Genomic DNA, 72,089 nt, shown 5'->3' on the forward strand with positions numbered 1-72,089 from the left:
TTGCGGCTATATTTTATTTAAAACATAATTACAGCTGTTTGATTAAAGAAAAAAAAGGTATACTGTTCATTTGCACTGCATTGACACTTCTTCTTCTTCTTTTTTATTTTTAATTGTGTTAATTTTATTTTTTTAAAAAAAAAAAAACTAGTTTAGAGTGAATTTTATACATGATAATATTTGATTTAATTTTATTACACGCTAAAAAATTATGGAAACTATAGTTCTTGTCGGATGTATTTCATACGTAATGAAATTATAGATGGTTTTATGGAATAATAAAAAATATTTTATATAAAGTATGATTTATTTAATAATATAATAGCAATAGTTAAATTCATAATATTTAAATTAAAAATCATTAATATTAATATATATATTTTAAATTATTTTATAACCTCAATTTTAAAAGCATTCTTAACCAAACACATTAAACCATTTTTTATTTAATCTTAATTTCCACCACAGTTTTAACCAAACATCTATTTTTTCAAACTAACCTCAATTAAAAGTACTTTTTATAAAATAATTTTTTTTTCAAAACACAACCACAACAGCTACCGCAATACTAAACACTCTTACTGCAGCAACGTGCATGTTCTTTTAAAAAATTTAAAATTATTTTTTTATATTTTTAAATTATTTTAATATATTAAAATCAAAAATAAATTTTAAAATATATAAAAATTATTATTTTAAAATATTTCTAAAAAAAACATTTTAAAAAATAAGCATTAGGCCAATTTTTTTTGTTAAAAAAAATAATAATAAACCTTAGATTGACCCACCAACCTGCAATCAAGCCTTGAACCTGATCTTATAACAATGGCAATAGTTATATTTACTTAAAAAGGCAGGAATCATTGAGCCATTTTCATGACATCAAATTGTATGCTTGATCGTTTGCTCAAATACTCATCATATTTCCCGGCCCTTGCTGCTTTAGCCTGCTCATAGAATTATTCTTTCTGGTGATATCATAGAAAATATTGTATTTGCTGGCAGCAGCTCTAACCAGCTCATAGAACGCAATTTTACACTTGAAGATGCTAATCTATATCAAACTGTCTGTAGTTGAATTTACAAGGAAAAAAAAAGAAAGAAATGAAAGATTCTCCACCAGTTTGCTATTGAATTTTTCTTCAACACAATGCCGAGAGATGTCTATTTAAGCAATCAGAGTAAATGAATGCTTAGTCCTTCAAGCTAAATGGTACAAAAAATCTACGGCTAATGTAAAGCTCACAGGCTGCTACTATAGTGACTTCGGATGCCACCACCAACTTAGAGGTTGTCCTTCAGCCATTTCAGAGCACCGTTTGTGAGAGACCTGTAAATGTCATTGCTTATATGGATTAATGTTTTATATGTGTGTGCGCGCGGACGCGCATGCATGCCAATTTGTATCCAGCGGGGGCAAGCAAATAAATGAAGAAAAGAAAACTGTCGAAATAAATACCAAAGGAAATCAACATCACAGAAATAACTAATTCAAATATCATGGCTTTGTATGGCAGTGCAGTTAAGGATTTGACAAATGCAGCATGCAGTGATGGGCTAGTAAACCAACAGACAAATGCAGTTACAGTGATAAAATTCAGCAGGTTAAAGGATATGAATAACAATATTACCCCGCAAAATCTTTCAACTTCTGCCATGGGTCATTTTGATCTCTTGATTCTTCAGTTGTCTCGGAAACAGTTTCCACCTTGCGTTCCTGACCTCTGGCTGCAGAAACAAAACAAATGGCATACTCATCTTGCATTACACCAGACAATACACATTAATACAATTAAAATAAAATATAGGAATATTTGTTTATTCAATTCACGAACATGTTCATGTATATTTCAGATATAGTCAAATCCTACCCGAGGAATATGTTATTTTTGTCATTGTTTCAGGAGAGAGAGAAAAAAACATATATTAGGCAAATTACAAATATCAAACACTTGGCACTTCGTGAATTGGATAGCATGATATTATCTACAAATAGCAAATAATTGCTTACTGGCAGGCTGAGTTTTGGGCTGAGTTCGTGATCGAGTGACATTTTTATTACTCAGTGAAGCAAGTTCTTCAAGCAATTCACGTTCTTTGGCACTGATAAACATAAGCAACACTTTGGAGTTAAGCTCAGGTAAAGATGTTAATTATGTGTTTGATGGTATGTGAAGATGCAAATTCTTAACACGAAAATATGATCACGAGAAGCATCAAAATAAATGAGAAGAGGAGTTTATAACAACAGAGCTGCAATTAAGCACTATGTTAAGCAATAATCATCAGTCAAGCTTAGTAATATAAACAAAAAGATAAAATATATACAATGAAAATTACCCATTACTATGTTAATAATTACAATGAAACAGAAATTATCAGTTTTATACTGAACATATGGAGCCCATCTTATCATGGTCAAACAAGATAAGAACCTGAATCACCATTTTACCCCAAAGCTCGCAATGTACATTAAAAAGATTATTGCATATATCAAACTTAAAACTACACCGAATCAGCCATTATCAGTTTCCTATCAACCAGCATATGGCCTATCTTATCAGGAAACAGATCATTGTGAGCTTCAAACAAGCCGAAACCTAAAACACCATTTTAATGGTTACAAAAATGAAACTGAGAAGGGCTAATAAAGATCAAACAGCAAAACAAAAGCCAAAGTGAAAACTACAAAAAATATGGCATCAGAGAATAAGAAGTAAAACATAACAATTAAAGTTATTATTGTGATATCGACCAGGTGATAAAAAGAAAATAAGTCCATACCTTACACGCTTTGGTATTGTAACTTTAATAGTAAATAAGTGATCACCGCGGATCGATGGTTTATTCAGTTTAGGCGCACCTTTCCTAGCCAGGACTAACACATCCCCTGGCTGTGTACCAGGTGGAATCTGAAGCTCACTCATTCCCTCAACAGTTTTCACCTGTTTTAAATGCAGAAATCACAATTCAGTGTGCACAGAGATTTTGTATTATTCAGCCTTCTGAACATTGTATGCTGACAAGCTAAATATGCAGAGAGTTAAAGGACCAAATTAAAAAAATGTCATTGCAAAGGAAAGAATCAAAAGATGACATGTTAAAATTGGGGTCTTCTAGCATAATGGTCTCCACTCTACCCTAGAATTGTTCCAGGCATGGATCAATGTGTTTATTACACCAATCTGCTTGGACGATTATTGCTCTCTAGAGATTTTCAGGAAACAAAAAAATGGATGAAGTTGGAGAGGTCTTGTAGCAACTTAATCTCATTTGCATACATTTATGCACAACTAGGGATTCTGGCTCCATTGGACCATCCTCGAATAGTTTCAACTTTTTATCAAAAAAGAACAGTAGAAGTTTCTCATCTTATGCATGTAAAACTTTTCCAAGAAGAAATTTGACTTGAGCTCAAACATTATCTGAATGAGACCATCAACTGCTCGGGCTCAACTTCAATAATCAATCAGCATAAGTTTTACTGTGAAACCATAAAAAAAAAAAAAAAAAAAAAAAAAAAAAAGGCCCCATCTGCTGGTCTCTGTAATTTACAACTCCTCTGGAATCTGGTAGTTGAGGTGATTTTGACCAATAAAAGAGTATCTTTAAAATGGTCCAGAATGTGACAGTAAAAAAGGGTCACACTCTGCAATTCAGTATCATAGTTCCACTCCTACGCAAAAGCAAGATTTTCTAATGTGTTATCTTTTGCAGTGGTGCACAAACTGAATATTTTCATCTAATGTTTCATAAACTTAATTACTATCACTAGTTTAGATGAACAAAAGTAAAAAATTAAGGCATGCATGGATCTAACTGTGATGATAAAAATATGACCTTAACAACAGTCCCCAGTATTGCATCAGCATAACTGATAGATATTGTTGAGGTGAGATTAATGCCATCTCTTTGGATTCCTGTTATCTCTTCAACATCAAGATACACATAAAGATCCCCTAGAGGGCCACTGCAAAAATCAAAATCAATTACTGATTTAGAATCATGTTCAGTGTGAAACCTTTGGAAGATATACGTGTAAACATTAGGTGATCAGTTGTGACGCTTAAGAAAAAAATGCAGTGATAAACATAAAGGAAAGAAAAAAAAGTGATCTGATGAATGCAAGGAGAATACATTTTATGAATTTATTCATAATTTTATATTTAGGAATTTTCTACCGTTATTCAGGAAAAAAGTTTATTTCATCCAGTAATTATTGATTAGGAGCGTTAGTCTATTTCCTCGTTTAATTAAGACTCTTTAGCATCCTTATGTGCTTGTATATTGCATAAATACACATGTTCTATGTATTTTGGAGATGATTTGGTGAAGGAATCTTCAGATTCAAGGTTTTCAATCTTTTTGCTCAATTTCCTCCTTAAATTCTACATCATCATGAGGAAAAGGCATAAGAAAACATAGATGATGAGTTGGAACTCTTGATCAGTATCGCATGAATCTTCTGTTCCACTGACAAGTAGAACAATTAAATCAAAAGAACCTTGAAGCCTACATCACATTCACAAGACCACTTTATAACAGCACCTATTAGTGAACTCACTGCAATGCAGACAATGAGAACAACTGCAACTCATGAAATTAGCAGGACGCCAACAAATCAATCTAAAAACACACCAGAATAGCATTTACTAGTATTTAAGCACATATTTCAGAAAATACAAGCAAAAAAATTGATTTCAAATTTAGCACATAGATCTGAATGATGAACGATTTTCAAGTTGTTCATATCAATTAGAATATCAGCTACCACATCAACAAGAAGTTCGCTGTTTCATTTTAAGTCTGACATATAATGCATTAGGACACAGTATAATGTGCTATTTGGCTTGCGAGTTTAATTCTTGATTCCTCTTAGCAATTAGTTATCACCCATTTGTTCACTGTAGCCTTTTATAATCAAGTCATGTATATATTTGAGAAGCATTAATCAAAAGCAAACGTATCTTGCACCGACAAAATAAAAACAAATTCCTTGCAATGATTTGCTAAAGAACAAGATGAAGATTGAAGATACAAAAAGACAGGTTTAATTGACATACCCTCTTGGTCCAGCATCACCCTCTCCGGCTACTCTTAGAATACTGCCCGCACCAACTCCTGGAGGGACCTTGACTTTGATATTTTTCTTAACACGAACACGCCCCTCACCAGAGCATTTTCGACAGTATTCAGAAATGACCTCGCCATCCCCACCACAATTGGGACAGACAGAAACCTAATACACAAAAAGATGGATATTGTAAGTCACTGAGGAGGGAAAAGAAAGATGGATCTTACAAAGAATAACGCATGATAAACCCTTCATAAAAATTGTTGTAAGCAAAATACAAGAATAATAAAGAAAAAAAAAACAAATCACAAAATTTATTAACTTGTCAAGTTTCTATGATCTAATCTGGAATTCATTTTTTTCTTAGACTTCTTATGCAAACGCATGAAGTCATAACTCATTCCATATTATGTTCATGTGATATTTTCTACTATAATTTTGCTACAGAAAAGTTCTTGAACCAAATAACATCACTCCAGCAACATGCCCCTCTAATTTTTAGCATATTGTCAAGCCATATAACCTGCTCATTGCTGCTGTTGCTACCTTTATCACACAAGAATTCATTCGTGCACCATCCCATCCACCCATTTATTAAATGTCCTCCTTTTTTCCTGATTTCTAAAAAAAGAAACTAGCAAGAACTTATTCTGCTTTCCTCGGAGCCTATTAATATAGCTTGCCGGGAATAGAGCATATTTCCATGAACTCTGTTTATTTCCTAGCACTAAAGATGATAGTTCGTATGGATTCACAATCATATTGTTTGAGGAAAAAAAATATTTTGAGAAATTGTGGATTTAGGCAGCTATTTTGTTGAAAAGCAGCGCCGCCGCCCCCTCGCCCCCCCCCAAAAAAAAAAAAAAAAAAAAAAAAGAATTGGTTGTAAAATCACCGCACCAATAAAGTACCTTCCATTCATTTTGATAGCAGGCAATTATTTGCAGTTTTTACAACTATCCAGAGCATCATAATGATGCTCAAACCTTGTGGAAGTAAGCTATGGAAATGTTGAGAAAGCTCCAATTCAAGAAAAGATTTGATTAGACTTTTGGAATTTCGTTTTTATATACAAATTTTCACACCATGTGAGAATAGCAATGATGAACAGTCCAGAAAGCTCAAAAGAAGTATGCCCTATTACCTGTGAGAACAAACCAAAGGGAGTTTGCTCAGTTCTCATAACTTGACCCCTGCCACCACAGGTTGAGCATATCCTCATCTTGGAACCCATTTTTGCTCCAGTACCAGCACAAATTTCACATGTCTCCAAATGAGAAAGCTCAAACTCCTTTTCTGCCCCGAATATGGCCTCAGAGAATTCTAAACTAATGTCATAGCTGAAACAATAAATTTAGCTGTTAGCAATTCCAGTATAAACTTGAGGACTATCAAATACCAGTAAATATTAATTTACAAACAGCAGCCTTAACAAGGTGCTATTACAGGAATCACGTGTCATTTCAAATCAATGTATGAACCTACATCATTAAAGCCACTTATGCAGATCTGCTTTGTTTGTTTCCACAATTCAAGAAATAATCAGACAACAACAAGGTTTTCATGGAACAGGACATTATACAATCAAAATTCCCGTAAGGAAAATGCTAGAAATTCTAAAAGGCACACTGTGTTGGTTTGGTTCAGCTATCATTTGGCTAGAGTTTAGAAATCTGTTACTTTGATGTCAGCTCCCAGAAAACTGGCCAAAACATTCTGAACGCTAGTTAGAAGTAGAAGAGGATTGGAAGATTTAAAGGAGAGGGAGAGAGTTGTTGTAATAATGCTTGAGAAGTGTGTTTGGAAAAACCTGCACTGAGCTGAAATAGGACTAACAAACAAGGAGACCCCACAATTGACCAAAAAAGCTAGAGTCATTCAGTGTGATTATGGGTGCTTTCAACATGTCAGTCCCTCACTTGGTCTATTTCTAGTGGAATTAACACACATATGATACCACAACAATCTCCATTCACATGCAAGTCCCATCCACATAAAGCAGGATTCTCTTTCAAATGAAAATTTTTGATGGTCCAAGTGTCACAGCAGATCCAAGAGCTTGCAAGCATAGGAGTCGACTCTCAACCATGAGATAGACTACTAATTACTCCATCTTGCTCAATATGAGTCACACATGCTTTTGAATCACTGGAACACAGGAAAGATAAACAACCGCAGGAGTTGCTGCATTATTGCATCAACCACTCACCCAACCATGACTCTTCAGCTATAACATCATTCATTGTGCACAGGGGGGTAACCTTTGGCTTTGGGTAAAACTAGCACAGAGCCCAAATGACTCTAGTTTACAGGTTGGAAATCACAGGCTGAAATCTTTGTGTATTTGGCTCTCACTTCCCCAATGTGGAATTAACTCACATAACCAGACAACCTCAATTTAAGAAATGGATATCACTTTCATATTAGCTCAAATATAAAACAGTTACAGACAATGAGAGAAACAAACAAACAAAACAAAACAAAACAAAAGGATAGAGAGAAGAAGGATGGGGAATGAAAAGGCAAGCTAAATCAATTTATATGGCAACCAGCAAGATATTATCAAGCAAATTTATCTTCAAGTCACCTTCTATATGTCAAATTTATTCGAAGAAAAACCTTAATCCCAAAATAAGAGGTAACTTGAGCACTAATCTACTCTGATGCTTGTTCTTTAATCACCAAGTTCTGTCTTGCAATAAAACCAGTTAGTCTTAAATACGGGGAAAAATCGAGCCAATTAGCTGGTAGAGCTTTTATACAAGTGCACAGTGTGAGAGTCTATCTGTGATTTTCTTAGTTTATTTTTCCTTGAATCTTTTTTCTTTCTATCACTGGGAGGTACATGTCGTGTTAAACTGAGTAGAGATATCAATCAAACAGTGCTACAGTTAACAAGCGCAGGTTTAGATGTGTTAAAAGATAAGTCTTTTATTGTAACCGAACTGGACCACACTAGTGGTATCCTACTATACATCCAGGCTACACCAAATGAAACAAATGACAGAACCATCAGCCAGCATAGCGAAAAAAGAAAAGAAAAGAAAAGGCAAAGAAAAGATGTACACAAATAATAACTTACCGTATGTCTTCGCCCTTAGTAACAGTACTACGACGACGTGTCTTGAACCCAGTTTGTTCCATGCCAGGAAAACCACCCATGCTCGGCCCAAAGAATGTCTCAAATAGGTCAAAAGGATTAGTCTGTAGAAGGAAAAGTAATTTTGTAAGATGCATTGAACTTTATAGCTGTGTAGAAGATAGGTGTAACCTAGTTTAGTAGCATAAACATGTGTAAGGCGGGATCCATTGTCGCTTGCTACTTTAAATGTTGGCATATATATAAGCAAAAGTTTCCTGGTTTAAATGTTTGCATGTATATGGACAAAAATTGGCATGCCATGCATAAGATCATTGAGGCAAAACTAGCTGGCATAGTGGAGAACATCAGAGCTAGGAAGCCCTTTTATAACTGATCCCACAATAGAAGAGTAATAATGGGTGCTGCATGACACTCCAAAAGGTGGACAGGAAACCTAGTTAATTCCTGATATATACTAACTTTTCACCAGATTATTATCAGGAAAAAAATGGATAAAAAAAAGAAATGGAGAAAGAACTAAAGAACAAAAATTGATGCAATACCGTATAAGCACTTGAGGGTCCCCCTACTGTACTCTTAACTCCAGCTTCACCGTATTGATCATACAGAGCCCTCTTTTTATCATCTGATAGTACCTGACAATATTATACTTCAGAATTCAAAAGAAAACATGATAAATGCAAAAGCTTCAAAAGAAAAATGCACTTCAAGCAAGCAACAACGGAAAAAGAAAAATTGGACCAACAGAAGTAAAATGAAAATGATTGATATCGGCCAGAGGGTTTTTATATGATTAGTGAGATTATGGAAAAGGGTGTTGTGATAGGTAAGAATAATGATGAGCAAAAACTATAATGCAACAAATTACACTAACTCTGGATAGACTTTCAACATTTAAAATCAGAAGGTAAAAACCAGATGTTATATGTTTAGAAAAAAATCAAGATATCAGATAATGAGCACACATCTACCAAAGAAAAGTTTATTGGCCATGCTACGCTACGTGTTAGATAAAAAACTTTTGAAACATAAAAAAAAATATCCAAGCCAAGGGAACTATTTGGCATTCCCAGCAGGACAACCTTGAAACCTACCAACTCAAGTTTAAAATTAAACCGTGTTGCCCTAACATGACCTAGTTTGGTAGGTCCAAAGGCAATCAAGCAACCTGCTTCCTTGTCTAGCACAGGTTTAAAATTAAATCGTGTTAGAATTGCCTCGATGTAACTTAGTCAACTTGGTAGGTCCAAAAACAACTATGATGACAAGTAAAAAACATGGTTTGACATAAAAAAAAAAAAAAAAGACATTTCTTTTAATATTGAGACAAGAACATATTGGATCAACTTGAGCTTTGCAGCTTAACAGCAAAACTTATGACCTAGGTCATAAACTCCACAAGGTTTCATTACTTAAAAAAAAAATTAAAATAAAAAAATGGGGGGGGGGTCTCCTTAACGAGGAGGTGAGTCATCCCCCACTCCTTTTAGTGTTTAGTAGAATGATCAACCCGGCTTGGTATCAGATCCATGAATTATAAATAAGTGAGAAATGTAGAAATAAAGTAACCCATCCAGTACCCCACCCATACAAGTCAAGAAATGTAGCAAGATGCATGACATGGTTTATTAAGAACATCATCGATAATGAAAACCTGCCTAGACATAAAGCTCGTCGATTAGGATACTACACTACAACAATTAAGTCAATATGCTGTATTGAAAATTCAGGGGCAAATTTTGCATTTGATTTCTTATACATACCTCATACGCAGAACTAATCTCCTTAAACTTTTCAGTTGCTCCTGGTTCCTTGTTGACATCAGGGTGGTACTGAAATTATTGTAAAAGTTAAAGTAATCCTTGACAAAATAGATGTTTGAGGCTGTCTTCAAATTTCTACCAGGATGCAAGCCCAGCCCCAGCCCCCAGAGAAAAAGAAGAAAGAATAGAAAAGACAATATAACTATCAATAATCCTTGCATAGCAGTGCAATCCTCAACACAGTTGCTTCTTATCGATGATTATAGCACATCTAGTGAAGTTAAAGCACACTGTAAATAAGATAACAAATGGAAGCAAGATGTGCATTCTAATTTGCAATGCTAGGATTATCTCTATCATTTGCCTTATAGCTGACAATTGGCCACCTACAGGCACTCGTGAGTGGCTGATAAATGCTCGGAACATAAGCGAGGATGCCCTTGGATATCATTTTCTTGAGATATTTTTACGTGAGGACTCATAGATGACAGGCACTCCCGCATTGGGACATTCAGGATGCCAATCGACAACTTTAACCAAAACAAGTTCCTTGAGGGTAAATCCGCCTCCTTGGACTGAAGATTGCATGTGGAGGTCTGAAAGATCCATCTATATTGCTCTCCTTCTGACCAAGAAACTTTTAAGAAATGATTTTAAGAGTCTGCGATCACTCAAATTTTATGACTGTGAAGTTACGGACAACATTCTCAATCTTTCCAAGTTCTGCTAAATCTCATAAGAGAAAACATAATATCCTGATATAGCATTTCCGAAAACCATAAAATAAAATGGACCAGGGAAATATAATCACGGTGCTTCTTCGTTAGGACGATCACAGATCCCTATAAAGCGGATTTCATAAAGGCCTGAGTATCATGAATTTCTGAAAATGCATGCTTTGAATTGTACCAAAAAGCATAGCTTTAACACACAACGATGTACATAGGACGAGGCTGCAGCTCAAAGAAAAAAGCATGAAGGATTTACCGTACTATTCAAAGACGAATTATCCAAAACTCAATAAACAACAACAATTCAAAGCTTCCACTCACATTAATCCTCAGCCCACAAATCCAAAAGAACAACCAAATAACTATCAAGAGCCCATTTTTTATTCATGTTGGTATCTGAAGAACCTTGAAAAGAACCAGAATCTTCCAATTCCAGAATTTACAATCTTTTCAAATCAGTAAAAGTTAACAACTTTGTAAATTCAATCCCCATCAAGAACTTGTTGCTGCTATTCGTTCACATTTCCCAGAAAGCCAAGAATAAAATGAAATCATTTTTTTCAAGAAGGCCCAAGATTGTTAGGTGGTTACCTGACGAGCTAACCTTCGATAAGCAGCTTTAATTTCTTTACTGGTAGCAGATTTGGGGACCCCGAGAGTAGCATAGTAATCCCCAGAAGCGTAGACGAAAGGCCCAGGACCATTGGTATAGGCCTTTGTCTTGGTCTTGCTGAACCTCACAGTTAATATGGATGGAGAAGCAAACTTCTTACCTGTAAAGAAAGAAGAAGAAGAAGAAGATGGCAGTGATGGTGAAGAGAAGGTTAGCGAGGGGCGGAGGGAGAGGGTTGCTGTTGTCGCAGTGGCAGTGATGGCCATTGAAGAGAAGTAGCAAGGAGATGGGTTTAGGACAGGTTTCTGGGCTTGCTCCCCATGGCCATGATTTTGGTGTGATTTTTGTATGGTGAAGGATGGATGAGTGGAGAGGGAGGTGGTGGGAGCGTGAGCAAACAAAAAAAATCGAAAAACTATTAAACTGAAAAAAAAAAAAATTATAAAACCAAATTATAAAAAAATATTGATTAAATTGATTACAATTTAAAAAATTAATCGGTTTAATTTAGTTTTTATTTTATAAACTTGAAATTAAAAAAATCAAACTGAATTGAACCCAAATAAAAAAAAAAAAAAAAACGAGCCCAACTAAAAAAAATAAAGTCAAACCGATTTGAGCATGATTTTTTTTCTAAATAATCAAACCGAAATCAGTTGGTTTGAACTAGTTCCGCTTTGATTTTAATTTTTTTTTAAATATCAATATAATTATTTTTTAATAAAAACCAAATCAAACTAAAAATAATTACCCACCCACCAATGAGGGCGCAAATATTGATTATGAGTGTCCGTTTGTGTTGCTTTCCTGTGCTAGCTAGCAAAAAAAAAACTATTAAACTAAAAAATTAATTAAAAAATTAATTGGTTTAATTTGGTTTCTGTCTTATAAACTTAAAACAGAGAAATCAAATCAAGATAAACCCAAATTAAAAAAAAACCAAGTCAAATCAGAAAAAAACATAAAAAAACTAACCCAAGCTGATTTAAACTAGTTTTTATTTAAAATAATTAAACCAAAACTAATTAGTTTAAACCAATTCTGGTTTGGTTTTAATTTTTATAAAAACACTAATTTAATTATTATTTTTTTTAATAAAACCCAAATCAAATTTAAATAATAACCTCGACGCCAATATGGATTGAGTTGGTACGTTTGTGTTTGCTTTCCCGTGCTAGCTAGCTAGCTAAGAGGCACTTACCACAATATCATCACATTGAGCCATACTTGTACAAGTTATGTCCATTAATAGAACTGGAAATACAGCGTGTAATGTAGTGTTCAGTGCTGGGAAGCAACGCTGGTTTTTGTTGTCTTCCTCAGCTTGTTGAGAAAAATATGCTTCAAGAATAATATAAATTATTGTTGAGTTTAATTCTTTTTAATTTAAACTAATTAATAAAATAAAATAATGTGATTCATTGTAAATTTTAAATCTAGAAAATTTTTATTTACAATAATGTTAGAAAATAGTATAAATTATATTTTAAAATTATATATTAAATTTTCAGATGAGAAGGTTTTTTTTTGATGAAAAGTTTAAAAACCTTAAAGAACCAATGTTGTTGTTAAGGGTGTTTTTGAAATACTATTTTTTAATTTCAATTTAAAGAGGAATTACTTCATAAATTAGAGGGTCTCTCTTCTAATTTATTTTTGTTTACTTTTAAGTAATTGGATTCCAAATGAAATTCAAATTAGCATCCTCCAAAAATATTCCAAAATAAAAAATTAATTTAGCTAATGTGTTAATGTTAAAAATTAAAAATATATTATTTTTATATATTTTTAATGAAAAAAACTTTGCACCACAATTATTACCAAATACAATTGTGTGTTTGTGTGTTTGGCAATGTGATATAACTTTTCAAAATTGATTTTCAATTAAAAATATATCATAATTATTTTTTTTTGTTATTTTGACATCATAAAAAAGCACTTAAAATAAATATAAATTTAATAATTTTTTAAGTAAAAAATAATGTAAAAAAGTGAGTTAAACGTTTTAGTAACGAGGCCTAATAAATTCAATGAACTCAATCAATGGTGTTTTTCTCTGTTCAAATTCCTTTTGAGATAAACAGGGATGCGTTCGTCATTAAGATTGTGAAAAGGAAACTTTATATAATCTAATTTATAAACATCTCTTATCATTAAATAAATAAATGTCAATCAACATGAGAAATTTTATAATACTTAAGAGTAATTAGTGAAATTTAAGTTATTATTTAATATAATTTTTAAAAATTGATTTAATTTTTTAAAAAACTTTTTAGCTCATAAGTATAAAATATATCAAGAAATAACCTTCGAGTTAAATTAAAAGTTTTTAAAAAATTAATGAAAAGTTCAATTTTTTTACTTTCAAATTTATATTATCTCCCCTCTTTGAAAAAATTTGTTTAAGCCATTTTTTTTTGTAAAAAAAAAACTTCTAATTAAATTTTTTTTGTTGATAAAAAAAGTACATTTTTATATTGTTGCATTAAAATTATCATGACATGATTTTTTTATTGAAATTTGCTTTTTTATATGGTACTAGTTTTTTTATTTTTAAAAAAATCATTCTTATAGTATAAAAGACATGAATAAGGAAGGAGGGTTTTGGCTAAGAAAATAATTTTTTTCTCATTTATCTAAATCATTTGAATTCTTTGGAATTTTTATTATAATTACATTAGGTTTTTATTCAAAAAATCATGCTACTTATAAAAAATATATTTTTTCATAAAAAAAAATGCATTGACAAGAAAATGAGATTTTAACTAAAAATATATGTTTTTTCCTTTAATTTAAATCATTTGAATTCTTAAAAATATTTATTCTGATCACCACAAAATTAAATAAAAACATATTTCAGGAATCGTCTCGCAATAGCACATGAGCATACAGCTAGCTATAAATTAAAGACTGAGGTGCATGTTACGCTGTTTTTGCAATATTCATTTATATTGTAAACTTTAACGTGAGAAAATAAACTATCATGACTGAATTGTAAACTTGGTAAACTACAAGAACTAAAATGTAAAAAAATTGGCACTGTAGGGTGAATGGATAATAAAATATGGGTAATGAATTTTGAATGGTAAAAATACATGTCGCAAAATACTAAGACCAAAATATAAAAAATGTCAAATGTACTAAACATGTGACTGCGCTACGTTGGGAATTTATATTTTTTATAATAAAAAATAATATTCAGGTGATGCAAACAATTTATATTTTCTTACAAAAAATAATATCTATATGTTGCAAACGTGTTTTAAAAATATAAGAGAAATTAACAATTTGAGCTATAACACCAACTGAAACTAATGAGTTGGTTTTATTTTAATTAGATAATATAAAAAAATTATATTAATTGAATTTTTTAAAAGAGATTATCATGGTATCTTGGGAAAAATACAATGAGAGCACTAAATTAGATAAAACAAAGGATAAAAAATTGGACAGGTAAATAAACATGGAAGACTATAACATGAAAAATGATTAACTACTCAAAAAGATCTAAAATTAAAAAAAAAATGGTGAAAGAATGAGGGTGAAAAAAAAATAATAAATTAGAGAACAACTGTTTTTTTTTTTTAAGGGTTTAACTGAAAATAAAAATAACTTGGACAAGAAAAATGAGGAAAAAATTGAAAAGAATAAAACACCATAGAACCTAGATTGCAAGTTGATATCAAAAACCAGTAAAAGTTTTATAAGAGGGTTAAAAAAAAATAAAAAATACAAAAAATAAGAACCAAATAAAAAATATATGAAAAATTAAATTGAAACGGAAAAACACTTATTCAGAAGAACAATGAACAAAACAATGTAGGAGAGTTAAACTATATCATTTCAAGATCATATTATTATTATCATAATTATTGTTATTATATTATTGTTACAATCATCTTTATTGATATTATTATCACTATTATCATTGTTACTATCATAACAAAATATTATTATTACCGCAATTATTAATATTTTGATCGCTATTCATTGTAGTGTTAGTATCGTAATCATAATTATTATTATCGCTAATATTATTGCTTTTACGATTACCACTACTACTACTATTGTTATTATCATTATTATTGCTCTAACTACTGCTATAATTATCATTATTGTTGTTGTTGGCGGCATTATTTTATTATTATTATTATCGTTATCATTACTATTATTACTATTATTGTTGTTGTTGCTGCTTCAATTACTACCATAATCATCATTATTATTGTTATCATCATAGATGTTGTTATTATTATCATTATTATTACTATTATTATAACAAAATCATAAACTTGTTTTAGAGTGTAAAATTATTATTATTATCATTATTACTATCACTATTATTATTAGTAGCATTATTTTTATTATCATTAATATCATTTTAATTGATATTTTTTTTTATGATTACTGTCATAATTATTAATATTATCATCATAATCATTACTATAGTTAGCACTATTATGATCATAATAAACTATATCATTACCACTATTATCATTATTGGTAGCATTATTATTATTATTATTATTATCGTTATTAGTGGTATTATTACTATTATTACTAATATCATTATCATTATTGTTGCTACTACTATTGCAGCAACTGCTACCCCTATTATCATTATTGTTGTTGTTGGAAAAACAAAAGTCCTGAATTTGATTTGAATGATAAAATTAAAAACCATGAAAACATTGCAAAAGGATCAAGAAAAAAACCAATAAATCAAAAGAAGAAATACCAAATTAATTTTTTTTATTATTAAATAAAAATCATAAACTTGACTTCAAGGATAAAAATGAAAGTATAAAAACTTTGAAAAAAAAGGAAAATGAACAAAATAAAAAATAAAAAATAGAAGGGCCAAATATAAAAATATTTATATATATATATAAAAATTATAACTGAATGATTAAATTGAAAACTAATAAAATTATAACAAAAGGAAAGGAGACAAAAATAAACAATCATAAAAGAAAGGACCGAACTTGAAAAGAAATAAAAATAAAAACCATAGTGCATCTCTCATTGTAGGGGAGAGAAATGAAGGGGTAAAAAAAGAAAGGGTTCCTAGAGATAAAATGACCATCTTTATATGGCACACACTAATTATGAATGAAGGGGACATGTGGTATGTAACAAAATGAGACGGTGGATAATGATTTTCCACCATCAAGGGGTGTCACTCAAAGTGCAAGGTGCTACCCATGTGTTAACGCGTTAAAATCACGCACCAATAATTTTTAAAATTAAAAAATATTAATTCAATGTTAAATACGCCATCATCCTTGACCAACCCATTAATAAAAAAAACTTTAGAAAAAGTTGTTAATACCCCTATACAAATGACCTGTTTTTTTTTTTCATCTTAAGGACAATTGTTTAATTGCATTGTACCATTAAAAAGAAATATATTAAACACCCTTATCAAACAATGTTAGTTTTTTGTTAATTAAAGGGTAGTTTTAATATATTTAATCAAACAACTATTATAAATTATTATAAAAATTACTAACAGGCATGACTCCACTATTCTATTATTTTTCTATTTTGGTTATTGATTATTGTTCTCCTTGATTAGATCTTTTGTGGCCGAATTAATAATTAATTTCTTATAAATTGTTCTAGGATGTAAATAATAAAAAACAATGATCAAAGTGTATAACATAAAAAACACGTGTGACCATTTTGAACTTCATGTGAAAAAGCTTATTTTAGTCCTTTATTATCTATTGTCTATCTTTTCAGCTCTGTTAGTTTTTATAATTTTATTTTTTGTCCATGACTTTATCATGTTTATTTTTTTTATTCTTGATTTGAGATAAGGGAAAGAAAGTCGCCGGAAAATAAACAAAGAGAGAGAAAGTTATTTGTTGAGCCCATTTCTAGTTGCAAAAATTATCAATCTTGGTATTAATTAGTTCTATTCAACAAAAAGGTTCTATTGAAGTGTTGTTTCTCTCATCTTGTTGTAAAAAGTAGATTAGTGTTGAGAAATGTTTTTTTTTTTGTTTAATTTTGTATTTTTTTTGATTGATTTTAAGGTTTTTTACATGATAAATTGATTTATTAAGGAGTTAGAGGTGTTTTATTATATATATATATTTTTTATCAAAATAGCTTGAAAAATGGATTAATGACTAACTAAACTTTGATTTTTCGGCTACATTTAAGGTGTCTGGAATCTAAAAAATCAGACAACGAGTTGTTTTATATTTATTTATATATTTTTTAAAACTAGGAGTCCTCATATGCCTACGCATGTCTAGCCCCTTTTTCTACATGACTATTTGATTAAATGTTTGGGCCTTACCTTCTTTTGCATTTTTTTATTGGATTTAAATTTAAATAAACTAAAAAATATGTCTTGATATTTCAATTATCATTCAATTTTTTCGTGGTTCTTTAATGAATTTCTAGGTTTTGACGAGGGTGTTAGCATTTTGTTTCCATTATCACGTGTCTAATATGAAAAAATAAGTTCACAAATATTCATTCATGTTTTTTTTTTTAGAAAAATTTAATAGATTTTTAACATAATTTCATCCTTTTATTCCACACAAATGATACTTGGACTTTGTTTTAATATTTTTTTTGTTATAGTTTTGGTTTGTTTTTAATATCATAACGGTTTAAAACATTGCTTGTATTTAAAAAACATGTTTTGCTCGAAGTGTTAATAAATGAATGAGATTTAGATTAGATGGATACATTTTCTCTACTTATTTCAAATGAGTTAAATGAAAAAAAAAACCCTTTATTTTTATCCCCACAACCATTTATTTAAAAATGTGGCAAAGTAAATTAAACAAATTAATAAGATAACAAGGTTTTAATGGAAGAAAAAGTATTATTTTTTATCTTTATCTAAAATCATTAAAATTTTTCTGGCTGATTCTTATTGCTTTGTATTCTTATTAGAATCAAGGAAAAAATATACTGATAAAAAAAATCAGGATTTATCCCAAAAAAATTACTTTTTTAATAGAATTAAATTATTACTTATCTTAAAATAAAATATATTTATCATATTATTAAATGAAAAAAAATTTGTAAAGCTCTTAGCACGAGCATATTCTTAACGTATATTTTTATTCCAATTTACTGACTCTTTCCATTCCTAGCATTAAAAACATTTTTAATATATATATATATATATATATAATATATATAATATTTAATTTATTTTTTTTAAACACACTGTAATTTGTTTTGGCATGCAATAACTTTTTTTTTCTTTAATAGTTAAAAATGCGTTGCTAACGACCTCATGTTTACATTTTTTATTTCTGTATTGTAAAAAAAATCTTTATTCCGTCTGCCAGCAGAGCGCGGACACGTGACTAGTATATATCAAACACCACTTACTAGAATCAGTTTAGTCACTCTACCCTTCTTTCTTCAAAACCTATTTTAGAAACGCACACTACTAAAATCTCAAAACCCTAGAAAGTAAATCAAATCATGTGGAACGACACCGGAGAACAGCATTTAGCGCCTCCGGGGACGGCTGGGCCGTCGATCCCACCGCCTCCACCGTCGCAGCCTTCTTACACCGTACTGGCGCCGTCGCAAACGGTGTCGAATCCAGCGGATGCGGAGGCGAAGTTGGAGGAGAAGGCCAGGAAATGGCAGCAACTTAACACGAAGAGGTACAGTGATAAGCGGAAGTTTGGTTTCGTCGAGACGCAAAAGGAGGATATGCCGCCGGAACACGTGAGGAAGATTATAAGGTGAGTGTCGAATTTCATTTCTGGGTCTGTCGGGGTTTGAGAGGATTTGGTTTGTAGAGTTGCGGCTCTGGTTTAGCGCTTTGTGTTTTTTTTGGTGCGGTGGTGTTTAGGTGTCCTTTCTGTTTTATCAGCTTTGAACAGTAGTGGCTAGTTTCTTCCTTTTTTGATTCTTTTGCGAAAATAGTTTTTTTTTGCTTTTTTATGGTTTGTTCGTTCTTTTTTCAGTTGTTTTTGAATTGGATTTTGGCATTCCTGTTTTTTTTTGTATGTTTAAAATTGGCTTTTTAATCCATTTTCGGATTTTATTGAAGTTTAAGACGTCGTTTGTATCTTTTAGCATCGAAATTTTGGTCGTTGCAGGAAATTTGACATGTAATATTAGGTGTTTTTGTGTTTTTTTACGCCTAATCGCTATTTTGACTGCGAGGAGAGATGGTCTTGAAGTTTAGATGGGTGGGTTGCTTTATTTTTGTTTTGCCTTGAGTATTTTGATTGATTTTGGTTAAATTTGATATGGTCTTGTCTTAAACAGGGACCATGGCGATATGTCCTCGAAGAAATATCGCCATGATAAACGTGTGTATCTTGGAGCCCTTAAATTCATTCCACATGCAGTATACAAGCTTCTTGAGAATATGCCAATGCCCTGGGAGCAGGTTCGTGATGTGAAGGTTCTATACCATATTACAGGAGCGATCACTTTTGTGAATGAAATTCCATGGGTTGTTGAACCTATTTACTTAGCTCAGGTATGCTGATTCGCTCTCAATGGCAAAGATGTAGATGCGGGACATATTTTGTTTTGCAATTGATACTTCTTAGATTTTGTTTATAATAACTGACCAACTTTCTCATATATTTTCACAGTGGGGGACAATGTGGATCATGATGCGAAGAGAAAAGAGGGATCGGCGGCATTTCAAGAGAATGAGGTTTCCACCTTTTGATGACGAGGAACCTCCTTTAGACTATGCTGATAATTTGTTAGATGTTGATCCTCTAGAGCCTATTCAATTAGAGTTGGACGAAGAAGAAGATTCTGCTGTCTATACTTGGTTTTATGACCATAAGCCTCTTGTTAAAACGAAGCTTATCAATGGTCCTAGTTACAGGAAGTGGCATCTCTCTCTTCCAATAATGGCGACTCTTCACCGCCTGGCAGGACAGCTTCTTTCTGATTTAATTGACCGTAACTATTTTTACTTGTTCGACATGGAGTCGTTCTTTACAGCCAAAGCATTGAACATGTGCATACCTGGTATGAATTCTGCTCTAATATGCTGTGCATGCATCTGTGTACATACCTTGCATAAATTTGTATTTATTTTGCATTCTTAGAAGTGCATTCTCTGATAGGATGAAAATGAAGTTGTTCTAACTTTCGATAACCTACTGAGTAGAGGCTGTAGAATCACTGTCGGTCTGACAAGTTGTGATCACTACAGTAATGAAAAGTGAAATATTGGAGATAATTGTGCTGCGGAACTACAATAGTTACTTAGATTTAGCATATGATTGTTGATGCTAGACTCAACATAGGTTGCAGATATTGGCACATCTGTTGTGCTGGTGTTTCAATCAACAATACCCTATACTCTTCTGGGTTAGAGATGCTTGTAAGCTATTTAATTTAAAAATCACTGGCCGATAACTCTACAAATTATTTTCAATTGTAGTTTGCACACTTTTGGGTTTTGTGACTGCTACTGATCAAATTATCCTTATGAATTGTCCTGGATGCCTAATATATTTCTATGTGGTTGGTTCGATTGATTTCAAACTATTTTTGTTCTCTTGTAGGTGGGCCTAAGTTTGAACCTTTGTATCGTGACATGGAGAAAGGTGATGAGGACTGGAACGAATTCAATGACATCAACAAACTCATTATTCGGTCACCTTTGCGGACAGAGTATAGAATTGCATTTCCTCATCTTTACAATAATAGGCCCCGGAAAGTAAAACTCTGTGTTTATCACACTCCCATGATCATGTACATTAAAGCTGAGGATCCTGATTTACCTGCTTTCTATTATGATCCTTTGATACACCCAATAACCTCCTCTAACAAGGAACGCCGTGAAAAAAAAGATTCATGATGACGATGATGATGATGAGGATTTTGTTATGCCAGAAGGGGTGGAACCTTTTTTGGAGGATACACAGCTTTATACCGACACCACAGCTGCTGGCATTTCCTTGTTATTTGCTAACCGACCTTTTAACATGAGATCTGGACGGATGCGACGGGCAGAAGATATACCCCTTGTGTCGGAGTGGTATAAGGAGCACTGGTAAGATTCTAATTTCTTTTGTGCTGTTCACTTGTATAGCCCTTTTGTGCTGTGCATGAAAAACCTTTTTTTTGTTGTGTTTTCCAGTCCTCCATCATATCCTGTCAAAGTTCGAGTAAGCTATCAGAAATTGTTGAAATGTTTTGTTTTGAATGAACTGCATCATAGACCGCCAAAAAGCTCAGAAGAAGAAGCACTTGTTCCGGTCATTAGCAGCAACTAAATTCTTCCAAACCACAGAGCTAGATTGGGCTGAAGCAGGTCTCCAAGTTTGTAAGCAGGGGTACAACATGCTGAATCTATTGATACACCGGAAAAAATTTAAATTACCTCCACCTTGATTATAATTTTAACTTGAAGCCTGTGAAGACCCTTACGACAAAGGAACGCAAGAAGTCACGGTTTGGGAATGCTTTTCATCTTTGTCGTGAGATCTTGCGTTTGACAAAGCTTGTGGTAGATGCCAATATACAATTCAGGTTAGGTAATGTTGATGCTTTCCAATTGGCTGACGGTCTTCAGTATACATTTTCCCATGTTGGTCAGTTGACAGGAATGTACAGATACAAGTATAGGCTGATGCGCCAGATAAGAATGTGCAAAGATCTTAAGCATTTGATATATTACCGCTTCAATACTGGTCCAGTGGGTAAGGGGCCTGGTTGTGGATTTTGGGCACCAATGTGGAGGGTATGGCTATTTTTCCTACGTGGCATAGTGCCTCTTCTTGAACGGTGGTTGGGTAATCTTCTTGCAAGACAGTTTTGAAGGGCGCCATTCAAAAGGAACTGCCAAGACTGTTACAAAGCAGCGTGTCGAGAGCCACTTTGACTTGGAACTCCGTGCTGCTGTTATGCATGATGTTCTTGATGCCATGCCAGGTTGTCATCTTTGTTATTTTTTCCTTTTGATGTTCATTTCTTCTTTGTATCTTTCTGCATTCTATCTATTTGTTATGTTTGTCTAATTGTGTCATATCAATTTGCAGAGGGCATTAAGCAAAATAAGGCTAGAACGATACTGCAGCACCTTAGTGAGGCTTGGCGCTGCTGGAAAGCGAACATTCCATGGAAGGTTCCTGGTTTACCAGTTCCCATTGAAAACATGATACTTCGGTATGTTAAGTCAAAAGCAGACTGGTGGACGAATGTTGCTCACTATAATCGTGAGCGTATCAGAAGGGGTGCGACTGTTGACAAGACAGTGTGCAGAAAGAATCTTGGAAGACTGACTCGGTTGTGGTTAAAGGCAGAACAGGTAATTTAACAAGTTTTTATATTTCTTTTTTCTAAAATATATTCCTGTGATGTCTCTGCTACTACATGCTATAAATAAGTGGACTCCATGGCTTCTAGCTTGTCCTATACCTGTGTGGCCTCACCAGAGCATCCTGTAGTAATTCTTTCTATTTTCATTACCTTATAGGAACGTCAACACAACTATTTGAAGGATGGCCCATATGTCACTCCAGAAGAAGCTGTTGCGATTTACACAACTACTGTCCATTGGTTGGAGTCCAGAAAGTTTTCACCAATTCCATTCCCTCCCTTGTCATACAAGCATGACACTAAGCTGCTTATCCTTGCTTTGGAAAGGTTGAAAGAGTCATACAGTGTGGCTGTGAGATTAAACCAACTGCAGAGGGAAGAACTAGGTCTTATTGAACAAGCTTATGATAACCCTCATGAGGCTTTATCACGGATCAAGCGTCACCTGCTCACTCAGCGTGCTTTCAAAGAAGTGAGTTGACAATTGAGCCTGTATTAGCTTTGACTTTGTTCTATGCAGTGTCTTATTATAGATATTTGGATTGAAATTGAGCTGTTCTTTTTCCTTTTTCAGGTGGGCATAGAGTTCATGGATTTGTACAGTTCTCTGATTCCAGTTTATGAAATTGAGCCTCTTGAAAAAATAACAGATGCTTATTTGGACCAATATCTGTGGTATGAAGGTGATAAGCGCCACCTCTTTCCAAACTGATTAAACCTGCAGATTCCGAGCCACCACCACTGCTTGTCTATAAATGGTGTCAAGGCATAAACAATTTGCAAGGTATCTGGGACACAAGTGAGGGGCAGTGTGTGGTGATGCTTCAGACCAAGTTTGAGAAGTTCTTTGAAAAGATTGACTTGACAATGTTAAATAGGTTAATATCCATCAGCTCCCCTGCTTATGTTATGTTAAGAGAAAGTTTCCAATCTTTATTCATTTATATCTCTTCCACTTTTCAGGCTTCTTCGGTTGGTCCTTGACCACAATATTGCTGATTATGTGACTGCCAAGAACAATGTTGTCCTTTCCTACAAGGACATGAGTCACACGAACTCGTATGGTTTGATACGTGGCCTTCAGTTTGCTTCTTTTGTGGTGCAGTATTATGGACTTGTGCTGGATCTCCTGCTTCTTGGATTGACCCGGGCCAGTGAGATCGCTGGTCCGCCACAAATGCCAAATGAATTTATCACCTACTGGGATACAAAGGTTGAGACACGACATCCAATTCGTCTTTATTCCAGGTACATAGACAGGGTGCATATATTGTTTTCGGTTTACTCATGAAGAGGCCCGAGATCTAATTCAAAGATATCTCACTGAGCATCCTGATCCCAACAATGAAAATATGGTCGGGTATCAGAACAAGAAATGCTGGCCTAGAGATGCAAGGATGAGGCTTATGAAACATGATGGTATGTGATCTGTAACTTCCAAGTTAAATTAATTTTTGTTGGGATTCTTTATTTTGCTTAAAAAAGTAATGCTCTTTTGTGAATCTCTTTTCAGTCAATCTCGGGAGGAGTGTTTTCTGGGACATGAAGAACCGTCTCCCTCGAAGCATCACAACTTTAGAGTGGGAGAACAGCTTTGTTTCTGTTTACAGCAAGGACAACCCAAACCTGCTTTTCAGCATGTAAGTATTCTCACTCTTGCACTGAAATTTTACTCGTGTATGCACATGCTTGAAGTCATTCTGATTATTTAATTTTTAAGTTTCTATTAGTGATATTGGTTTGAACTTTGATGTCGGTGTATTTATGTATCCAAAACCTAGTTACTCCTGCAATTTGGTTCTAACATGATAACATACCATCCTTTAAAATTCTGGTAATTTGTTCTTGGTGTGCTTTTTGTTTGCTTATGTCGATTTAGTTATGCCTCTCCTTTTTAATGTGCAAGTATGTCTTTCTAATCTTGAAATAGCATCTGGGTATATTCTCTGTTTCGGGGAGGGTGGGAAGTGACACTTTAATTTGGCCAGGTATTGTTTAGTGACATGCCTTTATTAGTAACTTTTTTCCCCCAACATTAAGTGCACAGGGCTTGCACCTTAACATGTTTCTAAGGGTTCTGAAAAAAATTTCTAAGTGGATGGTTTTTCTTTATATTATTGTTGCAAGAGCTTGTATCTTTGGAAAACAAAAATTGTGAGGCATTGATTTCCTTGCTAAAAATAAACCGGTACTGCCAATTTGCAGGTGTGGGTTTGAAGTTCGGATACTTCCTAAAATAAGAATGACTCAAGAAGCATTCAGCAATACAAGAGATGGTGTTTGGAATTTGCAGAATGAGCAGACCAAGGAACGGACTGCAGTTGCTTTTCTACGGGTTGATGATGAGCATATGAAAGTGTTTGAGAATCGTGTGAGGCAGATTCTGATGTCCTCAGGGTCAACTACTTTCACAAAGATTGTTAACAAATGGAATACAGCCTTGATTGGTAATTACCGCCTTTTACTAATCACTTTGTCCTTTGTGCTTATATTTTATTCGCTGAAATTTTGTTTTGATTTTTTCCGTTTCTATTTGTAGGATTGATGACATATTTCCGTGAAGCAACTGTGCATACTCAAGAGCTGTTAGATTTGCTTGTAAAATGTGAAAAATAAAATTCAAACCCGTATCAAGATTGGGCTAAACTCAAAAATGCCAAGCAGGTATGTAATTGTACTCATGAGAGTTAACTCCATGTTTTAGCTGCTGGTGTCTAGCTTGAAATTTTGTTCTGAATTTAACTTCTGTTTCAGATTTCCTCCTGTTATCTTCTATACACCAAAAGAAATTGGAGGACTTGGCATGTTATCCATGGGTCACATATTGATCCCTCAAAGTGATCTTCGATATAGTCAGCAAAACAGATGTTGGTGTAACCCATTTCAGGAGCGGAATGAGTCATGAGGAGGACCAGCTGATTCCAAATCTTTATCGGTACATTCAGGTAAGCTGAAATAAATCATAGGTGTTGGGTACCATGATTTTGGAGTATTTGCTTGACTGTTCTGAGCTTCATACTGTTTTGTGACAGCCATGGGAGAGTGAGTTCATAGACTCACAGCGGGTTTGGGCAGAGTATGCATTGAAGAGGCAGGAAGCGCAGGCGCAAAATAGGCGTCTAACACTTGAAGATTTGGAAGTAAGTTTTCCTGTAGTCCAATTTGGAGCCTCCTCATGTGTTGCCTTGAATTTGGACCTATTTTATGTGGTCTTTGTGAAGTTCTCACTGAAGATTGTTTTTTCTAAATGCTGTCTAATTGCATTGACAGGATTCATGGGACAGGGGAATTCCACGCATTAATACTCTTTTTCAGAAAGATCGTCACACTTTAGCATATGACAAAGGGTGGAGAGTGCGCACAGACTTCAAGCAATACCAAGTTTTAAAACAAAATCCTTTCTGGTGGACACACCAGAGACATGATGGAAAATTGTGGAACTTGAACAATTATCGAACTGATGTCATTCAAGCTCTTGGTGGTGTTGAAGGAATTCTTGAGCATACCTTGTTCAAAGGAACGTAGTAAGTACTTCTGTTCTGGCACTTAATTTTCCTCAACTCTGGCAGATGATTTCAGTTTTATGATGCATTCTTTTTCTTTCAATATACTGGAATTTGTGGGGTTAATTTCACACCTAATGATTACGTTACATGTTTTTGACTTCGGGGAGAAGCTGTTTTTTTTTTCATCAACACTTCTGTAACTACTTTCCCTGCCTTGATATTTCAGTTTCCCAACTTGGGAAGGTCTCTTTGGAAAAGGCATCTGGCTTTGAGGAGTCCATGAAGTATAAGAAGCTTACTAATGCACAGAGATCTGGTCTGAACCAAATTCCTAACCGTAGATTTACACTTTGGTGGTCCCCCACAATAAACAGGGCAAATGTTTATGTGGGTTTTCAAGTGCAGTTAGATCTAACCGGCATCTTCATGCACGGAAGATCCCAACCTTGAAGATTTCGCTGATTCAGATATTCCGTGCTCACCTGTGCAGAAGATTCATGAGAGTGTTGTTATGGACCTCTGTCAGGTCTTGGATCAGGAACTGATGCTTTGGAAATTGAGACTGTGCAGAAAGAAACAATCCATCCAAGGAAAAGTTATAAAATGAACAGCTCCTGTGCAGACGTTCTCCTTTTTTGCTGCCCATAGATGGCCCATGTCAAAGCCTAGTCTTGTGGCTGAGTCAAAAGATGTGTTTGACCAGAAAGCAAGCAATAAATACTGGATAGATGTACAGCTGAGATGGGGAGACTATGATTCTCATGATATTGAGCGCATACTAGGGCCAAATTTATGGATTACACAACAGACAACATGTCTATTATCCATCTCCAACTGGTCTGTTTTCCTGCTGGGTTCCCGTTTCTAGCTTTCATAAGTTATTCTGTTACAAGTTAGATCATGTTTTTTTTTTTTTTTGTTCAGGGGTTATGATTGGCTTGATCTAGCGTACAATTTGCACTCTGCATTTGGCAACTGGTTTCCAGGGTCTAAACCGCTGCTAGCTCAAGCTATGAACAAAATAATGAAGTGCACTTTTCATGCTTGATACAATAGTTCTTTGGTATTGAGTTGATTGATTTATGATTTATAGCTGTCAATCGCTTGTTCTAACGGTTTATTTTGGTGCAGTCAAACCCAGCTTTGTATGTCTTGAGGAGCGCATAAGAAAAGGTTTGCAGTTGTATTCTTCAGAGCCTACAGAAACCATATTTTATCATCACAGATTACGGGGAATCTTTAGCAATCAGATAATATGGTTTGTTGATGATACTAAGTCTACCGTGTCAACAATCCACAAGACATTTGAAGGGAATCTCACAACAAAACCCATAAATGTGCAATCTTCATATTCAATCCAAAACTGGGCACTATTTTTTGAAGGTTTGCTTTGATTGTTTTTTTTGAAAACTATCTTCTTTCTTCTGTTAGATGTTCTGAAGTTTTAAACATGATCTCTGCAGGTTATCCACACTTAGTGTATGGGCAGGACAGAAACGTCTGGGCCAGCTTGCCAAGTGGAAAACTGTGAAGAAGTTGCAGCTCTTGTGCGGTCGCTGCCTGTGGAAGAACAACCAAAACAAATTATTGTGACTCGCAAAGGATGCTTGATCCATTGGAGTTCACTTGCTTGATTTCCCCAACATAGTTATCAAGGGAAGTGAGTTGCAGCTCCCATTTCCAGTCATCTTAAAGATAGAGAAATTGGTGATTTGATTTTGAAAAGGCGACGACGAACCACAAATGGTTTTGTTCAATATTTATGATGATTGGCTGAAGAGTATATCAATCTTACACTGCGTTCTCTCGGCTCATTCTCGATTCTCCGTGCACTTTTCATGTTAATAATGAGAAGGCGAAAGAGTACTCAAGCCTGACAAGACTATTTTGTGTTACTGAGAGCCGCACCACATCTGCCTTCACTTACTGATGATCAGTGGATGAAAGTTGAGGTTGCTTTAAGGGATTCTCATACTCTCTTGTATGCCAAAGAAGTGAACAAATGTGAACACCTCAGCACTTCGACACAATCTGAGATACGTGATATTATTCTTAGCTGTCAGATTCACTCCTCCTTCTCAACAAAGGCAGCAGAATAGCAGAGATTGAGAAACAGGTAATGCGCCCTCCAACTTCATTTATGTTTTTTTTCGCTCTTTACTCCTTGCTTGTCATAAAAAATTCTATCGTGTTTTGCGACTTTTCAGGCCAAAGAAGCGAGTCAACTGACAGCGGTACCACAAGCGACCACAAATGTGCGATGGTGATGAACTCATTGTCACAACCACTAGTCCATATGAGCAAGCTGCGTTTGGTTCTAAAACAGATTGGCGTGTCAGAGCTATATCTGCTACAAATCTCTATCTTCGAGTCAATCATATCTATGTGAATTCTGAGGGATATCAAGGTACAAATTTGTGTGCTATATTTTTTTATTTTCCTGATCATTTACAATGAAAATATTTTCCACTGTTTTTTGATGCTCTACACATTATGTTGCCAGGAAAACTGGATACAACAATATATCATGCCGAAGAATATCTTGAAGAAGTTTATCTTGTATAGCTGATCTGCGAACTCAAATTTCTGGGTATTGATGCGTATAAGCCCCCGACAAATCCTCAGGTCAAGAAAATCCGTAAGTATGCATTTCCCCCCACAGTGGGGACTCACAACAGGTTCATCTTCCACAGCTCCTCTTCCTGAGCATATTTCCTCACTGCATTCTGAGCCTTGGGGATGGATGCACACACAGCCAAATTGAGCTTCCTCAGTTATCACCACAGGTCTGACTATTTCTTATTAAAAATCATAATTGAGTGCTTCACTCTGTGTTCCAAGATCTCTAATGAAGGGAGTTCAATAGTATGTCTTCTGATCTGCTTCTTACCTGAACTATTTGTTTTTTGTGTAGGATCTCACGCGCTCATGCTCGGGTTCTGCGAGAACAACAAGCAATGGGCATGGAGAAGAAGTGCATCATCCTGACTTGTAGTCTTCACTTCCAGGATCATGCTCGTTAACTGCATATAAGCTTACTCCTAGTGTTAGAGTAGGGGCGTGTCAAACAAGTAACACAGGGAAGCAATCCTCATGGCTACCTCCCAACTCACTACGAGAAGCGTTCAGATTCTTCTGAGCGACCGCTTCCTTGGGTTTCTACCATGGTTGAGTTACAAGTCCAAGAATGCTTAAGAGTTCTTTAATCCCATGTCCAAAAAAATGGCGGTTGCTTTTGATGTGATTACGAGCAAACTCTTTGTTTAAAAGGCATGCTGCTCCGATTGGGGTACTAACTGGCTTGGTATTTCTCTATTTGTTTACATAGATTCTGATAATACGGCCATGAATTACAATTTTATGGGAGTGGAAAGCATACAGTGAGCATGAAAATATGGAATCAAAGCTGGGGACACCTCGAGAGTATTACCATGAGGACCATAGCCAACACAATTTCCTGTGAGTTCAGCCAACCTGGCAGGAGGGTTGAGACCGCTGAAGGCGATCGAGAGGATACATTCACTTGAAGTATTAATAATACTATTTCTTCGTTGGACGATGATGGTGCCTTTTGGAAACTGAAGTAGCTTGCAAATGGCATGGCTGAGATAAATCATGTCAAACCTTTGTTGTTTTTTTGTTGTATTAGGTATTGTGATTTTCCTGATAGGTTACCTTTACCCAGATCTCTGTTAAGTCTGCACAAAGCGCTCTTTCATAAGCTGTAAATATATTTGCTAGAAGTTTGGAATTGGTGAATGTAGCTTTGGCCCTATTTGGTCTGCTGTTTTGTGCCTGCAAAATCTGTGAATCGGTGCGGATTATGAAGTGGTTGCTCTGAAGCCATAATTTAATATGGTTTCAAGTATTCTACAATTCTATGTGCCTGCTCGATGCCAAGTGCCTCCCTTTAGGAAAAGAAAATATTTCTAAAGAAAAGGGTTGAAATAAATTATTGGCAAAATTAATTATTTTAGATACTTGAATTAATTGTTGAAAAAAAATCAGACTGGCTAACAACACACCCTTTCATTGATGTCATCCCAGTTCAAGAATCACAATTTTAAGTAAACATTTGAATAAAATACAAAAACGAAGGGAAAGCATTCACCCTTCACCATTCTAATTTTCTTTTCAAACCAAGAAAATCTTGGACACCCACTTACTAGACAGATTACCAAGGCCCCACTTGTATACTCAATAATTAACAAGCACAAACACTTCTGCAGCCACAAAACGATGCTGTGCAGCAGCATCATTCCTGACAACTCTGCATAAATGGATTTGCCAGATGCTGCTTACCATGTGTTCAACTAGAAATTCAATCCAAACCTGATTTTTTACATGCGCACACACTTTCAGCTCTCATGAGTATTTCTTGTACAATCTCCTTTCACTTCCCGGTTCGGCAATCCTCTCTCCGAGATGAAGTCCGAGCTGGTCCCTCGGGCAACCGATATTCCATATTTAATCAACTGCCTGTGGGCCTTGAAACAATTCATCATTTTCCCAGTTCAGATAATCTCTTCCTTTGACTCTCCCTGTCAGTAAGCTCAACACATTCAAGCATTGTGGGTCTTCTCTCTGGTTTGATTCGAGCACACACGAGAGAGGACAAGGACAACCCTTTTCAGCTCTTCTCGTCGTACTTCCCATTCAGCTTTGGGAATCTGCCAGTTCACTGAATTCCTCTCACAAGCCAACGGCTGAGCCCACTCTGGAAGGTTCTTTTAAACTGTGGCACTTCAGCTTCTCAAAAGTGGTTTCTTGCCAGTTGCACTCTAGCAAAAGAAACTGCCAAAGCTGTACACATCACAAGCTCTCTGATGCTTTCCCAAGCATAGCATATTCGGGGCAAGTAGCCAAGTGGTACCTTTAACTCTGAGTGGTTACATTGTTGCGCCATCGGGGATTAACTTTGCAAATCCAAAATCTCCAGCAACACTGAGCCTGAAATCCGAACTCTAGTAACACCATGCTAGCTTTGATGTCTCTGTGGATGATATGCGGGGTCGCGATGGTGGTGAAGATAACTGGAATAATCAAACGATGAAATAAGCTATGTGGCGCCAGGATGAAGAGGAAGGAGTTGAGTATGATATACTTACACACAATTCCCCTCAGCAGAACCTATCGCAATATTTCATTAACCGCCTCTCAGTCCGGAGAAGACATTCTGAAGAAGTGCTCTGCCCTATGAAAGGTGAGAGTACATTACAGGCTCAAATTTGGCATGTAGTTCATATACAATCAAGACGCTCTTGCCCATTCAGCGCAATAACCACCGTAAACTCAGCAGATTCTGTAGTGCCTAACACGTGCTAAACTCCACCTCAACAGCAAATTCCATATCTGCCTTGTTGCTCAGACCTTAACCGTTTATTAACTGCAATCTGCATAAATATCTCTTTCAGAATTTGGATCTAATTTATGGAAAAAGCTATAAAAGAGGCCACATAAAACAATCAGAAGGTGTCTCCAATGGACAAACCCAGAAATTTTAAACTTGAAATTTCCAATAGTAGAGTCCAAGTTAAGAACCTAAATAGGGGATGGGAACACCTAGTCTCTGCTACATCCCCAAAGCTAATGGTTCTAAAAAATCATTTCCTGTCCATTGTATAGAAAAATAAAGCATTTACAATAATCCATTGCTTTGCATTTAGATAACATAAAGATCAAGCAAGAAACATATGAGCTCCACAACTCTTTTAATGACAACTATGCCAGACCACCTTCTTGGCACAATAAAACTAATGAAGACTACAAATTTCAAATTTTCTCACTTTTTAAGTGATTCCATGAGCACCAGTCAATTGCTTTTCCCAAAACGCATGCTGAATTACTAATTAATGGACAGTTACAATAAGAAGTCTCAACAAGATCATAGCTTGATAATCAATAAGTCAATCTAGTTACGAAATGCAAACACCAAAAAGAAACTATATCAGAAAAGCAGGCATTTTATATTGCATTTAAACATACACCAACCACTTCACAAAAATTTCCTTGGATAAGTAGTCCTTTGAAAGAGCATGTATAAACACTTCATTCCAAGAAAGTTTCAACAAACTTAAAGATATACTCTAAATTTAAGTGGCGGTCTTGGGAGGAAAATTTAGAGACAGTCCTATCTTTTGATGTTTGATGAAGTGACTAGATCTCAATGGTTAAATATGCATCATAGCAGTAGCAAGTTGAAGACTTACGTACTCTGTTGCCGCAAGTTTTCCAATGGCACTTGTTACCATTCTTGCTATAACAACTAAAATGTTCTTCGTTGTGTCTAAAGTCAAAAAGAAATAAAGACATTTAACCATAAAGCTTCACATTTATGTAATAGAACATCGATTTGATTCTTTGGAAACTTGTTGGAATTACTATAAATTACTCAAGGTTCCAAAATTCTGAGTTGCTTTTTATGTGCTTTGGATAAGTTCAAGAAAACAATCAAAAACAAACAAACAGCCAAACAAATTACCCAAATACATCTGTTGTTTTACCCTGAGGATGTAGCTGATTTAAATCAGTTATATAATTGTCATTTGACCAAAAAAATCGAGATGAATTTGTCTTGGCCTACCCAAAATAAACCCAATGGAGCTGAGAGCCAGAGACTACATGTAGCCACCACTAAAAATTCACCCCTGCATTCTTTAACAAAAGAATTGCCTAAGCTTGCATTCTTTAAGCGTCATCTTTACATGTACAAACACTCACTTACAATTACTAAATAGCAAGAAAAGCGCAAGTACTTTTTTGTTGCACTTCTGTATTACTGACCAGTGACTGCTACATAAATTTTTCCCATCTATCCAGAAGCATCGATTCTATCAGGTGAAAGTCATTGTTTATCTATTACCGCACAATAAACGAGCGGGGAAAGAATTAAAAAGAGGACTAAACATCTCATTGACAAATTCCATTTCCTTAGTCATCAAGTGAGTTCTGCATGGTTTAATGGAAGATTGGAATATGACTGGAAATCAGACATAAAGGCTGATTTCCATACTATGCACCATGCAGAAAAGACATCTAAATATCTGTACCTCAGTTTTCAGCAAGATCCATAAATAAATCCTAATTAATAGATGAAATTGATGAGACTGGGCTTAGTGGGCTTGAAGCAGGGTCCACCAGAGAGGGCTTGACCCAACTCAATCTCTCTTAATAACACTTCACAGGTATAAATGTGATCCGTAGCCCTTAACCATATCATAGTGGACAAATGGCACACATTTCATTGGCCAAGTATGCCCCCTCCCCCCTCTCACTATATACAACCCTCACATCACTTATCTTGCGACTATTTCCTCATTTCTCAAGCGCATACTTCCCAACTTCACAGTTTCTCTTTCTATTCTCTTTCATTCCCTTTTAAGGAAGTCCTACCATCACATTCACCTCACAAAGGATACTGATCTTTTCACTGTGATGTGTGTTGCCCTCATTAAGATAATCAAGTTCTATTTGTACACGACATGCCTCGGCCCAAAAGAATCATCCTGTCCACATCATTTTAGCTTCAACACCACTATTGTTGTACTAAAAGAAATGCACTTAGTAAAATGATTCAAGGAACACTTTCTCCGTAAAATGTGCCAAGCAAAGTAATTGAAGGACAACATATTGCCAAGAAGTGGAGGAAAAAAACCATCAGACAACTTCAACCACATGCTAATATGACCTACTTGCTAATGACAGAGTAAGAAGCAACCCTGATACAAGACCCCTTTCCTCCTAGCAGGAATAGTATTAGCAACACTAGTTCAGTAACAGTTCAATAATCAAATGAAAATCCTACTTGACGTGATACACAGAAGACAATTTTGAACACTCACTCTGCCCCCCCTCTATCCCAACCCATCTGATATTGCTCTTTATTAGCACAATTCCTAAAAAGCAATTAGTTCCCAAAAAAAAATTAATGGAAAAAAAGTTCTTAATTGCTAGCATCCAAAGCTTAAATATCTGAGATTTTGTTATTTCAATCAGTTATGATTTTGTAGTCTTGTCCTCTAATGTCATGAATCTGGATACTGTCTACACTAGCGTGAAGGTCCACTCACAGAGGCTCAACAATCAGACCTGCTCATGCAGTCTTCAGAAAAAGATTTGATTTGGATCCAATATCAAAATAAGACAAGAGAATCAAGCTAAAATATATAGAATCAAACAATAGTCCAAAGAACTGAAACTAAACAATCTTGAGCAAATAACCAAGGTTCAAAAAACAGATAAAACTAGAAAAATGGACAGCATCTTTAGTTTGCATCTTTTTTTTTCTTTTTGCTCTAAAATGGACATCAATAAAAATTAACAAACGAGAAAACTACTATATACCCTTCAACCATTAACATGAGAACAAAATGCCTAAACAAAAATGGAGGGCCAAAACATGGAAGCTGAAAATCAAACCATCACCCTGTTGATCCATCCCAAAGCTGACCCAAATAAACACTGCCAAATCCCCCTTCTCCCAGCTTGTTATCATAATTGAAGTTGTTAGTTGCTGAGTGTAATTCCTTCAAGGAGAAAATCCGCCATGTTGGTTGCTTCTTTCCTCGCCTTTCTATAAAACAGATCACAAACTCACATTAATAAATCATTTTTATTATATTATTCACCTCATTTCAGCAAGTGGACAAAAATCCCAACAGAGATTTATCATTTATGAGAGCAACAAAACATCTTACAACAAACCCTCCCTATTTAAAACCCAATGAAATAGTAGTATCCCAAGAAAACACTAGAAATTGATTACAGCATCTAAACCCTTAAATCCAATCATTGAATTCTCATTTGCCACCCAATCCCCTCGACTTTAATTTCTAGTCCTCTATTTCAAAACCATGAAGCGTACAAAACACAATTTTCAACATTAAAAAATAAAAACAAACAAATTATATATACCAATATGATCAACTCCATATCCAAGATCAAAACCCATGTAATTTCCCTTTTTTTTTTTTTTTTTAATTTTTGTTTTATCAAAACAAGCAGAAGTATAGCAATAACAAAAAAAAATTCAAATGAGCTAAAAAGGAAAGAAAATAGCAATCAAGAAATAAAAAAAAAGAGTCAAATTTTCTTTATGAACAGTTGACGAAAAACCTACCGATCGGAATTCTTTACACAACAAAACATAGAAGCAAAGGCCATAACCACCTTCACCAACAAAAACCCACTTCTTCTTTCTATTTATTCCACTCTATCTTCTCTCCCCACACTCCCTCTAACGTGATGATGCAACACTCAGCGCAGAATATTATTTTTTCTTCAAATTTCTTATGGAGTTGCGGGTTTTTGTTAGCAGAGAAAGAGTGTGAGCTAAGGAAGGAACGGTCTTTGTCTTTCTTTCTTATGGGCTGTTTTCAATTTTCAAATCACTCACTTGTGGGACCTCTTCCATGACAATTCGCTGTTCAAGGACTATAATCATTTTTTTATATGAATACGACGACGACGCCGCATGTCGATTCGGAAAGAGATATGATTATTTAATTTAACTTTTTAGATTTATATATCATGAAATTGATATTTAAGAAAATTTATTAATTGTTTCAAGAACACTTTCTCGCTAAGTAAAAAAACATACATATCCACACTTGAGGGTCTAGTTCAGTGATCGACTGCAAGGCTTGTCTGCGACTATCCCGAGGTCAATCCTAAAAGTACTAGCCTGTCACCCCGTGGTGTCTTATCTGTCTATTGAGCTTGCAGGATGTTTAGTGGCCCGGGAAATAGTCGTGATGCGCGTAAGCTAACTCGAACACCCCATATTATATATATATATAAAAAAACATACATATCCGAAGCGTATTGACATGGAGTTGAGACTACACATAAATACATGTCATTATTTCTCTCAATTTTTCTGCAGAAATATTTTCTGTACATATCATCCGTGCTGGCTGGCAACGTTCTTTAAAAAACAAAATGTGTGCTTAATAACTTTTTATTTTTTTATTTTAAAAATATTGTTTAAAAAATTAAATTTAATGTATTAATATTAAAATTAATCTGTTTAATAACTTTTCTTTCTTACCTCAAATTAATTTTTTTTATGTTTCTACATCAGTTTACTGTATTAATATTAAAATTAGTCTGTTTAAAAAATAAAAAAATATTTTAATATATTTTTTAAATAAAAAATATTTTTAAAAAATAATTATTATCATATTTCTAAATAACTTTTCATATTATAAAACAGGTTTTTTTTTTGTTTTTAATTATGAACTCCATTATTAAAAATAAAAGCAAAAACCAAGACAAAAACACACATTTACTTTTCTTTTTTTATAACACGATGAAACCATCCCTCTATGAGGTTCTAGAGAGAGAGAGAGAGAGAAGGATAGTTTATTTGCCTATTTTTTTAAATTATTTTTTTAATAAAAAAATTAAATTAATAATTTAATATACTGATATTTAATTAAAAAAAAACATGTTATGCATTCGTTAGCTTGTTGTGACCTGTGAAGACGGTGATTGGGGTGGTTGACAAAGTAGGTATTAAAGCTCTTAATTGCAAGTTACAGGTAAGCTTACCATGACAGATCAGTTCGTAACTATATTGTATGGTCGTCGATGAATTATTATTCGAGAGTGTAGTGGGTTGTTTTTTAAATTATTTTTATATTAAATATATATTTTTTAAAAATCAATACATTAAAACAATCTAAAATATATATTAAAAAAAAATTTAACAAAAAAAAATTAAAATTTTTTAAAAACGTTTCCAACTTATAATTGACAACTTGTGTGTACTATCAATTTATTTATAAACGTTCCATTTTCTTTTTTGAAAAATAAAAGGAAGAATAAAAAGTATATCAAGCAATTCATTCTAAACTATTATTTGCTCAAGCTAGATTTTAGTCTCTGTGGCCATGAAAAACCACACACACTTTAAAAATAGTTAGTGTCGCACGTGTGCGGCGGCGCGACGATCGTCCACCCTCAAGGAAAAATCGGAAATGTTTATTCCTGGAAAATAAGAGAGAGACAAGGAATTCTGTCTCTATATGTGAAAATATGGACTGGGAGTCGCCACCTAGTATTCTGTTACTAGGAACCTTAACTGGTCTTTAGAGATCGGGTACGGAGACTGTTGCGTAAAGGAAGGTATTAGCACCCCAACTACGCCCTACCTAAGGTAGGCTGCATTGTTTTAATGTCTGATAAAATCTAAAATCGTGTTGTGGTTTTTGAATTGTTTGTTCGTTTACGTGTTTAAGAAAGAACCTTCTCTGTAAGGAGATCCTTATCTTTATCGCGGTAAAAAAACTAACTATTCAAAGTCATCAAAAGAAAATATCTTTTTAATATCAAGAATACGATTTACGTATAAATTCATAATCCTTGATACTATAAAATCAAACAAAAATAAAATATTTTGTTGTTTTTTTGAAAATTTTGAGCCAATGTTCTCTTGACTTTAATAAACTGATTAAAGCCAAAATGCATGCTAAAATATTGTTTTTTGACATATGAAATAATACGATATGATGTTTTAGATTTGAGATACTTGGCCGTATGCACAAAAATGTTTTTTTAAAATTTTTTTGTATATTTTGGAAGTTTGTGACAAAAAAACCTGGTATTTTAATACGCCGATTTGTATTTTTTTCGACATAAAAATACTACCCCGATAATAACATAAATAAAAAAATGGAAACATCATAAATATTTTTTTTAAAACAATAATATTTTTTTAAAAAAAATGGGCCGGATCAGGCCCAATGCATGGGCTGGGCCAAACCTGGCCCATTTACATGGGTTGGCCGAACATGGCCCAAATGCATGGGCTGTCACTGTGCACATAGTAACCGGGTTACTGTGTGCACAGTAACCAGAGAATTAATTAGGTGCATTATAACCGGGTTACTGTGCACACAGTTACCCGTGAATTAATTTGCCAAGTTACTGTGCACATGCACAGTAACCGCTAGTAATTAAATTCTTGCATGCAGAACGTGCACAGTGCACGTTTCGTGTACAAGCAAAAGATGAATAGTAAAACGAGATAAGGGTTGAGGCTGACCTGTGGTGGATGTCGTCGATGGCGGAGCTGCTGGTGCGAACAGGAAAGTGGCGCCGACAGTGGTGGCCGGCGGTGGCTCTGCGTTTTCCTTCTCTCTCTCCTCTGTTTTTCGTTTTTCTCCTCTGCTGCTCCTTCTTCTTCTTCTTCTATGCTCTCCCTTCTCTCCTTTTCCCCTCTCTTTGCTCTCCCTTCTCTTCTCTTCGGGTCCTCCTCTTTTTTTTCTTCTTCAGCCCTCCCCTGTATTTATAGGAAAAAAGGGGAGGAGAACGTTTGGGCGGCTACTGTTGGCCGCCCCTCCACTACCCTTCAACAGATAACAACGCAGGCAAGTGTTGGTGAATTGTGGGCGTCTTATTGCGCCAAAGCCGGGAAAGAAATTAGGCGAAAAGAGAAAAAAAAAATGATTTTTCTCCCCTGTTCTCTGCGTGTCCAGGGGAAGAAGACGATGGTGCCGTTCCAAACGGCACCGTTTTGCGTTTTTTTTTTTTTATAATATATTTTTTTTTGAATTTTTTTTTTTTTTATTATTATTTTTTATGTGGGGACCCAAAAAATGGGTTACAACAGTTGCCCCCCTCTTTACAATGCTTACGGAGCAAAGATTTGTGCATAGTAAGTGTTGTAAAGATAAAACAAAATTGGTTTTCCAAAACGGGTCGTCTCAAAAATTGATTGACCTAAAACTTCAACCGGACCCAAAGTCCTGTGTGTGGTTGGGCTAAACTGAGATTCCTTTCGCCAATCCCCTTTAACCAGAACCTAAAATATTATGTGTGTGTGGTTAGGATAGACTGAGATTCCTTTCGGCAATCCCCTCTAACCAGAACCAAAATCCTGTGTGTGGTTGGGATAGACTGGGATAGACTGAGATTCCTTTCGGCAATCCCCTCTAACCAGAACCAAAATCCTGTTTGGTTGGGATAGACTGAGATTCCTTTCGGCAATCCCCTCTAACCAGAACCAAAATCCTCTGTGTGGTTGGGATAGACTGAGATTGCTTTCGGCAATCCCCTCTAACCAGAACCAAAATCCTTGTGTATGTGTTGTGGTTGGGCTGAACTGAAATCCCTTTGTCGATCCCCTTCAACCAGAACCAAAATCCTTTTCAATTAGGTTAAACTGAGATCCCTTCATCGATCCCCTTTAACCATAACCAAGGTGTGTGTGGTTGGGTTGAACTAAAATCCCTTCGTCGATCCCCTTCAACCAGAACCAAAATCCTTTTCAATTAGGTTAAACTGAGATCCCTTCGTTGATCCCCTTAACCATAACCAATGTGTTGGTTGGGCTGAACTGAAATCCCTTCGTCGATCCCCTTCAACCAGAACCAAAATCCTTTTCAATTAGGTTAAACTGAGATCCCTTCGTTGATCCCCTTTAACCATAACCAAGGTGTGTGTGGTTGGGCTGAACTGAAATCCCTTTGTCGATCCCCTTCAACCAGAACCAAAATCCTTTTCAATTAGGTTAAACTGAGATCCCTTCGTCGATCCCCTTTAACCATAACCAAGGTGTGTGTGGTTGGGCTGAACTGAGATCCCTTCGCCGATCCCCTTCAACCAGAACCAAAATCCTTTTCAATTAGGTTAAACTGAGATCCTTCGTCGATCCCCTTTAACCATAACCAAGGTGTGTGGGTTGGCTGAACTGAAATCCCTTCGTCGATCCCCTTCAACCAGAACCAAAATCCTTTTCAATTAGGTTAAACTGAGATCCCTTCGTTGATCCCCTTTAACCATAACCAAGGTGTGTGTAAAAAGTGGTCTCATTATAATGGGTGACCTACCCAAGTGGAAAGGAGGAAGAGTGGTCTCATTCTTATGGGTGACCTACCCAGGTAAAAAAACATGGAGAAATGGTCGCGTTGTAATGGGTGACCTACCCAGGTGGAGGAATGGTCTCATTGTAATGGGTGACCTACCCAAGTAAAAAAACATAGAGAAGTGGATGACGAGGGCTCAAAGGCGCACTCGAAAAGAGGTAGGGTTAGAAAACGCACTACCAAAGGATAAGGGCTCAAAGGCGCACTCAAAAGGAGGTAGGGTTAGAAAACGCACTACCAAAGGTATGAGGGCTCAAAGGCGCGCTCAAAATGGAGGTGAGGGCTCAAAGGCGCACTCAAAAGAAAATGAAGGCTCAAAGGCGCATTCAAACAAGTGGTAAGGTTAAAAAACGCACTACCTAAAAGTTGATACACTGATTGTCAATGTTGAAAAGCAAATGCATTATGATTGATATGCATGTATACTTACCTGAGAAATATAGGCCCCCATTTCTTCATGGTGTCTTTTTTTTTCTCTCAAAATTGTAATGTTGGTAGTAAACTTCGATGGCTTTCCACGTTTGCTTACTCGGGTTACACATTGTGATCTTGACCTCTGGGAAGGTTTTGATGTCATCATACATCTTTGTCCTTCACCCTCTATCTCAAGAGTTACCAATTTTGCCCGACATTTTCCTTAGAACAGGAATCATGGAGTTAGCCCTACCATGTGTTTTTGATTGCCCCCCAGCTTGATCATGCCCCCCAAGTGTTCACTTGGGTTTAGTTTGGGGTGAGGATATGTGAAAGTAAGTTTGGGTTATTTGTGCAATGAAATGTTTTCATGCAAAATTTTTGGAACTTCCAAGTTATTCCAATCACAAAAATGTTTTTTGATATTGGTTCAAAAAAAACTTGTTTCTCAAAAATTCAAGTGATTCCTATGGACAGGTTTCTTGAAGTGATGAAAGCTTTTTTGCTTTTGTTTAAAGATAAAGGTGACATCTGGTTGGTCACAAAAGGTTTAAATGTCAATTTGAGGGTTATTGAGAACGCGAAATGAGTCAAAAGCATTTATTTATTTGCCATGAATAATGATTTGACTTACACATGAAAGCACTGCCTACCTATCCAGAATTGCTTGCCTTTGATCAGAAAGGGCTTTATCAGGTACGTAATGTAGGCTTTGACTATTGGTTACGAAGAAAATGGATATGTTGCAGGCTCAAAAAGTGTTTAAGGATTTCAAAAACTAGGGATCACTTGTGCTTGTTTCCTGACCTTTTGTCTTTTGGATGGGTTGTTTTTCAAAATGAGTTTGTCCTGCCCCCAGTGTCGGTTTTGGGCTTTTCTCTTTGTTTTCTTCATTTTTGTTTCGTTGAGCACAATCATATTAGTTGTTTTTATGAGAAGCTCAAATCTTTTAACCAATTGCAGTATTTCTCTTCATTGTTTCATTTGGATGATAATGAAACATTACATGATCAATTCCAGCACCCATCTTCACTGCTTTGTCTGGATGGTAAAAACAACAAACTCTCTTATTTTGCCCCCCGGTGTGGGGTGTGATCCTAGTCAAGGTTATTTCCAAAAAACGCTACTAGGCTCAACATGGGACTGCAAAGGATTATCAAAGATGGCCTTTCCTCATCTCAAACTCATGCATTGAGGATCGATAGGTCTTGCTTTCATGCGCGTATGCCAAATGATTTATTCAGTCAAATAAAACTCAGCTTTTGAGTCACCTCATAGTGTTGTTTGTCTTTGTTGTCTTTTTTCTTTCAAGTTTTCTAGGTATATGTGTACCTATTTAAGGAATCACTTGAATTTCCAAGATGCATTTGTTTTGGACAAATATCAACATGATTTTTGTTTTTGTACTCACTTTGGAGGTCCCAAAAAATATCCTTGAAAACATATGAGATTATGTATGGGTTTGGAAGAAAGGAATACCAAAGGATTCTTCATGTTGTAGAGTTGTGAGCAAAGTTGCGCTCAAATGTTATTACATGTAATAACAACAAAGAAGAGTGTTATGTGAACACAAGAAAACACATGATCTTATTTCACAAGAGAAGCACATTAACAGAGAAAGTCTTATTCAAAAGCATTAACAAAAGGCAATAACAGGTAGGCTTCATTCCTCTATTTTGGCGAATCTGTTCATAGGCTAACCTCCTCTCAAAAGCTCTGCGTAGAGGACTCAAAGACAATGCGGAACAACACCACGGTCAAAATTTGAGTTCTACAAAATTCAAGCTATCATGCTGGACCATTGATGCTTTCCAATTCCCCAAACATTTCATTCTAATCTGCTTCAAGCATGATTAGGCAACGGGTTTGTATTCACATTGGGGCATCTTCCAATTCTAATCCACCCAGCCTTGATTAATTGCAGAAGCTTTCTCTTGAAGCGTTGCAGGTATAAATGCTATGCCCAGTAATACCGGCATGGTATTCACAATTGAGTTCTGGCTTGTACCAGTTAGGATAAGGTGGCTGCAGAGGTGTCAGAGGTTCTGGAGCTATTTGCCCGATGCTCAATAGCTTTTGATACATCTCATTCAAAGGTAACGGTAGTGGAGGTAGTTGTTCTTGAACCCTTTGGAAATTTCCAATTTGGCTTTTGGCTTGAAAGTTTTGGGTTCAGGTTTTTTTGATGTTGGCAATTTGGGATGGAGTATGGTAATTTCGGGATGTATTTGTTTTACCCATGTAGCCATCTTCAACATGGTGAACCTCTTTTCTTTCAACGCCTCTTTTCTCGGTTGGTGCAGCAATTCTACCACTCTTGACACCTTGCTCTATGCGTTCACACACTATCACAGCATCAGTGAATTGTTGGGCTGAACTACCCATCATATGTTCGTAATATGGTGCTTTGAGTGTGTTGGCAAATAAAGAGACCATCTCTTTGTCCAGAAGTGGGGGATGTACTTGAGCAGCTAATTCTCGCCATCTTTGAGCATATTCCCTTATGCTTTCTTTATCCTTTTTCTCTATATTAGACAAACTGGTTCTGTCGGGCGCAATGTCCATGTTGTACTTGTATTGCTTGACGAAAGCATCCACAAGATTTTTCCAGTTGTGAATTTTTGTGTTATCCAATCTCATGTACCAACTCAAAGTTGCCCCACTTAAACTGTCTTGGAAAAAGTGCATTAGTAGTTTTTCATCATGTACTACCTCAGCCATTTTATTGCAGTAAGACCTGAGATGAGTCATGGGGCATTGTGTTCCACTGTATTTGATGAATTCAGGAACACGAAATTTCTTTGGGATAACCACATTTGGGACCAAACACATCTCTGCTGCCCGGACCGGGTCATATAAGTCTATCCCTTCAATGGCTTTAAGTCTGGCTTCCAGCGCCTCTATCTTAGCTTGATCAATGCTATCAGATGACTTAGCCTCGTGGGACTCATTAGCAGATGCCTTCACGACTGTTGGGGATGGTGCAGGTGTCGTTGACTGCACAAATGTTGGATTTTGCTGAGGTTCTTGACCATGTTCACTCATTCTTTCCTCAGGCTGAACTGTAGTAGGAGCCGGATCAAAGGTGATCGGTCGATTAGAAGGACCTTCAGAGGTATGTCTTAGTGTTTGCTCGAGTAAGCTAGTGAGGTGAGCCACACTTATTTTCAGAGACTCCAACTCGTCGTGCAAATAGGCTTCACGTTGAGCACGCTCTTCATCTTCCATGTTTCTTGCTCGAAGTCGGGTGTTGTAGACTTTTTGGGGACCTATATTTCAATCTGTCATGTATGCATGTTAAATGTATGAACATGTAATTTATATGATGCACTTGCCCTTCAAGGGTGACATGGTTTTTTTTGTTTTTTTTTTTTGTATGACATATTTTGTAAAGAAAGATAACGCATACAAACTAAAAACAGCGTCTATTCATGCATAGGTTTTCTACCTGGTCTCAAAAGGGTCTCATATCTGCCCAGTGACGTCCTTCGTAAAGGCAGTATGGGGGCGTTGCAAAGAACAGTTAAGACACGTATGCCCACCATTACCAAGCAGGCACTCAGATATGAGTTGGGTGTTTCACGCATCTGAACCCGACCAATAGTCATAAGGCAGATCGTTAATTCCCCACTTAACTTAGAAGCTTGTGTGTGCTTGACAAATATAAAGCATGTTATACATGAGGCAGTTCTATACAATGCATGAACAAATATGTACAAAAATTAAAACGCGTAAGAAATAAATAAAGGAAATGCATATTTAAAAATAAACACGCAAACCACAACAAAAAACACAATAAATCAGACAACAACAAAGCTTAGTCCACAAGGTCCCCAGTGGAGTCGCCATTTGAGTCGCCATTCTGTCGCACGTGTGCGGCGGCGCGACGATCGTCCACCCTCAAGGAAAAATCGGAAATGTTTATTCCTGGAAAATAAGGAGAGAGACAAGGAATTCTTGTCTCTATATGTGAAAATATGGACTGGGAGTCGCCACCTAGTATTCTGGTTACTAGGAACCTTAACTGGTCTTTAGAGATCGGGTACGGAGACTGGTTGCGTAAAGGGAAGGTATTAGCACCCCAACTACGCCCTACCTAAGGTAGGCTGCATTGTTTTAATGTCTGATAAAATCTAAAATCGTGTTGTGGTTTTTGAATTGTTTGTTCGTTTACGGTTTAAGAAAAGACCTTCTCTGTAAGGAGATCCTTATCTTTATCGGGTAAAAAACTAACTATTCAAAGTCATCAAAAGAAAATATCTTTTTAATATCAAGAATACGATTTACGTATAAATTCATAATCCTTGATACTAAAATCAAACAAAATAAAATATTTTGTTGTTTTTTGAAATTTTGGCCAATGTTCTCTTGACTTTAATAAACTGGTTATTAAAGCCAAAATGCATGCTAAAATATTGTTTTTTGACATATGAAAAATACGATATGATGTTTTAGATTTGAGATACTTGGCCGTATGCACAAAAATGTTTTTTTTAAAATTTTTTTGTATTTTTGGAAGTTTGTGACAAAAAAACCTGGGTATTTTAATACCCGATTTGTATTTTTTTCGACATAAAAATACTACCCGATAATAACATAAATAAAAAAATGGAAACATCATAAATATTTTTTAAAACAATAATATTTTTTTAAAAAAAATGGGCCGGATCAGGCCCAATTGCATGGGCTGGGCCAAACCTGGCCCATTTACATGGGTTGGGCCGAACATGGCCCAAATGCATGGGCTGGTCACTGTGCACATAGTAACCGGGTTACTGTGTGCACAGTAACCAGAGAATTAATTAGGGTGCATAGTAACCGGGTTACTGTGCACACAGTTACCCGTGAATTAATTTGCCAAGTTACTGTGCACATGCACAGTAACCGGGTAATTAATTCTTGCATGCAGAACGTGCACAGTGCACGTTCTGCAAGCAAGAAGATGAATAGTAAAACGAGATAAGGGGTTGAGGGCTGACCTGTGGTGGATGTCGTCGATGGCGGAGCTGCTGGTGGCGACAGGAAGTGGCGCCGACAGTGGGGTGGCCGGCGGTGGCTCTGCGTTTTCCTTCTCTCTCTCCTCTGTTTTTTCGTTTTTCTCCTCTGCTGCTCCTTCTTCTTCTTCTTCTATGCTCTCCCTTCTCTCTCTTTTCCCCTCTCTTTGCTCTCCCTTCTCTTCTCTTCGGGTCCTCCTCTTTTTTTTTTTCTTCTTCAGCCCTCCCCTGTATTTATAGGAAAACAGGGGAGGGAGAACGTGTTGGGGCGGCTACTGTTGGCCGCCCCCTCCACTACCCTTCAACAGATAACAACGCCAGGCAAGTGGGTGAATTGTGGGCGTCTTATTGCGCCAAAGCCGGGAAAGAAATTAGGCGAAAAGAGAAGAAAAAAAATGATTTTTCTCCCCTGTTCTCTGCGTGTCCAGGGGAAGAAGACGATGGTGCCGTTTCCAAACGGCACCGTTTTGCGTTTTTTTTTTTTATAATATATTTTTTTTTTTGAATTTTTTTTTTATTATTATTATTTTTTATGTGGGACCCAAAAATGGGTTACAACAGTTAGGAAACGGGAATAATTATAAAAAATCCCACTATAGTTTGATGATGTTTATACGTTATACTTTGAAAATTTACAATTTATATTTTTGAGTAGTTTATTATCCAAGAGTTGATATTTCAAAATAAATCAATAAAAAATAACAAAATTATATTATATTTCATTTTAATATTTATAAAGCCTTACATTAAAATATTACAACTTCATCGTTAAATAAAACAAAATATAACCAATCTTGAGGGGTAGCTAAACTGATTAGATTTTAAATTTGTTATTTAATAATCATAAGTTTGAGTCTTTTTAAAAATCATTTGATGCTTATATGATTGTTAATTTCAAGACCCGTGGGATTGCACAAACTAAACTGGATATCCACATTAAAAATAATAATAATAATAATAATAAAAAACAAAACATAGCCATCAATCCCTTAACCCAGCAACAATAAAAATCCTGACGATCACTGTATCTATAAAATCAATCTTGATTTCTATTTTCCAAAATCAGATCATTTCAATTTCAATTTCAGATCCATTTTTCTTTCTCGGCAACCAATCAATCCAGGTTGGCATGAAAGCCTCTGTCATTTCAATCCGATTGATTATGTAGAGGAGATTGACTCAATCGGTTAGATTTTTTGTGTGCTTTCTTTTTTAGGCAAAAAAAGACAAATAGGATATACAGAGTCACATGGAATAGCAACACTGCACAAATTTAAATACTAAAAATCCAATGAAAGATGTATAAAAAAAATTACAAGGGATAATTCAATTGGTCAAGTTTTGAGTTTGCTTTTTAATGGTTAAGAGTTCGAGTCCCTTCAGGTACTTACATGGTTATTAATTTTAAGACCCGTAAAATTAGTCGAGGTGCACGTAAGCTAACCCGGATACCTACGTTAATAATAAAAAAAAATGATGTACAAAAAAAGTAATTATTTTGTTATTTGTTAGATTGATAATGTAATATGTAATTTTTTAAAGTACAGTATGAATAATTATATGAGGTGTTTTGTAATGATTCCTTAGAAATATATATAAAAGAATGTATGGAGTATTTTGATAAAGTTAGATATTATTATGTTGGTTGTTGCAATAATGCTACAAATTAATGTTTTGCTGTAAATCTATTATATCTCAACAATATAATTTGATGGTAAGCTTTAAATTTTTAGTTGGGGATTTCAACTTTCAAGTTCAAACTCTAAAAAATAAAGAGATGAAGATTAGAAAATAGGACGAGAGCTAATCCTTATTATCCTACCCAATGCCTATTAAACTTGGTATTAAACTACGATAAATATTTGATCCTCACAGGTTTTAAGGATTTGAAAGTAAGGGATATTATTACAAAATTTAAGAAGACAAAAAAAAAAAAAAAAACCTAATTGGGGAGTGTTTTTTACTATGCATGCACATGCATTTCACTCTAGATTCTAGATTTGTATAATGAGATGATTGTTTTACTCATCTTAAAAAATTCAATTAACTAGTTATGAAGGGTAAAACAATTTCTTTTATTGGGTTTCATTTATCATATTGAATAGGGAGAAATCGGTCTTTTTTATATTTTAGGTGCACATTAAAATGATTTAAATACCCTTAAAAATAAAATAAAAAATTAAAATTGAGGTCAAGGTGGTTTTTTGTCTTTTAACGCTTTAATTGCACAATAAAATAGCTATATTGTCCTTAAAAGTAGAGAAATTAAAACTTATGTTCATGGGTATTTTCATCATGATTTTTAGTTATAATTAATTTGAACTACATGTAATTTAGTTTTTTGACAAAAATAAATACAATTAAAAAAAACTATAAATGGTTGTGCATGCTATCCACATGCAATGAGTATGAGGCATTTATGTTCTTTAGACAGCGCGTACAATACTTTTTGGCTATCAAACTCCACCTTCCATAATGGAGTTGGAAACACCACGTAGTCCTTTTTCTAGTGGCCAAGCTTGAGTGCACGATGAAGCAGCAATTGGGCTCCAATGAACTTTTTCTTTTCTTTTCCTTATATTTTCTCTCTTCGACTCAAATTTTACATTAGACCTTCCAAAAATCAAATGTGTCATGTTAATTTGTATTTATATCAATTTTAGTCCCTATTCTTTTAATTGCTATTTGTTTGTTTTTAATGCTTTTTTATGTTGAGTTTTTTTTTAAAAAAATTTTGTCCTTTAAAATTTCATTTCATTTAATTTTTGTATCTAATTTGGTCCTTGATTACTACTTAAAAGTGCATTTTTATCAAGGTTTTATATCATCATTTTATACTTGAAGTATTAATAACTCCTTAACTAGAGCATGTTTTATAATAACATGTCTAATACTATTAGATACCTCTAATTTATGATAAATATTCATCTTAAATGCAAGCCTATCACATAAATCAAATGATTGATTGATGAGTTTAACTATTGAAATTGAGAAGACAGAGAGGGCTAAGCTTAAAAAAGGGATGCTGGTTCAGTCCAAGCTGGAACACCATTCGGTTATTGGATCATAACTAGAGTTGTAGAACTTGGACTTATGTCTGGTTTATATGTATGGAAAGCTAAGACATAGGCTTAAAACATTCATGAGAGTCCAAGACTTAATTCTGCCATTTGGAAGTCCAAATCTTAGCATCAAAATAGAAGTTCGAATCTGTCTTGCAACCCATATACTATTCAGTGTTCAGCCCATATCTCGAGTTCTAGAAGTCTAAATGCATCGATTCTTGTATTGTTGGAAAGCTGAGCAATTTCCTAGAACTTTCATGAAGACCATCTATTCAAATTCTGATGTTAGCAATGATGTTTTGTTCAAACAAGAAGATAAGGATTGTCACCAAGTCAAGATGTGGCCACTCACTCAACAATTAGTCATCAAATTAATAGTTTCAAATTTTGGCCTATAAAAGGAGGCATTTGCCATGCATTTAAGCATCTTATTTTTCAAATCAAGATCATGTTCTTGCTCTATTTCTTTATATTTTTGTAATGCTTGAGTATTGCTTTCATTAATATCTTATTTATGCTTTTTATTTCCTTTCCTTTACTTAGTTAACGTATATCTTATATATGTTGTTATCTTGTTTATTTATGTTTCTCTTCTTCATTATGTTTAGCTAAGTTTATTATGTCAAGGTGAAAAGGTTACACTAATGGTGTGAGAATAAGTATAGTATAAACTCAACATGGACTTTATTGTTTGATACTAACATGTTTTGTATTTGCTATCTTGTTCACTTTTAATACTTTTCTTGTTAAATGATTAATTTAGATTTATGTTGTATAACCCTTGGTACAACAAATACTTGACACTTTCATAGCCTAACCATATGGTATAACTGACACCTGTGCTATGAAAGGAACTTGATTTGTTGTTAACATAAGTTATAATCATGAATACCTGACAACATTTATAAGTATTAGCATTATTCGAATAAGATAACTAATGCAATCATGTTAATAATTTATAATCCTATTGGAACCTCCTTTGTGTGTGGTTTCTAGTTGAGTATTAAAAAGAGTTTATACTATACTTGTTTGAAATACCATTAGTGGATCCTCTAACCTTGACATTTGTTTTTATCATTGTTTAATCCTCACATTAAAGTTAAATCTCAAAGTCCTCTTTAACTTGTTGTTATTTATAATTTATATCCCTGTGGTTCAACTCCGGTCTTGCCGGGTTATTTATTACTTCGACACTCCTACACTTGGGTGAAGACATTAACTCTTTAGTCGTGTCAAGTTTTTGGTGCTGTTGCCGGGGAGATAAATTCTTGTATAAATTATAATATTTATTTTATTTTCTCTTTTCACTTTTCTTTTATCCAACTTTTATTTCTTGTGTTTTGTCTCGTTTTCTTTTCTTCCTTTTATTCTCTTCTTACACGTGCATGAGAGTTTGGTAATGTACATTAAGTGGTAGGCTTTGTAGGGTATCCTTATTATTTTTAGAAAACATGGCCGAAGAAGATAACTAGTCGCTTTATAATGAGAATAACCAAGTTAGAACACTTAGAGACCGCATAGATCCCACAAGAACAAGTGCACCCTTATGCATAGTTTTCCCTCCTATTGCATTTCACTTCAATTTTAAGCTAGGCATTATTCAACTTTTACCTTCTTTTCATGGCTTAGATCTAGAAAGTCCATACTTGTATTTGAGAGAATTTGAAGAAGTTTGTAACACTTATAATGACTTAAATTGTAGTATAAACACCATCAGATTAAAGCTTTTTCCTTTTTCTTTAAAAGATAAAGTTAAAACATGGTTACAAAATTTGAGACCAGGATCCATTCGTGCTTGGGATGAAATGCAACAATAATTTTTAAAGAAGTTTTTTTTTTCCCGTCTCACAGAACAAACTTTTTCAAAAGACAAATCACCACTTTCACTCAAAAACCAGGAGAAACATTTTAACAATATTGGGATAGGTATCGAGACTTGCTTAATACTTTCCCTCATCATGATTTTGAAATATGGAGATTGGTTTCACATTTTTATGAAGGGTTAACACCTAAAGATAAATAAATGGTGGAATTGATATGCAATAGAACTTTTGAAGATAAAGACCCTAATGAAGCAATAGAGTACCTAGACTTGCTAGTTGAAAATGCTCAAAATTGGGACACTATAGGCATTTATGAGGCACCAAGTAAAACTCAACCTCATACATCTAGTGGAGGAATGTACAACCTTAGGGAAGATCATGACCTCCAAGCCAAGTTTGCATCTTTAGCTAAAAAAATCGAGGCATTAGAATTGAAAAAGAGTGGTCAATTAAAATCTATTTAAGACATTGTGTGTCAAATTTGTGAAACCAATGAACAATCAACCAATGATTTTCCAACTTTGTCTTATTTCAAGAAATGTCTCCATGAACAAGCCCATGCTTTAAACAGTTTCCGAAAGCCCAATCATAACCCATACGCGCAAACATACAACCCTGGTTGGAGAAATCACCCAAATTTCAGTTGGAAGAGTGATAACAATAATGCACAAACTTCATAACCACCGTTTCAAGCACACCATAATTTCTAAAATTCTCATGGATATGCACCTTCTTATGCTCCACCTCTTAAAAGAAATCTTGAGGAAACATTACATGTATTCATTGAAAAGCAGGAGACAATCAACACTCAACTTGCTCAAAGCATGACAGATTTTAAAGATACTCTTGCAAAATTCACATCTGCTCTCAGTTTTCAAGAGAAAGGTAAGTTTCCTTCTGAACCACAGTAAAATACCAAGGGGCAATACAATGCAAATGCAAGTAGCTCTGGAAGCCAATACATGGATCAAGTCAAATCAGTCATTACCCTCCACAGTGGTAAGGTTATTGAAAAACCCATTCTTAAACCTTGTGAGAAAGATGATGAGTCAATCTCTGAGGGTGAGGAAGGGGTTGAAGCTGAACATTGCAAAGAAAAGACTGATTCCCTACCAGCACTTTCATTTCCTTATGCCATGACCGAACAAAGGAAAGCCAATCACAACTCTAAAATCTTTGAAACTTTTAAACAGGTAAGGATCAATATACTTTTGCTGGATGCTATTAAATAGGTACCTTATGCTAAATTTTTGAAAGATCTGTGCACTGTGAAGAGAAAACTGAATGTGAAAAAGAAAGCCTTTTTAGCTGAACAAGTAAGTGCCATTCTTTAGAATAATAATGCTTTGAAATATAAAGACCCTGGTTGTTCTATAATTTCTTGCTTTATTGGAGAACATAAAATTAAAAGAGCTTTACTCGATCTTGAACTAGTGTGAATTTACTTCCATATTTAGTCTTTTAGAGTCTCAATTTAGGTGAGTTAAAACCAACTTCTGTAACTCTCTTACTTGCTAATAGATTTGTAAAAGTGCCTACAGGAATAGTTGAGGATGTGTTAGTACAAGTTGATAAATTCATTTACCCTGTGGATTTTATTGTCTTGGATACACAACCTGTTGAAGCATGTAATCCAATTCCTGTTATTTTAGAACGTCCATTTCTTGCAACTTCTAATGCATTGATTAATTGTAGGAATGGACTGATAAAGCTATCATTTGGAAACATGAATATTTTAAATATTTACAAGCAACCTAGAGATGATAATGATTTACAGGAAGAAGAAATCAAGGACAAGAAAGGCACCGACAATATTATCGTAGATCATTTGTCAAAAATTAACAATAGATTCGACATCTAACATCCACACAATCGATGATTACTTTGTTGATAAGTCCTTACTTCCACTTAGTCTAATGCCTTGATTTGCTAAAAATATCAGTTTTCTTGCTTTAGGATTTTTGCTAGCTCACTGGAGTACCGAAGACAAAGGAAAGTTTTTGAACAAAGTTAAGAACTTTTATTGGGATGACCCTTAAATATTGTCCTAATCAAATATTTTAAAAATGCATTTCGGAGAATGAAGTAAGTAGTGTCATTAAACTTTATCATTCTGAGGCATGAGGGAGTCATTTCTCGTTAAAAAAAACGACTGCAAAAATCTTACAATATGGATTCTATTGGCTCACCATGTTCAAAGACACACATATGTTCTGCAAAACTTGTGAAAATTGTCAAAAGTCAAGATTTATTTCAAAACATAAGAAATCTTTAGATAATCTTTTATTGACTTTTGAGACGTTGATTAGTACTTAAAATTACATTTTTATCAAGGTTTTATATCATCATTTTGCACTTGAAGTATCAATAACTCCTTAACTAAGACATGTTTTATAATAATAGGTCTGATACTATAAGATACCTTTAATTTATGGTAAGTGTTCATCTTAAATGCAGGCCTATTGACACGACCAAAAGATTGATGTCTTCTCCCAAGTGCAGGAGTGTCAAAGTAATAAATAACCCGGCAAAGACTGGGGTTGAACCATAGGGAGGTTAATTGTATAAATTATAAATAACAATAATATAACAACAACAATAATAACTACAATAGTAACAATAATAGTGATAGTAATAGTAGTAGTAGTAGTAGTAGTAGTATAATAATAATAATAATAATAATAATAAAAAGAAGAAGTTGATGAGAACTTTGAGATGGAAGATTAATGTAAGGATTAAACAATGATAAAAAAAATGTCAAGGTTAGAGGATCCACTAATGGTATTTCAAACAAGTATAGTATAAACTCTTATTATTCAACTAGAAACCACACACAAAAGAGGTTCCAATCGAATGATTTGTCATTAATAGCTCATTATAAATTGTTAACATGATCATATTAATTATCTTATTTAAGTAACACCAAACTTTTAAATATTGTCAGGAATTCATGATGCTAACTTATGTTAACAACAAATCAAGTTCTTTTCATAGCACAGGTGTAAGTAATACCATACGGTTGGGCTATGAGAGTGCCAAACATTTGTTGTACCAAGTGTTATACAACACAAATCTAGATTAACCATTTAACAAGGAAGGTATTAAGAATTAGTAAGATAAAAAGATAAGACATGTTAATATTAAACATTAAGGTCCATGTTGAGTTTACACCATACTTATTCTTACACCATTAGTGTATCATTTTCAACTTGACATAATAAACTTAGCTAAACATGATGAAGAAGAGAAACATAAATAAACAAAAGAAGAACATAAATAAGATACAAGTTAACTAAGTAAATGAAAGGAAATGAAAAGCATAAACAAGATATTAATGAAAACAAAACTTAAAATTACAAAAAAAATATAAAGAGAGAGAGAAAGAGAAAACTCTTGATGTGAACAATCAAGCCCTTAAATGCATGGTAAATGCCACCTTTTATAGGCCAAAATTCAGAATTATTGATTTGATGACTAATTGTTGAGTGGGTGGCCAACTCTTGACTTGGTGAAAATCCTTATCTTCTTGTCTGAATAAAATGAAATTGCTAGCATCAGAACTGGGTCCACCTATACGTATGAAAGTTATAGAAAATTGTCTTAGCTTTCTAGGAAAAAAAAATAGAGGTCATTTGGACTTCTAGAACTAGAGATATGGGCTGAACATTGAACAGTGTCTGGGCTATAGGACATATTCAAACTTCCTCGTTGTTGCTATAATTTGGACTTGAAAACAACCTTCTTAGATCTTGGTGTCCACATGAAAGTTGTAGGCCTATGTCTTACTGAATCTGTGTAAAACTTTGAGATCATTTGGACATCAAGAACTCAAGATATGACCCAATTACCGAATAGTGTTCCAGTTTGGACTACATCAACATCTCTTATCTAAGTTTGGCCCTCTCTTTGTCCTTTCAATTTCAATACTTGAACTCATAAATAAATACTTTCATTTATGTGATAGTCCTGCATTAAGATGAACATTTACCATAAATTAAAGGTATCTTATATTATTAGGTACGTTATTATAAAACATGCTTTAGTTAAGGAGTTATTGATACTTTAAGTGCAAAATGATAATATAAAACCTTGATAAAATGCACTTTTAAGTACTAATCACCTATCAAATAAATTAAAGGATTTATTGATGAGTTTAAGTACTGAGATTGAAAGGACAAAGAGATGGCCAAACTTAGAAAAGAGATGTTGGTTCAGTTCAAGCTAGAACACTGTTCGGTCATTAGGTCATATCTGGAGCTGTAGATCTTGGATTTAGGTCTGCCTTATATGAATGGAAAGCTAAGACATAGGCCTAAAACTTTCATGAGGAGTCCAAGATTTTAAAAAGGCCATTTTCAAGTCTAAATTCTAGCAACAATGGAATATGTCCTGTAGCCCTAACACTGTTCAATGTTTAGCCCATATCTCAAGTTCTAGAAGTCCAAATGACCTCAACTTTTTTTTCTCTGAAAAGCTGAACTTTCATGATTTAAGTCTGTTCAAATTATGACGTTATAAATGACGTTTTTGGTAGACAAGAAGATAAGGATTGTTACCAAGTCAAGATGTAGCCACGCACTCAACAATTAGTCAACAAATCAATAGTTCTGAATTTCGGCCTATAAAAGGACAAAGAGAGGGCCATGTATTGAGGCATATTGGTTTTCAGATCAAGATCATGCTCTTGTTCTCTCTTTTCTTAATGCTTACGTTTTGTTTATATTAATCTTTTGCTTATGCTTTTCATTTTCTTTCCTTGTTTATTTATGTTTCTCTCTTTGATTATGTTTAGCTAAGTTTATCATGTCATGGTGAAAAGGTTGCACTAATGGTGTAAGAATAAGTATAATATAAACTCAACATGGACCTTAATGTTTGATATTAACATGTTTTATATTTGTTATCTTGTTCACTTTTAATACTTTTCTTGTTAAATGCTTAATCTAGATTTATATTGTATAACTATAACATTCCCCATTCCGGGATAAAACGACAATCTCATGTCAATCAAAAAATTATTATGGTTTTTTTTTTATTGACATGAGATGTCGTTTTATCACAGAATGGGGGATGTTACATTTTGGTATCAGAGCCCAGGTTGCTATTCTAGGGATAAGAATAATTAGATGATTTTGAAATGTGTTTCAAGATGGTGAGAACAAGGCAAGGAGCCAGGACTGATCCATCCCCAGTTTGGGGAAGTGATCAGAGTTTTCGTAATGAAAGTGATCCAAATTGGGATCCCTTGGTAGACACCTCCTCTTATATACTTGCAGCACCAATGTACTTAGAAAGGGGTGAGTCAGTGAGACTCCAAGATGATTCGTTGTCCCGTTAGGCAGATGTATCCATGCTCGAGGTATCATACAGACAGGGGGGAGATAATATACCCCTACCAGTGGCACCAGTAGTTGGATCAAACCCATTTTCAGATCCTGCTTTTATGGAACACATAGTGAGAGCTGTAGCAGCTGGAATGGTAACGGGAGCCTCCAATACGACTCCTAGATTAGGGGGAGTAGTCACCATAGTGCAATGGATGAAAGGTATAAGAGAGATGGGTTGTATGACTTACCGTGGCGAAGAGGATGGTGAGGTTGCTGGGCATTGGCTGAGGAAAGTGGAAAGAGTTATAAACCAGATGCAGGTGCTAGAGGAACTATGGGTGGATTGTGTAACTCAACTATTGGTTGAAAGTGCCCACTCTTGGTGGGAGACCATTAGAGAGAGGAGATCAGGGGAGGTATTAAGATGGAGGGATTTTCATGAAGAGTTTGAGGAGAGGTACTTTTCTTGGGAGCATAGGAGGGAGAAAGAACATGAGTTTTTAGACTTGAGGCAGGGAGATTTGACAGTTCTAGAGTATGAGAGGAGATTTCAGGATTTAGCAGTTTTTGCCTCCACTTACCTTCCCACAGAGCGCCACAAGGTGGAGAGGTTTCATGATGGATTGAGACGGGAATTGAGGATGATATTGATAGCTATGTAGTTCAGTCTGTACAGGAATTGGTACGGGCTGCTCGGGGTATGGAGAGGGTAATAAAGGATACCCCCGAAGTCACTGGGCGAGCAGAGTCAGGCAATGGGAGCTAAAAGGAGAGATTTTGAGTTTTTGACTGGGAGACCTCCTCTTTCAAAGAAGGAGAAGAGCGGGAAATCATCAGGACAGTTCCAGAGAAGAGGTGAGAGTTTCACCCCAGGAGGAAGCTTAAAAGGATCTGCATCGGTCAGTGGAAGAGAAGCTTGGGGAGGACAGTCTAGACAAGGAGTTAGAACTACTGGAGGGTCTAAAGAGCAGAAGGGACCAGGATATCCATTTTGTCAGAGGTGTGAGCAGCGACACCTTGAAAATTGCTCTGTGATGCCGGGGAGATGTTATATTTGTAGAGGTGAGGGGCATCAATGGAGAGAGTGCCCGTATGTAGGCAGGGGTTGTTACTATTATGGGGACATGAGTCACATGAAGAAAGATTGTCCTCGTAGAACCATAGAGGGAGTTCATGGTCAGAGTACTAAGGGTCAGAGCCAACAACAATCAGTAACAGTTGATCATCTTATCAGGCCTACCTAGTCAGGGACGAGTGCTGCTCGTGGGAGGCCCAGAAATCAGGAGGGGAGGACTCAGGGTCGGGTATATCACATGACCTACGAGGATGTGGGAGTTGTACCTGATGTGGTGGCAGGTACTTTACAGTTAGATACAATGCAAATATATGCTTTAATTGATCCTGGAGCTAGTCATTCCTTTATATCTTATAGAATTGTGAATAACTTGTGTATGTTATCTAGTAACTTGGGTATAGGGGTGACGGTTAGTACACCTCTAGGAGAGAATATACATATTGATGATATTTATAAAAGGGTAAAACTATATATTGGAGGATTAGAGGTGAGGGTAGATCTTATGCTGTTAGAGTTGTATGATTTTGATGTGATTCTGGGCATGGATTGGCTAAGTAAACATAAGGCACAAATGGATTGTTTCACCAAAACGATGACAATCCAAATAATAGGTGATAAAAGAGTAGTGTTTAAAGGGGAAAGAAAAGTAATTCCAAGTTGTGTAATCTCAATCTTGGTGGCTAGAAAATTACTGAGAAAAGGTTGTTCTGCTTGGTTAGCCCATGTAAGAGAGTTGGGGAAGGGTAGCATAGATTTGACTAGTATTCCTATTGTGAGGGAGTTTTGAGATGTATTCCCAGAAGAGCTGCCTGGATTACCCCCAGTTAGAGAAATTGAAGTTTAGAAACTATTCCAGGAGTTTCTCCTATAGCCCAGTCTCCTTATAGGATGACACCTATGGAATTGGCAGAACTGAAGGTCCAGTTTTAGGAATTATTAGATAAAGGCTTCATTCGACCTAGTAACTCGCCATGGGGAGCTCCAGTATTGTTTGTAAAGAAGGATGACACCTTTCGTTTATGCATTGATTATCGTCAATTGAATAAAGTGACTGTGAAGAACAGATACCCACTCCCACAAATAGATGACTTGTTTGATCAGTTGAAGGGTGCTAGAGTGTTCTCTAAGATAGATTTGAGATCTGGATACCACCAGTTGAGAATGAAGGAACAAGACATATAAAAGATTGCCTTCTGAACCCATTATGGGCATTACGAGTTTTCGGTGATGCCTTTCAGGTTAACCAATGCTCCAGCCATGTTTATGGACTTGATGAATCGGGTGTTTTGGCCTTACCTAGACCAATATGTGGTTGTATTTATTGATGATATTCTGGTATATTCCAACTCTCACTTCGAGAATTTGGAGCATGAACAACATCTAAGGGTTGTGCTACAGACTTTAAGGGAAAATCAATTATATGCAAAGTTGGATAAGTGTGAGTTCTGGCTCAAGGAATTAGTATTTTTAGGCCATGTAATATCTGTAGAAGGAAAAATTATGGATCCAAGAAAGGTCGAGGCCGTGTTAAAATGGGAAAGGCCTACCAACGTGACAGAAATCCGGAGTTTCTTGGGTCCTGCTGGATATTACCGGAGGTTTATTGAAGGGTTCTCCACCATAGGATCTCCTTTAACTAAGCTGACCTACAAGGAAGTCAGGTTTGTTTGGTCGGAAGAGTGTAAAGCGAGCTTTCGAGAACTGAAGGAAAGGCTCACTTTTGCTCCTGTGCTGGCCCTTCCATCGGGGAAAGAAGGGTTTGTGGTATATAGTGATGCCTCAAAAAGGGGTCTGGGATTTGTATTGATGCAACACGGGCGTGTGATTGCTTATGCATCAAGACAATTAAAGTCATATGAGGTGAATTACCCGGTTCATGACCTAGAACTTGCAGCGGTGGTGTTTGCATTAAGAGTATGGAGACATTATTTGTATGGGACACAAGTTCAAATCTTTACAGACCATAAAAGTTTGAAGTATTTGATGTCACAAAAGGAGTTGAACATGCGGCAGAGAAGATGGGTAGAGTTAATAAAAGATTACGATTGTGTTATTGACTACCATCCTGGTAAGGCTAATGTAGTAGCCGATGCCTTAAGTAGGAAGGGAAAAATAGTAATGAATGATATGGAGCTTAAGGAACAGGAAAGTATAGTGGAGTTAAAGAAAATGGGCTTGCGGTTAAGTGTTGGGCCCAAGGGATCACTATTAGCTCAGTTAAAGATCCGATCTGTGTTTCGAGACAAGGTCTTGGTGGCTCAACAGGCAGATGAGAAAGTAAAAGAGATCAAGGAGAGGGTAAACAAGGGTATTGAGACATCATTTCAAATGTTATCCAATGGGCTAATAGCTATGGGTAGACAAATTTATTTGCCCGAGGATAAGATTTTGAAAGATGAAATATTAAGAGAAGCTCATGAATCTCGATTTGCTACTCATCCGGGGAGCACAAAGATGTATAGGGATTTAAAGGAATACTACTGGTGGCCAAGTATGAAGAGGGAAATAACAGAATTTGTGTCGAACTGTGGGATCTATCAACAAGTAAAGATAGAACACCATAAAGCTGCAGGGGAATTACGGTCATTATCAATTCCGGAATGGAAATGGGAGGATATTTTTATGGATTTTATGACGGGATTACCTAGGGGAAAGAAGGGGAATGATGCCACATGGGTGGTCGTGGATCGACTAACAAAATCTGCTTTGTTTTTGCCTATGAAGATGACTGATTCAGTGGATAAACTGGCAAAATTATATGTAAATGAAGTAATCAGGCTTCATGGAGTGCCAGTTTCAATTACATCAGATCGGGATCCAAGGTTCACGTCGAGATTATGGCCTAGCTTACAACGGACAATGGGGACAAAGTTGAATCTAAGCACGACATTTCATCCTCATAGATGGTCAATCCAAAAGGACCATTCAAACTTTTGAGGATCTCTCGAGGTCCTATGTGTTAGAGTTTGGAGAGAATTGGGTGGATCTCCTGCCATTGGTAAAGTTTACTTATAATAATAGTCATCAAACCACCATTGGTATGGCTCCTTATGAAGCATTGTATGGGAGGAAATGTCGTACCCTAATTTGTTGGGAGGAAGTAGGAAAAAGGAAGCTTTTGGGACCTGAAATGGTGCAACTAACAACCAACAAGGTAAGGGTGATCAAAAAGAGGACGAAGGAAGCCCAAGATAGACAAAAAAGTTACGCAGATAGTTGAAGAAGGCCCTTGGAATTCCAAGTGGGGGATAAAGTATTTCTAAAGGTGGCTCCTTGGAAAGACATCATTCGATTTGGAGTAAAAGGGAAATTAGCCCCGAGATATATTGACCCTTTTGAGATTAAGGAAAGAATCGGGCCAGTTGCATATCAATTAGAATTGATTGTATATTTGGATAAGATTTATAATGTGTTCCATGTGTCATTGCTGCGAAAGGCCAAAATAGACCCCTCATGGGTATTGCCACAAGTTACTATGAAGATTTGGGGGATCTAACCATGAAAACTAAGCCCGTCAAGATCTTAGATCGAGATGAGAAGCTGTTGAGGAATAAGAGAGTTCTCTTAGTGAGCGTATTGTGGAGAAGCTCTCGAATAGAAGAACAAACATGGAAAAGAGAATCCGAGATGAAGGAGAAGTTTCCGCACTTATTCTCCAACATAGGTACGTAACTTGAATTTCAATGATGAAATTTTATTAGGAGGGGAGAATGTAAATCCCGAGAAAAAAAAAATCAAGGCTGGATTAAATTAAAGGAAATAAACTAAACTAGAAAGAAGTGGGGGCAAAACAAATATACTTAAGGAAAATGGGGCCTAAATGCAAATAAGAATAATTACAGAGCATAAGTACTTCTCTTGTCACCAAAAAACAGATCCGCAGATAACGTAAAGAAAGAAAAGAGGGAGTAAAAATGAACATAAAACTCCCTCTTTTCTTTCTTTACGTTATCTGCAGATTTGTTTTTTGGTGACAAGAAGAGTACTTATGCTTTATAATTATTCTTATTTGTATTTAGGCCCTATTTTTCTTAAGTGTATTTGTTTTGCCCCCATTTCTTTTTAGTTTAGTTTATTTCCTTTAATTTAATCCAGCCTTGATTATTTTTTTTCTTGGGTTTTATATAACCCTTGGTACAACAAATACTTGACACTTTTATAGCCCAACCGTATGGTATAACCGACACCTCTGCTATGAAAGGAACTTGATTTATTGTTAACATAAGTTATAATCATGAATGCCTGATAACATTTACAAGTATTAGAATTATTCGAATAAGATAACTAATGTAATCATGTTAACAATTTATAATCCAATTGGAACCTCCTTTGTGTGTGGTTTCCAGTTGAGTAATAAAAGAGCTTATACTATACTTATTTGAAATACCATTAGTGGATCCTTTAACCTTTACAATTATTTTATCCTTGTTTAATCCTTACATCAATATCACATCTCAAAGCTCTCTTTAACTTGTTGTTGTTGTTTATAATTTATATAGTTAACCTCCCTATAGTTCGATCCTGGTCTTACCGGGTTATTTATTACTTTGACACTCCTGCACTTAGGAGAAGACATCAATCTTTTGGTCGTGTCAGACGTATCCTGGTGGAGATGTTCATTGTGCATTTCATGACATATGACCCCATTTTCATAAAGTACATGCTCGACATAGTTTTGAGAATTTGACTATAAAAGACCCTATTTGCTAGTTTTTAAGAAAACTGGATGGGAAGCCTATCCTCAACCGATAGAGGACGTTTAAGCTGTTCTTGGACGTAAAACCAAGGGAAGATGTGAGCCACAATCACAACTACAATTTAAGCCTTAGTTTATAAGAATGTGTGTCTTTTGGTTTTATTAATAGAATAATATTTGTGTTTTGTTGTTTCTTATATTTGTTTAAGTGTGTTTCAAGTTTGTCAGTAGTCGTTGTTTCAGGTGATGTCTTCTATACTCTATCTTTTTACCTTAGAACATTGAGGACAATGTCCCGTTTTGGTTGGGGGGAGAGGGTAGTAGTTGACAAAAAAAAAAAAACTAACTAACTGCTTTTGTTTTTAATAAAACCATTTGACAAAACTGTTATTACTAGGATGGTTATGTTCTCCTCTTGTTTATTTATGTTTCTCTTTCATTATGTTAAGTTTATTATGTCAAGGTGAAAAAGGTTATACTAATGGTGTAAGAATAAGTATAGTATAAACTCAACATGAACTTTAATGTTTGATACTAACATGCTTTGTATTTGTTATCTTGTTCACTTTTAATACTTTGCTTGTTAATCTAGATTTATGTTGTATAACCTTTTGTACAACAAATACTTGGCACTTTCATAGAATTTGGTCGTTGACACGACTAAAAGATTGATGTTTTCTCCCAAGTGCAGGAGAGTCAAAGTAATAAATAACCCGGCAAGACCGGGCCGAACCACATGGAGGTTAATTGTATAAATTATAAATAACAATAATACAACAACAACAATAATAACAACAATAATAACAATAATAGTAATTGTAATAGTTATAATAATACTAATAATAATAATACTAAAAAAGAAGAAGAAGAGGAAGAAGGTAATGAGAATTTTAAGATGGAAGATCAATGTGAGAATTAAACAATGATAAAAACAAGTGTCAAGGTTAGAGGATCCACTAATGGTATTTCAAACAAGTAGTATAAACTCTTATTACTGAACTGGAAACCACACACAAAGGAGGTTCCAATCGGATGATTTGTTATTAATAGCTCATTATAAATTATTAACATGATCATATTAATTATCTTATTTAAGTAACACCAAACATTTGTTGTTCATGCTTGAAAGGGTTATACAACATAAATCTAGATTAACCATTTAACAAGCAAAGTATTAAAAGTGAACAAGATAACAAATACAAAACTTGTTAGTATCAAACATTAAAGTCCATGTTGAGTTTATACTATACTTACTTATTCTTACACCATTAATGTAACCTTTTCACCTTGACATAATAAATTTAGCTAAACATAATGAAAGAGAAAAACATAAATAAACAAGATAAGAACATGAATAAGATATAAGTTAACTAAGTAAAGAAAAGAAAATAAAAAGCATAAACAAGAGATTAATTTGACCTTGAATTTGCATTTTTCTTTATTTTTTGGGCATAATGGGGTACAATTAGGCTTTAAAATTTTCTCCAAAATTGCTGCTTAATTTCTCGGCCTGCTTTCTCCACGTTGTCAGTCTTTATTTTTTTTTTTTTTTTTGGAGAATAACCCAGAATTGGGTTATGACGACCAACAAAGAAAATGTTGAAGGATGAACTATAGAAGATCAATTTTAAAAAGGATAAAAAAAACTTGACTTGAGTGAGCATGCTAAATTCATGGCTTGGTCATGAGACCGGGAAAACTTGTACATAAAACAATGGAGGTCAACTCTCAAGCAAACTAAATGATGAAATGTGAAACTGAAAACAAAATCAATTTTAAAAAATATTATAAGATCCCACATTAGCGGGTGAGGAGTTAGTTGCTGGCCTTATTAGTAGTTCTGGTGCTAACTTGTCATATGTGTTTTGGGGCGTTAGGCTTAGAAGTGAGCTCGCGTCACCAGGAACAAAACTGTGAGGGCGGTAAGGCCCAAAGTGAACAATATATGGCAAGTTAGGCCGGGCTGTTACAAATATCAAGAAAAAAAAACTCAAGTCAACCTGAATTAATTTTTTCATAACCTAATTTCAGGTTCCTCTAAAATTATCCTTTTCTTTTAAACAATTAAAAAGAAAAAGAAGAAGAAGAAGAAAGATACAAGTGATATAGTTGGCAAGAACAAGCCGAAGAGAGATTTAAATGTAAAAATGAGAGATGAAGAACCAAACTAGAATTTTGGACAAAATTAGAAATTTGAAGAATTTTGAGAGAAGTCTTTCTCTTTTCTTAATATTACCAGTAGTATTTTGTACAATAAATAGAGAAGAGAAGCTAGCCTACTGACCCTCAAAATATAAAATAAATACTATATAGGAAAGTATCCTATACTAAACTAGAAAGCAATAATATAAAGAATCTAGATAGTTAATACCAAATTATCTTTCCTAAACCATAAATACTAAGATTTCTCTAAGATCCTAACTAATTTCCACACTCCCCCTCAAGCTGGGTTGTATATGTTATACATGCCCAGCTTGTGACTTAATTCTTCAAAATTAGTCCTTGGTAGAGCTTTGGTGAGGATGTCTGCAATCTGAGATTTTATTAGAGTGTAGATGGGGTGAACAATGTTTTTCTCAATCTTTTCTGTGATGAAGTGTCGATCTATTTCAATGTGCTTTGTCCTATCATGAAGAACTGGATTCTTTGCTATGCTTATGGCTGTTTATTATCACAATGCATCTGGATAGGTGTCAATGATTCCATGCCAAGTTCCTTAAGTAATCTTTGTATCCACATCCCTTCACATATGCCAAGAGCTAGAGCTCTAAGCTCAGATTCTGCACTACTTCTAGATACCACATGTTGTTTCTTGCTTCTCCAAGTTACTAGATTTCCCCAAACATAGGAGCAATATCTAGAAGTAGATCTCTTATCTATAATGTCTCCTACCCAGTCTGCATCTGTGTAGATTTCAATATTTCTGTTGGTCATATTTCTTGTAGAGAAAGCCTCTACCAGGAGTCATTTTGAGGTACCTCAAGATTCTATTAACTGCTGCCATATGATCTTCTGTCAGATTGTTCTTGAATTGGCTTACAAAATTGATAGAAAAGCCAATATCAGGTTTGATATGTGAGAGATAGATGAGTTGACCCACAAGTCTTTGATATCTCCCCCTATCCACTAGTATACTATTATTTTCTACTCCTATCTTTTTTGTTGAATCCGTTGAGTGTCTGCAGGTTTGCATCCAAGCATTCCTGTTTCTTTTAGTAGGTCCAAGATATATTTTCATTCAGAAACATATATACCTTTCCTTGATCGTGCCACTTCCATGCCAAGGAAGTATTTGAGATACCCAAGGTCTTTGATCTCAAATTTCTTGGCTAAAACTTTCTTCAATCTCACTATTTCTTCCTCATAATCCCCAGTAAAGATGATGTCATCCACATATACTATTAGGATTGTTATTTTCTTTTCTGGAGAGGTTTTTACAAACAGTGTGTGGTCTGCTTGGCATTGGGAATATCCATACTATGATACTGTCTTTGTAAATTTGTCAAACTATGCCTAAGGGGATTGCTTGAGTCCATATAGTGTTTTTTCAGTCTGTATACTCTGTTGAGGTTGGAGGATGTTTCTAGTCTTAGAGGAATCTTCATATACACTTCTTCTTCCAAGTCTCCATTAAGGAAATCATTTTTTATGTCTAGTTGATGTAATGGCTAGTCATGGTTAGCTGCTAGGGACAAAAGTACTCTGATTGTATTAAGTTTGGACACTGGAGTAAATGTTTCTTGATAATCTATTCCATAGGACATAGTAAATCCTTTTCCAACCAGACGAGCTTTTAACCTTTCAATACTTCCATCAGCCTTATGTTTGATAATAAATAATCATTTACACCCAACTGGTTTCTTTCCAGGTGGAAGTTCAGAAATTTCCCAAGTTCTATTCTTGTTTAAGGCACTAATTTCATAATTCACTGCCTTTCTCCACCCAGAATCTTTGAGAGCTTTTTCAATAGATTTAGGAATTTTTACACTGTCAATGGCTGAAACAAATGCATGATAAGTTGGTGACAACCCTTCATATGAAACAAATTTATTGATGCGATGACTTATGTATGATCTAACACCCTTTCTCAAAGCAATTGGAATATTTGAATCATCAATAACAGAGGTAGTATTCTCACAGTCAGAAGTTTTTATACCTGAGTATATTGGGGAAGAATCTGGACTTGGTTCTGAATCTTTGTCATGTACAAGAGGTATTGTGTGTTCTATCTCCTTTCCAAGTTTTTTTCTTCTAGAATAGGTAAGAAGCTCATGATTTATGATCTATTTTGGTGTAGGATAAATCTGGTCAGGATATTGGACTGAGGCTGGTGGTTCTAGGACTGATTGGATTGAGGCTAGAGGTGTAGTGTAAGGACTCAAAGCAGAAGAGCTCATAGGCGAATGACTTTGGACAAGACTTTGTTGGTTGTCTCTTGAGTTAATTATATAATCAGATTGTATATCCCAATTCTGATATTCTCTCATGGTTACCCCTTGAAGATCAGACTTGGGGTAGTATGCTTGAGGTTCAAAAAATATGACATCCATAGAAGTATAGATCTTTTTATGAATAGGGGAATAACATTTGTAACCCTTTTGGTATGGAGAGTATCCTATAAAAATGCACTTGAGAGAGGTAGGGTCTAATTTTCCTCTATGGTGTATATGAACAAACACTAAGTAGCCAAATACTATAGGGTCTAAGGAAGAGAGTAGTTTGGTGTGTGGAAAGGCTTGTAGAAGGACTTGGCTGGGAGTTTTGAAGTTTAGAACTCTGAAAGGCATTCTGTTGATGAGATAGGTTGTTGTGAGTACAACTTCTCCCTAAAATTATTTTGGCACATGAGTAGAGAGCATAAGGGATCTAACAACTTCCAACAGATGTTTATTCTTCCTTTCAGACACTCCATTTTGTTGTGGAGTGTTAACATAAGAGCTTACATGGATAATGCCTTGATTTAGACAATAAGTATTAAGGTTAGAATTGAAATATTCTTTGGCATTATCAGTTTTTATGATTTGGATTTTAGTATGAAATTGAGTTTGTATCATGGAATGGAAGTTTTGGAAAATCTGGTTGACTTCATATTTTTCTTTCATAAGGAATAACCAAGTCAATTTAGTGTGATCATCAACAAAGGAGATAAACCACCGAGTTCCAGTTATATTATCCACTTGTGAGGGGCCCCATACATCACTATGAATCATTACAAATGGATGTGAGGGTTTATATGAAATGGTGGGATAGCTACTGTGAACATGTTTAGAGAGTTGACATAATTCACATTTGAAGGATTTTGAGCTTTTATTGGAAAAGAAGGATGGAAACAACCTTTAGGTACTGCTAGTGCTTTATGGATGGCAGATATTTGTGTCCTATGGGTGGCAGACAGTTATTCTTTTCCTGGTTGATAAGCATTCATGTCTGCCTATGCTTTCCTTTCCTCGTTGAAGCTGCTGTCTGTGATTTCTTATCACGTTGGGGCTTCTCCCTTTCATCACGGGGGGTCCTCTTCTGATGGCTTATCGTTATTTATGGATCGTCTGTCAACGTCCTGCTTATGTGGGTTTCTTTGCTGCATGGCTTCCTCTCATGCTCATCGGCTTGTCCGTCCTTGGCTCTAGTCCGTGGGTTCCTGGCTCCCGTCTTTTGATCCCATCTGCTAGATTGGAAGGAGTCCTGATTCGACTAGTCTCTTGATCTGGTGCTGCCGGGTTTGGACGGAGTTTTGGCTGCTGGTTTCCCTATCCGATGTTCTCATCGTTGGATTGTTGCTTGTTTTTTGGCTCTGTTGCCTGTTCAGATTCTAGGTTGTTCTAGAAAGTTTGTTCCCTTGGTTTTTTATTCAGCAAGCTTGACTTGCCTATGGATTGTACAAGGGAGTCTGTTCCCTTTGCTTTTGGTTCATCAACCTTGTCTTGCTTATGTGTTAGTTAAGGGACTTTGTTCCCTTTTTCCTTGTATTGCTGGTCTCCAGCATGTACCGCAAGCTTGTCTTGCAAACACTTTTGATCTATACAATACTTACATTTGATAAAAAAAAAAAAAAAAAAAAAGTTTGGATGACCAAGACGATAGTGCCATAATAGAACCTCACTATCTTTATTGACATGAAAATTTAAAGTTGACCGACCCTTGGATTATGCATAGCTTTTGTTTTGAGTTTTCCTTTTTAGAGGAATCTTACTCTTGAGGAGATAGAGCCCAGAACACATCTTAGCACTGCCAATCTTCTTCCCCGTATCTAGATCCTGAAATATACACAAATGAGGAAAGAATTTAGCAACATGATTCAGGTCATGAGTCAATTTGCTAATTGAGAGTAGGCTGTAGTCTAGGTTACATGGAGAATAGAGTTTAGGATCATGTCCCTTGAGAGTCTGTTCAGGCTTATTCCCTTAACTTGGGAGGAAGACCCATCAGCTATACAAACTGTAGAATTATTAGTGCATTGGTTGTATTCATTAAGAAGAGTGGTATCTCCTGTCATATGGTCTGATGCTCCGGAGTCGATGATCCAAGGGCTGAGTGTTTCTTACTAATAGTAAGGGCTGTTGAAAATTTACCTTTTTGTGCTAACAGTCCAGATCTAGAACTAGAGGCTGACATACTTGGTTGAGACAATGAATTTTGACTAAAGAGTTTCTGTAAGATCTCAAGTTATTCCTTGTTAAAAGGACTTGTTTCTGTTGGCAGAATGGTGTTCTTATCTCAATTGTTATCTGAGGTAACATTGTTGGCACGCCTGTGATTAGTAGTTAAAAGTGCATTTTTATCAAGGTTTTATATCATCATTTTGCACTTGAAGTATCAATAACTCCTTAACTAAAGAATGTTTTATAATAACAAGTCTGATACTATAAGATACCTTTAATTTAGGGTACATGTTCATCTTAAATGTAGGCCTATCACATAAATCAAGGGATTGATTGATGAGTTTAACTACTAAAATTGAGAAGATAAAGAGAGGGCTAAGCTTAGAAAAGAGATGTTGATTTAGTCCAAACTGGAACACCATTCGGTTATTGGATCATAACTGGAGCTGTAGAACTTTGATTTAGGTTTGATCTATATGAATGGAAAGCTAAGACATAGGCCTAAAACTTTTATGGTAGTACAAGATTCAAAAAGGCTGTTTTCAAGTTCAAATTGTAGCAACAACAGAGAAGTTTGAATCTGTCCTGCAGCCCAGACACTGTTCAGTGTTCAGCCCATATCTCGAGTTCTAGAAGTCCAAATGCACTAATTCGTTTTTTGTTGGAAAGCTGAGACAATTTCCTAGAACTTTCATGGGACAATCTGTTAAAATTTTGATGTTAGCAATGATGTTTTGTTTAAACAAGAAGATAAAGATTGTCACCAAGTCAAGATGTGGCCACCTACTCAACAATTAGTCATCAAATCAATAGTTCCAAATTTTGGCCTATAAAAGGAGGCATTTGCCATGCATTTAGGCATCTTGGTGTTAAGATCAAGATCTTGCTCTTGCTCTCTTTCTTTTTATTTTGTAATGTTCAAGTTTTATTTTATGTTATATTAATCTCTTGTTTATGCTTTTCATTTCCTTTCCTTTACTTAGTTAACTTATATCTTATTCATGTTCTTATCTTGTTTATTTATGTTTCTCTCTTTCATTATGTTTAGCTAAATTTATTATGTCAAGGTCAAAAGGTTACACTAATGGTGTAAGAATACGTATAGTATACACTCAACATGGACTTTAATATTTGATACTAACATGTTTTGTATTTATTATCTTGTTCACTTTTAATACTTTGCTTGTTAAATGGTTAATCTAGATTTATGTTATATAACCCTTGGTACAACAAATACTTGGCACTTTCATAGCCCAATCGTATGGTATAACCAACACCTGTGCTATGAAAGGAACTTGATTTGTTGTTAACATAAGTTATAATCATGAATACCTGACAACATTTACAAGTATTAGCATTATTCGAATAAGATAACTAATGTAATCATGTTAAGAATTTATAATCCGATTGGAACCTCCTTTGTGTGTGGTTTCTAGTTGAGTAATAAAAAGAATTTATACTAGTTTGAAATACCATTAGTGGATCCTCTAACCTTGACAATTATTTTATCCTTATTTAATCCTTACAGTAATATCACATCTTAAAGCTCTCTTCAACTCCTTTTCTGTTATTATCTATTTCTTTATTTATAGTTTATATAGTTAACCTCCTTGTGGTTCGACCCCGGTCTTGTTGGGTTATTTATTACTTCGACACTCCTACACTTGGGAGAAGACATCAACTTTTTGGTCGTGTCAAGTTTTTGACACCGTTGTCGGGGAGGTAAATTCTTGTATAAATTATAATATTTATTTTATTTTCTCTTTTCACTTTTCATTTTATCTAACTTTTGTTTCTTTTGTTTTGTTTTGTTTTGTTTCCTTTCTTTTCTTCCTTTTGTTCCCTTTCTTTTCTTCCTTTTGTTCTCTTCCTACACGTGCATGAGAGTTTGGTCACGTATATTAAGTGACAGACTTTGTAGGGTATCCTCATTATTTTAAGAAAATATGGCTGAAGAAGATAACCAGTCGCTTCATAATAAGAATAATGAGAATAACTGTGTTAGAACACTTAGATACCACATGAATCCCACAAGAACAAGTGCACCCTCATGCATAGTTTTCCTTCCTGATGCATCTCATTTTAATTTTAAGCCAATCATTATTCAACTTTTACCTTCTTTTCATGGCTTAGATTTAGAAAATCCATACTTGCATTTAAGGGAATTTGAGGAAGTCTGTAACACCTATAATGACTTAAATTGTAGCATGAACACCATCAGATTAAAGCTTTTTTTCCTTTTTCATTAAAAGATAAAGCTAAAACATGGCTATAAAATTTGAGACCAAGATCTATTCGTGTTTGGGATAAAATGCAACAATAATTTTTAAAGAAGTTTTTTCTGTCTCACAGAACAAACCTTTTCAAAAGATAAATCACTACATTCACTTAAAAGCCAGGGGAAACATTTTACCAATGTTGGGATAGGTATCAAGACTTGCTTAAAACTTGCCCTCATCATGGTTTTGAAACATGGATATTGGTTTCACATTTTTATAAAGGTTAACACCTAGAGATAGGTAAATGGTTGAATTGATGTGCAATTGAACTTTTGAAGATAAAGACCCTAATAAAGCAATGGAGTACCTAGACTTGCATAACCCTTAAATTAATTTCCCTTTTCAAAATTTGTTTTTTTTTTTTGTTTTCATGCATACGGTAAAATCATAAAAATTTTCAAAGTATATTTTCATTAAAAAATTGCATCTTTCTCATGTTTTGAACATCTAAAAATTGGATATCATAACCAGTTTATGATCACCCATTAGGGTTTGACTAAAATATCAAAAGCCTTTTTCTAATTTTTTTTAGCGGTCCAGATGTAGACTTCAATATTTATGGGGTGTAAAATTACACGATAAGGTACACCCTCAGGTATTAAAGATATAAGGTGTAAGTAAATGCGATGCTAAAATTCAGACTTTAGAGTGGTTAGGATTTAACCCAATAAGATAGAGACTTTCTCATGAAGAGAGATCTGCCTTGAAACTTAGAAAAGACTAATGAATAAAAACCCGACTTAGAAAAAAAACAATCAAACAACAATGCAGCTTACCTTAGATAGGGTGCACTGAGGGTGATGCATCTTCCCCTTGCACAACCAGTCCCTTACCCAGACTCTCGCAGACCATAGGTTCCTAATGACCATAATACTAGGTGGCGACTCCTAAACATTAATCATAATTTTATGATTAAATAAAAAAACCCTTCCCAACACATAACACCTCACACAGGAGGCACGATAAAAGCCTCCGCCATTGTTAAATAACGTCCCGGTGTTTGCACCCCTGCGACAGGATGACGACTCTACTGGGGAAAGTCATGTCTGGTCGGACTAAGCTTTGATTGTTTGATTTTTTTTCCTTTTGTTAGTCCTTAATTTTAGCTCGTATTTTTATTGTTTTAGCATGCATTTTAATTTTACAAATAAAGCCCAATTCTAGGTTAGGTGGGGAGTAGCGGTCTGCCTTATGACTTTCAGTCGGGGTTCAGATTCGTGAAATATCCAACTATGAGCTGAGTGTTTACTCGGTAATGGCGGCCACACTGTGCCTTAACCATTTCTTGTAAACCCCTATAGTACCTTCACGAAAGGTGGTCACTAGACAGTTTATAGACCTTTTGAGACCAGGTAGAAAGCCTACTCATCATGTAATGACTTAAAACCTTCCTTTAGAGCATGGACTCCCTACATATTCATTTTGCATGGGTTCATACCTAAAATGCCTATACATACATTTGCATCCACACGCATACATCCATCTATTATAAATAATATACATACTTGCATCAAGTTGAAATATAGGTCCCTAAAGAGCCTACAACATCCGACTACGAGCAAGAAACATGGAAGATGAAGAGTGTGCTCACCATGACGCCCATTTCCAAGAAGAGTTAGAATCTTTGAAAGCAAACGTGGCTCGCCTCACTAGCTTACTCGAGCAAACACTTAGAAATGTCTCTGGTAAAGGTCCTTCCAATCGGCCTGCTATTTTTGTTCAACCTCCAGCAACAACTCAACATGAAGAAACAATGAGTGAACATGGTCAAAAACCTCCATACAATTCAACATTTAGGCACTCAACACCACCGGCACCAGCCCATGCAGTCATAGATCCATTTGCCAATGAGTTCCACAAGACCAAGTCA

At 35.1% G+C, this 72,089-nt stretch overlaps 1 protein-coding gene and 1 pseudogene across 1 annotated transcript; one reads left to right on the forward strand and one right to left on the reverse strand.

Annotated features, from left to right (window-relative positions):
• Nucleotides 1-948: 948 nt before the first annotated feature.
• Nucleotides 949-11,682, reverse strand: LOC118037847 (uncharacterized). The gene is made up of 11 exons (XM_035043965.2): nt 11,263-11,682; nt 9,941-10,009; nt 8,720-8,812; nt 8,157-8,278; nt 6,219-6,414; nt 5,064-5,239; nt 3,841-3,970; nt 2,785-2,945; nt 2,012-2,103; nt 1,632-1,728; nt 949-1,330 (listed from the first exon to the last, which is right to left on the reverse strand). Exons 1-11 carry the CDS (start codon nt 11,548-11,550, stop codon nt 1,285-1,287), a joined length of 1,470 nt encoding a protein of 489 aa, XP_034899856.1. The 5' UTR covers nt 11,551-11,682; the 3' UTR covers nt 949-1,284.
• Nucleotides 11,683-18,654: 6,972 nt separating this feature from the next.
• On the forward strand, nt 18,655-27,672 carry LOC118037846 (pre-mRNA-processing-splicing factor 8A-like; annotated as a pseudogene).
• Nucleotides 27,673-72,089: the final 44,417 nt, after the last annotated feature.

The sequence above is a fragment of the Populus alba genome, chromosome 3 (assembly GCF_005239225.2).
Source record: "Populus alba chromosome 3, ASM523922v2, whole genome shotgun sequence".
NCBI lineage: Eukaryota > Viridiplantae > Streptophyta > Magnoliopsida > Malpighiales > Salicaceae > Populus > Populus alba.

What these genes read in the sequence shown, in the direction of transcription:
- LOC118037847 (XM_035043965.2), bottom strand. Translation starts at nt 11,550, where the DNA reads ATGGCCATCACTGCCACTGCGACAACAGCAACCCTCTCCCTCCGCCCC. An exon ending in ATCGAAGGTTAGCTCGTCAG is followed by an intron (nt 10,010 to 11,262) that starts GTAACCACCTAA and finishes CAATAATTTCAG; the next exon opens with TACCACCCTGATGTCAACAA. An exon ending in GACCCTCAAGTGCTTATACG is followed by an intron (nt 8,279 to 8,719) that starts GTATTGCATCAA and finishes TTCCTTCTACAG; the next exon opens with ACTAATCCTTTTGACCTATT.